We start from the raw sequence: 60,948 nt of genomic DNA, 5'->3' as shown, positions 1-60,948 counted from the left end.
GAATGGTTGATTACATGTAATGGTATACATAGCTCTGTTGTGAAAATGGTATCCTATAAGACATATTGGATATTAGAATGTTTTATGTTTTGGAAGTGTTTTGACATGGAATTGGCAGATTGTGACGTCTCGATGTTGATCTTCCCTCGTCACAACGTCGATCAACATATTGGGACGTCTTGGCATCAAGTGGTCCGATGTCATGATGTGACATACTGTTTGGCGACGTCATGACGTGGAGAAAACTCGTCATGACATCAATCCTGTATTTTTTAAACTTTGCAATTTGGTCATTGTTCGATCCCGGGTCGACTTTAGAGCTCATGTAAGCTTGTATTAAGCTTGGGAAATATTTAAATTTATTTTGAAGGACTTATATTATGATATATAATATTTTCGATTTGCATTGTCTAATAAAGGTCCGTAACTGTTCTATTTTGTACTGTAGTATTTGATAGCTTAGTTATAGCAATCAGGATGGACTCTAGCAAAATTAAAGTTACTAGAGTAAATAATGTAAATTACAAAGGGATAAGATTGTATAGAATTTAAATCCTTTAGGACTCTTAATTGTAAATAGGCTTTAATCTTGATCGTTGATGTAACTCAATTTGTACTGTTGTATTTAGGGGAACTCAACTATAAATAGATGCCTCCATTTCATTTGTAATTATCTTATTGATAGTTAAAAAATATATTTGAGGACATTTACTCAAACACTTTGTGTGATTTTTCAAATATCTTGTTTCTTTTTATTTTGAGTTCGCTTCTGCTATATTTTTCAGTGCCTTAGAAAATTTTCAGGATAATTTTTACTTTTCGAGTGTTAGGCTGATTTAGGTAGATTTGAAGCAAAGAAATCACCTAAGACCACACGGTTGTCAGACTAAAGTTCTAGTCCCGTGACATTAGTCCATACTATACATTAGCACCCAATGGCAGCACAAAAGGAACTAGTAGGAGCCAAGATCCCTTTAAAATGAAAAAAATATAACATTAGCCCCTTTATATTTTATAAAATTATAAATTAGTAAATGAATAATTTGCATTTTGACCCCAAAAGGTAAAATTTTAATTCAATTTAGTAAATATATTTTTAAGTAAAAAAACAAAAAATATTTAGTATTTTTTTAAATTTATATATATTTATTTTAAAGTTCAGTATATCATAGTTTATTTCCATTTTATAATTTTATAAAATTATATGCATATTTATGAATTTGTATATATATTTATTTTCATTTTATAATTTTTAAGGTCTATACATATTTGATAAAAATATATTTTATAAAAGAGTTCAAGTGTTTTTGTAACCTTAAAATAGGGACTAAAAATATAACATTAGAATACTTGAGGTATTAAATTATAAAAGAAATTTAGGTACCAAAACAAAGAAATAAATATACTTTTAAGGGTGAAATTATAAATTAAGCCTAAAAATATAATACATTTGTGACGAGCCGAGCCAAGTCAATCTAGGCTGGCAAAATAAGTAAAAAAAAAAAAAAAGGAGCGAGACGGATAGAACTAGAGTCGCACATTTCCAATCTATCTATTTATCATTTTATTTTATTTTGTTCCCCCTCTTTTCTTTCACACCTCTCCTTCCACCCCCCTGTCTGCATTCAAAGCACACGAAGCAAACACCATTCCCCACCTATTATTTTATTTTACGTTGGTTAAAGTAAACCCTAAACCCTAACCGCCACATTGCTCTCACTTCAATGCCCTCCCCTTTCGTGTAAAATTCATTCCGTAAATGCTAGAGGAAATGTGGTGATTGCTTCGGTGGATACCGCGCTTTTTTTTTTTTGGTTTATTTTAATCAAATGGCGGAATACGTGGCTTCACCGTCATGCATCAAGCTGCATTTGCACCCAAGTTTTCTTAGGCAGAGAGGATTTGTGAATCGGAATTCCAATTTCAGGACGCCGCTAAGGTTAGTCAACTCAATCTGATAATATATTGAGGAGGGGGTTGTTCATGATTTTTCTTGAATAACAATTGGAGTTTCAGATTGTAGTGAGCTTCTTCATCCTTTATTATTATGCGGTTTCTTATTTGATTGTAAGAAGTTTATGAAGTTTCTAAAGATTCACTACGTTTCAGAATTTGGGAAGCGTGTACTTGGTCAAACTGGTAGATATTGTTATGGCGCAATGCTATGTTTTTAACTTCGAATGAGTGTAAAATCACATGCTTAATATTCTCTCTGCTGTTAGACATTGCGATAACCATTGGAATTATAACCTCATTATCGCATTTGTTGCTTTATTTGTAGCAAGTTTTCCTATGGGAGCTGTAAAGTGTTATGGCTTTCAACATGGAGAAAATGGAAGGTTGATAATCCATTTTTCTCAAATCTGAAAGTAAGTCCCTGCTTCATGGAAACTCCCTTGAGGTCTACTAGCGTGGGGTCATTAGTGGATTCTGATAGTATAACAGCCTCTGATTGGGTAACTTTCGGGGATCAATTACTCTTGATGACTGGTATATTTCTCACGTATGTGGCTGGAGTAGTTCCTGTCCAAAAGTCCAGTTCCACATCTCCAAAGAGCATAGCGGACAATGATTCCTTTCCCCAAGGTTCAACCTCTTCTGGGAGGTAAGGGTAAGCGCATCAAATATTTATAATCCTATGAGTGTTGCCCTTACACATGGTTCACCAAACAGTAGTGCCTGTATTTCTTTTTCATTTAATACTTTATTGCAGCTCTTTGGCATGCGTATGCCATGTTTATCTCATTTGTTGAGGACATTTACTTTTTAAATGCAGTGCCAGGACAAACAGTGATCAAAATAATTTGAAGCCTGTCTGGGATGTAGTAAGAGGAAAAATTTTAGATTCTCTAGATGTCATTGAAAGTGAGAATGATTTCAGAAATGTAGTCTTTGATGAGCAGCAACGCGCAAAACGACCCTTGAGTTTGTACGCTTTATCTGAAGGTCCAAAGATAAGATTGCTTTGGGCTTCTCTTCAGCAACTTGAGGAAGAGGCAGGCACTGTCTCTATTGGTTCCTTTGTCTGTAGCTATTTTTCTTATTTCCTTACGCTGACTTTAGTTCATATAAGTTCATTATTTCCAAAGAAACTGCATGTTTTAGTTAAATATTGTGAAATCATTCTTGCTTTGCATCATATATATACAGAAAGAAAAGGTCTTTTAGATGTCAATGTATAAGACAAAATTCTTTGTTTGCCAAAAACTTATGGCACGTCTTGTTTTTTGAGTTCTAATTTAGGACTAACAAATCTATGACCTTGAGGGAAAAAAAAAGCTCTTATATTTAGATATCTGATAAGGTGATAATGAGTGAGTTATTGAGTTGTTTGTTGCATCCACAGACCTTGAAATAGATTCGTGTTTGCACGAGAAAACTTACTGTTGCTCTGAAAAGTTGAGTTTCTAAATCCAAAGATGCCAACTTGTGCTAATAAGGGATCATCTTATGATCATTTTCTGGGTTCACAATAAGGAAACACTATAGTATGGACCTTTTAATAAAGTTATGTTTTTGGTCTTATTAAATAGAAATGTCTCAGGCCTTTTCTAGTAAAATTCCTAATGCATGCATGGTTGGTTGAATTTCAATTTTCTTGTGTATTAAGTTTGTATTTGCTTCAAGGTCCCAAATTGTGTTTTTTCAGGTAAAAAACAATGTTGTTACTTCTGATACCGGCAATATAGATGATTGGTTGATAGCCTTTTCTAGAATTATTCAAAATTCCTGTAAGCCAGCATGCTTTGCTTGGCTGAAAAAGGAACTTGGACTTCAAAGCAATAATATGGTACTTCAAAAATCTCATTGTAACTGTATGGTTTGTTTTGCTGCTAGCTTGTTAGAATGAGACATCCTTTTCTTTCCCTTTCCTGACAGGAACTTGTTTCTTTGATAACTGAGAAGTTAAATGGAGACAACACAGTTTTACAAAATATTACAAAGTCTGGGAAGAAAAACCTGTATGCAGAATTGTTGTATTTTCTTAGATTTGGTTCTCTAAGGTAAATAAACTGTCACTTTCTCTGTTTCATGTGTGTGCTTATTACAGTATGTTCGAAGATTATTGTTAATGTGTTTTATATCTTTAAAGATTACAAGAACTTTGTATGATATGAATTTCTAATAGTTGCTTTTAGTGCACTGCATAAAACTTCTAAGTTACTAATCTTATCACTTGTTGCATTCGTTATCTTGTTACATGTTTCTTTCTCTTTGGAAACAACTTTTAGTAATTTTTTATGCGTCAATTTTCCTAATATGTAAATTGAGAGTAATGACAAGTTCTGAATGTACTAACATATGTATGTACACAAGGTGGTTCAGAATAAAGGAGGCTGGATTGTTTCTAAGATGTGGGATTTAGATGGCTAGAATTGCCCTTTATATCATGTATTAAGAGAAACTTTTGGAACACAAATGTTTGAACTTTCCAAAGTTTTGGATCCCTAAACTATTGGACTTTGTAAAGTAGAAGATGTTTAATCGACTTGGAAAACTACGCATATGTTTAGTCCCCCAATATCCAGTTTCTCCTACCTTATCTTTCTTTCCAAAAGCTTGATTACTCCTGTTTCATCCCTTTACTTTTTCGGAAGTTTAAAATCTTAATAGATATGATTCTAACAAGTAGGCTATATTCCCTTGACCAATCCATTGGTTGACTATGGTACGGACCCTAATCATATGGCTGTTAACGTGACCTTACTTGGTTTACATACTATAGTTGTTTCCAGATAAGGAACTGAATGGAGGTAACTTATGGTTGTCCAAAGTAGGATTATTAAAGAACCTATAATTGTGTCTGGTATCATCATCACTTGGCAATTAGCAGAATAATAATGCCAGCAACAAAATGATATCTATCTCTGATGGTTGCTGAATTCATAAATGTTTGCTGCTAAATGTTATATATTGTCGGAGGATAACTTGCTCTTGGCTACAATATATTTAGGCTTTGACATCTGCTTTTTCTTTTAATTTAATTTGATTCTATTGTCAAAACATATTTAATATTTGTTGGGAAACTTATTTGTTCATTTATCTATTTTGTAGGAAAGGTTGTTGTTACGACCAAAGCTTGTTTACTTTATATGGGGATTCCATATTGGAAGATCTGGTGATAACTATAGCAGATGGGATAGCAAGCACTTATTTGGACCTTATTTCTGTTGATGGCAATTTGTCTGATGAAGTGAATGATCTGGGTTTAGCCATCTGTAATTTATCTACTCGTGCACTCCAAAGGTTGCGTAATGAGGTATGGCTGTTTCCCTTTTTGAGTTAGTGGTAGCACATTTTTGTCTTTAACTCATTATGTTCGTTAGCATATTACTTCTGCTTTTCTGGAAGTAAAAGAATGAGGTTCTCATTGTGAGGTTTGATGGATCGACTGATTGAGCATGTTGACATAGTGCAGGCCTATGATATTGCTTATGGCAGAAATCATCAAGGCTTTTTATCTTTTATCCGGCCTTACCTCTTTTGCATGTATTTCAAGCTCCTCATGGATACATACTATAAAATTGATTCACGTTATGTCTCTGAATATGTATATCCAGATGCAACTATAAAGCTAACATGACATATTTCTAAAGTTGGAACACTTCAATGGTGTCTATTTTCTGTTCTCATTTTAGATCAGTGATGTAGTGAGGAGGGAATTGTTTGTCATATTTGAAAGACTAAGGCTTCTTTTAGTTTCAGGAAAAAAAAGGCCGTTTTCATTTTATGAGAAAATGGAGAACAATAAAAAAAATGTGTTTAGTTGAAAATTTTTAAAAGGATTTTTGAAAAATGAAAATATGTGGAACTTCAATATGTTTTCACTGGAAATGCTTTGAAAAATTGAAAAAAGTTGAAAATAAAGGGAGCTTTTAACTTCAAATTTAATTAATGAATTGACCTTGGTTCAAGTCCATAAAAACACAATTCTATTCTTTTTCGATGATTTTAAATATCAACCCTGGTTCAAGTTTGTTTAAATGTAGGATTTTTAAAATTTTATTCTCATATATATATTTTGAATGGTTTATTCTCATATTTTTATTATAAGAAGATAGGTATCAAATGTGTTTTCATATTTTCATTATTCAAAAGAATTATTTCTATTTAGCAAATGTGTTTTTCAATTTAAGAAATAGAAAATGAAAATAGAAAATAAAAACAGAAACTATTTTCAGAAATTAAATGGAGCCTAGGAATTTAAAGCTTTCATGTCATATCAGTGCATGTCATAAATGTGTATTGTTCTTCAGTGAAATAATACAGCGATGTTTGGTTAATGGGATAATAAGGATATATGCAATATGTGAAGATTTTAATTTGTTAATCTTAACGCACTACAGATTTTTGCACTGAATATCAAGACTTCTGGTTATATTTCATCAAGGTTTTAAAGCATATGCTTGTTAACAGGTGGCTTTAAACCAGTGGTTGTATCAAAATCTGGAGGCTATTGTGTCAATGTATGAGGATCGCTTTGACCTCTACACACTTAAGAGCCAACTCATTGAGGAAAAAAGTAGTGATTATGCTGAAACTTCTAGTTGGTGGAAGAAGCTTATGCTAAGAGAAAACGAAAGTGTGCTTACTTCATTGCAATATGTTGTGATAAGCCATTTCTCTATGTCTGTAAAACGCACCAAGGAATTAAGAGCCTTGGTAGGGTGGTATGTTTTCCATAACTTTTTGGCCATAAATATTTTTCTTTGCTTGATTCCATTGTTATTAACTGAACTTTAGTGGATTTAGATTATCTTGGAATAACTCTGAAATTGGTTAGATATGAAGCAACACTATGGCTCTTATGTTATTGTCATTTTTAATTTCTGTGGCTTGGATATGCCCCACTTATATAATTTTGTCCTGAATCACTTAAAATTAGCTCTACTGCACTGGATTTGTGCTTGAATGCCTTTTATTATCTCAGATAGTGTGGGCAATTATAAAAACTGTGAAACCAAACATCTGGTGGACTGGATTCATGGTGTGGATAAAAAAAATTCTGAAGTGGTGATTTCTTCTTCATTATTAATTCCTAGCCTTTCCAATGACAAGGACAACTGCAATAGGATGGCATGAAATAACGGTTGTTTTTAGATGGTGGCAAAGGCTGTTACCTTGATGAAAGCATACTGTTGTAGATACATGAATGCAAAAATATGTCTTGTTAGCTGTGGTGTCAGTGCTTGTCAGCATTTCCATATATGGATTTTGTTTTAATGCCTCAGCTCAAAAAATGTTCCTCAATTTGGTCTGTTCTATCTATGATAAGTGAACATTGAAAACCTTGTGACCTCACTGTAAATGTGTAACTTGGCAAATCAGTGAATTGCCATGCCTAAAGTTTATTATTCTACTTTTACCGAATCTTCATAGAACAGTAGTTCCTTCTAAAGTTAAGGTGTGATTTTTAGGGAGAGAAGATGCATGGTCAAATGAGTAAAAGGTTCTTCCACTCTTTTTTACATGTAAATATAACGGTAATGATTGGTTAAATATACACAAGGATTAAGAAAATCTATATTTCTTCATTTAGATCAAACTGAATACCATGAATTTGTGTTTTATGATCTTGCTGCAGGTTTCAGATATTTTCTGATTCTTAATGTTTGTGAACTTGGATATAGTTTTTAATATGATATTCTCTTTGTTACAGGAGGTACTATTTCAGCTTGTTCCTCGAGTTCTCTGACATTAGCTTGCCTATGGTTAGAGTTGTCATCGACAAAGTTAGCAATGCAATCTCATTTTTTCTAGTTTGCTTGATTGGGAGGTCATTAGGACTCATATATACGGGAATTAGGCAGTCCCTTAGATGGAAGTGAGATGTAAACGGTACATTACTTTTGCTGTTTATTACAATTTTCTATTATATTGATTTTTGCTTGTTGTAGCAGTCCAGAGGAATATGGTCTGTGCATTGTTACTCTGGAAAGTTTTTTTTTTTTTTTTTGCCTTGGTGCAGCCTGATGCTTCTCTAAATCTTTTCGTCAATAAATTTTGAGAAGCTGTTTTAGTTCTATGTTAAGAACACTTTTTATTGATTTTTAATGTGTGATTTTAACGAGATGGTTTCATTTCCATTTATTGTGGAATTTGTGCTTTTGGTTTGTGGATAGAACCCACCCTAGCTTTAGAACCATATCTGTTCATCAAATTGCTTTTTGCGTGTGCTCATATGTGAAGTGAGTTGTGTTTGTATTTGAGTTTCAGTCTTTTTCGATGCACACATGCACCTTGGGCAGTCTTACTGAAGTCAAAATTCGGAATAGATGGTATGCCTCAATAAGTTGAGAGAATTTTCAAGATTTGGTTGAGGTTCCACTTAGTAACTGGCGCTATTGAGCCAGTTGTGCCCACCCTTAGGCTCCAACTATAGGTGTTTAGTTAAGCTAGGTAAAGTTCCTCAACTGCTTTTGCAGTAAATGCTAATTGATTTAATTAAAGATACAGGTTAAGAATTATATAATTTAATCTATTTAATTACATCATTGTTTCATGCTTGATAGACTCCGATTTTGCATGTCTGTTGAATTTTTAATGTTCCTGAAGGAAATGGTGGGAGCACAGGCATGTGGAAGTGACTGGCACAGAGACTAATACTTTTGAAAAGATGGGCAAAAGTAAAAATGTACATTTCAGAAGATAATTTCTCTCTTTTGCCCTACCATCACTTCTCATTATACATTAGTGAATTCATGGTGTCCAGTTCACAATCTGAAACTCTGAATTAAGCTTTCCCTGGTAAGGAGATCTGTTACTGAGAAAAACTAGGGTTAATGAGATTAGGGCCTAGAGCTGTACTTGCTCAATCAAGATGAACACATATTTGTTCTAGGTTTTTACTGGTTGGAGAGGCTTTTTTTTTACCCTTACTATTGTATAATCTTACTTATATCCATGCAACCTTTTTGTGAACTAGCATTGAACAACCATGAAATATTATGAAATTAGTGAGGAATGCTGTCTGAGACCGAGATTGGTTGCATCAAAGATAAAGCATTTGTGGATTTAATTTTTATCAATTATCAGGGAAGGTCATGAATATCACTTGGCATCAAGCATGCATCAAAGATAAAGCATTTGTCCCCTGCTTCTGGTACGAATGCTCTTTATCTTCTCAATAGTGTAACCCTTTATCAATCATTTCTTCCTAACATTACATTCCTAAACCAATGATTTACACTTTTAAGATATCTAATATTGTTTCAGATTTGAATATCATACTCATAGTTATTTCTTTTATTTCCAACCTACAAACATATATTCCCTTTGTGGTGTATTTTATACCCAATGAATAATTATGTTCATCTCAAGATTTAAATATAGAAACTTTTAGATTTAACTTTTTTAACAATAAATTTATTATGTCGAATGAACCACTGGTGGAGTAAGTCTTCAGGAATATTTTAATTAGTTGATAACACTGCTTCCTAGCTGATAATTTTGCCTCATTGTTTGTCAATAATGCTCACTCACATTGACCCCATTATTATGTATCTTTTTCTCTTTCCTTGATTATTAATTTGGTCAATAATTGCCACTAAAAATTTCTGTAGACGTCCATGATTTAATATTTGAATGACCTTGATATGTTGCTGAAACTCTATCTTTTAGTTTCATGATAAATAACTCACTCACATTGATACTTAAAGATACGAAAGACAATAATAATAAAAAATAAAGGCAGAGTGAGATATGGAGGTTGAGAGCTGAGCTCAATTTGTTGACATTAATGATCAGAACAGTATGTTCTTGGATTTGTTTCTAAATTCCATACTGCTTACCTTTAAGATGTTGAAATCATTCCTGATTTATTGTCACTCAGCAAAAAGGAGCAACTAAATATAAGGTTTTAAAATTTTCAAGGTCCACAGACAACATTGACTTTTGGCATCATTCTTGCCTGCATGGCAATGGCATCCCATGCAGTCCCTTGATTTATGGTTGTTTCGTTTCATCAATGTTTTGTTTGATTATTTTCATCTTAATTTCCTACATTTACTCACTTACTCTTTGATTTAATCAATCTTGCAAATTTATGATCAACATGACATCTGAATATCCTTCCATGCTTATGTAAAATATTCCTTAGCTTTCTATCTATACTTTTAACCAATAGCAAATACGATCTGTTTTTATTTTTTCATGTAGGGTTCATTAAAGTAGAAATAAGGGAATAGCCTCAAAGGGTATTAAATCTCACATCAATTGTATATTGTAGTTGGCTCAAAACAAGTAAACATTGCCCCTTTCCGTTCTCTCCTCTTAATTCCATTAAGAAAACATTAAAAACAAAAATTAAAGTATTAAACAAAGAATATTTGGATTCAAACATTCACCCTTTGTTTTGCTTTCCACCTGACTGGTGTAGCCCCTTTTCACTTTTCTTTTTGTTGTTTCAGATCAGCACTACTTTGAACGCCTTTGCCATCACTCTCTTTTAAGACTACAGGAGAATATACTTGAGATGAGCAAACCCCGAAAAAGTATGGTATGGATACAAAACGGATGTGTAGTTTTATTATTTTGTTTATTAAGTTTATTTTTGATCGAGTTGATAAAAAAAATACAAAACATAACTATAACAATTAAAAATGTTTCCATAAAAATAATTAAAAATATATTTATAATTTATTACTAATGTGTCTTGATGTGAACATCGAGAGTGTGTGATCATGTCTGAAATTTAAAAGAAAAAGTAAAAATTATATTATTATTAACGAAAAAGAAAAAGTAAACCCCAGATTTTTGCAGAAGAAAGCAAGCAAGGAATGAAGATAATTATCATATATTTTACCCTGCTTAGGGTTCATCAAGTCAAAATAAGATTTATTGGGAAACTGAAAAGTCTCCCCCTCCATTCCTTTGTTATTTGTGAGCCACTTTCCATATATCTTACATGATTCATTAATTTATTCGATTTGCAGGGCAGGACCAAATTAATTACCAACTGTTGCATTTCTAATAGTATATATGTTTTTAACCCAATTTCCTCTTTTTATTGTTTTGATGAAAGGATAATTAAATTTCCGACACCTGACTATTTGATATGTTTACCAATATTTTATCTCATCAACATATTAAACTTTTTTATCCAAGCTTTAATGAGGGAATTTTCAATTATTTTCCCACAAGTCTCCCACTTTCATCAAAGAGTTAGGATCCAAGTTGGACTGAGGACTCAAATCATTATTAAGAAAGTATGTTATATTAATGCTATTTATTTTCATAATTATATTTTAATAAAATAATAAATTGTAAAATTTGATATAAATTTAAAATTTTAACTACTTATTTTATATAAAAACTGTCAATCATTTAATACATATTAATATATAAAAATATTTTAGATAATAATAAATATCATTATATTAATAAATTTAACGGTTGGATTACTTACAATAATGTAAACAAAAATTTCTCCATAATTTTTATTATTTTATTAATTTAATCACTCTTTCCAATATTATTGTGAAATCTAAAATTTTCTCTCATAGTCCTTATATTATCATTACTAAATTTGATAAACTAAACAAAATTCATCACCCATATTCCAACATCTCTCATATAAATTCCTCCTTTCTTTAACTTGGGTTCTTCTAATAAATTTGTATAGAATTTCAAAACTTACTTTCCATTCACCATTGGTGAAGCTTCTTTTCTTTCTCTTTCTCTTTTCCATTTGCTTTGCTTTCTCAGATTTTTCACTGATTTGGGTTCCTTTCTCTTTTCTCTCCCCCCATTCTCCTTCAAGTGCTAGCTTAGCTGGTTCATGGATATTGAACCCTTGTGTACTCTTATGGGGAGGGTTGCTCATTTCCTTTGTTTAATATTTTATATGGCAGCAGCAATTAAACCTCCATCATCAACACACTCAAAAACCAATGCAAAATCCCAGTTTTTCATCATCTTCCTCACCCTTTTCTTCATTTCCCTTCTTATCTTTAACCCTAATTCAAACCCCATAAACTCATCACCCACATCTTCCACCATGGAAATCAACCAATCCCCAAACCCTCACACTTCTTCTTCATCATCATCACGTAGACAGATTGGAGGCGAAGCTCACGAAGTTCCCAGCGGTCCAAACCCTATTTCCAATAGGTAATAAATTATTGGTTGGTTGAAGATATGATAGGCGGCGAGACCTACGTCAAGAGAGTTAATGTTAATTTGTTTTGAATATCTTTATGAGTTCCGCCATTGATATATTGCTTGTCTTTTGTGAGAGGAATTTGTTACCTTTGCCGTCATCCTTATGATCATGGACATTATTTTGGTTATTTATTTTTCCTTTTTTTTTTTTTAAGATATGTATATTAAGATTTAAGAGAGATACTATACATTTTTTCTGCATGTATGACGTATGGTATTTATTTCATGATCTATATAGATGATGATGATGATGATGATTGGTTTACTTATTTACTTTGATTTCTTGTATGGTTTTATTAAATGATAATGTTACTCATTTTTATTAAGGGTAAACTGCTAAAATAGTCATTTTTGTTTCCCTCACGTTACATTTTAGTCACTTGCGTTATCGTGTTGTATCATTTTAGTCACTGAGTGTTAATTGTCGTTAACAACGTAATAGTAAGCTGACGTAGCATGTTAAATCATCATTTCAGATAAAAAATTTAGATTAAATTATACAATTGGTCCCTATATTTTTGAACATAAGTGACTAAAATATAATCGAGAGAAAGAAAAGTGACTATTTTGATAGTTTACCCTTTTATTAATTAAATTAAATTCATGTTTTTCCTATGATTATTACTTGGTGGATATGGATCTCCTTTTATAGTATTTTTCTATTGATCTATAAGCTTAAGTGAAGTGAGACTCCTTGGTGTGTTTCTTTCTTTGGCTTAAAAACCATCACATACCCTAAAAGATTAAATTTTATTGATAATAAAATAGATATGAAACAGACTTGATTTTATAAAAGAAAATCTAAACTCTAACTTGATCTATTTAATTACTACAATTAATTTAAATATTTAAATTATATAAAGGTGCTTTCGAAAACAATTATATAAAGGTTAAAATATGTTGTTATTCGACAACATTTGAGATTTAATTATTATATTAAAAAAGAGTTAAAAGTTAAGTCCTCTTACTTTTTTTATTTAAAAATCTCAATTAAGTCATTACAATCATAAATATTCTTTTATCAAAATTTATTAATTTAGAATTTTGATTAGGCTACCCTCGTATGGTATAATGTATAACACTGTTAAATTGACACATTTTGAGAAGACTACCTACAACCATAATAATTGAATTAAAATTTTTAAATTAAAAAAATAGGGGATTGAATTTTTAACTTTTACCATACAAAAGTACAAGTATTAACAGCAGATTTTAACCTTATACAATGATGAGTGTGACAGTGCACAGGTTTCCCTTTGCTTCCATTCCTGTTTATTGGGGGAAATTGCTTGGGCAAAAAATGGCAACAGTGTCAAATCAGACATATTTACAAACAAATCAGTGTCATAGTGTCATTGAAACATTGCTTTTGTCTTGTCCTACACATAACTCGAGAAAGTTGAGATGCTTAAAAGTCTTGAATTATTTCCTCATCATTTTTCTCCCTTCTTGAACTACCCAATCATATGCTTTTTTATTCACTTAACTTTTATCAAATATTAACTTCATAAAAAAATAATAATTACAAGGACAAATATCCCCTAAAATCCAACAATTCAATCTCTAACAAATCAAAATCTTAAAACATTAATAAAATTTATAATCTTTTAAAAGAGAAAACGAGTCTCCATTACTCGAATTAATTACTTCGATAAGTGAGAGCAAAAAGAAATCTAAGCACATGTTTATGATACTTTCAATCGAAATGCTTTAAAAGTCATCAAATCTTAACCATTGTGACAGTAAAAATATTTTTGACTTGAATAAATAAATATAATGAAAAGCCAAATGAAAATGAGTTTTGACAACAACTTGATCAAACTGAATTACCGAAAATTAGAGAAATCTAATCACCACAAAACTTAAGCCATGCAATGTTGTCACATGTGTTTTCTAGGTTAGAGGTACTCCCCCTTGTTAACAATCAATTAGAATAACATATAATTACTTCTGGCTTGTTAAGAGCTCAAAACAAAGAAAGGCCGAAAAGATATAGTTTAATGGGTTTACGGTGCAAGGCCTAATGTAAATTGGCCCGACCCGTTTACATTTTCCACAGTTCCACTGAACCCCGGATGGCAAACGGATAGCTAAAACCCTACCCGGAGTCTGAAAACCCTCATCCGGTCTTCATTCTATTTCTTAACTCCAGATTTCCAGTTTAGAATTGCAGGAAAAAAAGACAAAAAGAAAAAAATAAAGGGGAAAGTTTTCAACTCGTTAAATTCCGAAATCCCATTTTACTATCCTGCAAAATTTTCTTAGAAAATGTCTTTGAGACACCGTCATCTCAGGAAATTCTCAAGCTTTTTGCCCCATTTATCCTCAGGTCTTATATATGTAGTTTAGTACCCTTTCCTGGATTCTTTTTTTTATTAAATTAATTATATTTTGGTTAAATTTATGTTTGTTGTCAAATTAGGCTATCATTATCAGCCGTCTAGACGATTACTCAACTCAGTAGCTTCCTCATCGAGTCATTTGCTTCAGCAATGCAATGGAATTGACACTAGATCTTCCGAGAGGTTTTCAGGTAATCCTTTTTTTTTTTTTAAATATTTTAAAATGACCAGATTATGACTTATGATCTTAATGTAACATTAGTTTCAAGATTTGGGTAACTCTGACTATCCTAATTTACCAAAGACAGTCTCTTTCAGGCATTCAACAACTTCACAACTATCTCAAGTTTCTCTTTCTGAAACCCAATTATTGTCTTTCCTTAAATCTGCTCTTGATCAGCTTCAAGGTATTCAAACCTACTACTTTGTTTTTGTTTCTTCGAATTGATGTTAACTTACTGATACGTCTTCGATTTAGGTCCAAACCATTGCTGGTTGAATAAAGTTGATGAAAACAAAGAATTTTTGAAGAAGGACGGGACTTTTATAGTTGTTGCTGGAAGATTCTTTCAGAATTCAGAGAAAGTAGGATGCAATCCAGCTGTTATATTCGAAAAAGTGAAGTTGCTTCAGCAGAGGTAGGGAGAGAGAGAGTGGATAATTTTTTTCTCTAAGCTTCTCGAATATTAATTTTTTTTCTTCATGTGAGAAAAAAAGTTCATGCTTTGCTGTTGTAGGTTCCCTTCGATACAGGTTATTGGTTTCCAGGATTGCATTTCAGTTTGCTCTGCTGATGATCGAAGTCAACTTATTCAGTTGATAATGGAAGAATACATTAGTTTTCCTGTTTTGTTTTCAAACAAAAACTTTTCTAAGGTACACTTTTAAAATGGAACTATTTAAGACTATATAGCAGCAAAGCCATACATTCCATGAATAAAATCCTTTCCCATAATCTTGTAAGAGTTGAATTTTACTTGAAAACATATTCTCACAATTAAGTCATTGCCATAAAATACGGTTCCCTCAGTTGCTCAGAAGGAATCAGTGAGATCTTCTTCTTCTTCTTCTTCTTCTTCTTCTCTTTTCTGCTGACATTCAACATACGTCAATCTTAGCTTATAAGATGCTATTTTCTGCGAACTCCTCCTTATATGTATTTATACATTATAACAAGTGATAAATTTATTAGAAAGCATTTGAAATAGAGAAAAAAAAAGGAAAGGTGTCAAAGTAGAGTAGAGCACTTTTCCGATCTTCCATTGACAACTCAGTGTAACTTCAGACTACAACATAATCAAGCATGGATCTTTTGCCATGAATTACTCTCAAACTATTTCATGAATTTTTAAAGCTGTAGTACCATTTATCAGCATACTATTTTGTGTTGCCTTTATGATTTTAAACATGGTTTAGAAATTACAATTTGTCTACCATGGTTGACTAATTTCTTTTCTTCACAACTTTCTGTTCTGTTCTATTTCTCGACATTATATGTTCATCAAGGAGATTGATTAAAATTTCTTTTTCTCTCTACGTATTTAGTTGACAGAGGAGGCATGCTTCATTTTGTCTAAAGATTTTAAGAACTCTCTAGTTTTCCATGAGAAGGACCTGGATATAGCAATGCTTAACAAAGGTATGTTTATTATTCAGATGAAACAGCAAATCTATTCACTTTGATGTAGACGTTTTTACACTAAGGATCTTTCATCAGGATTGAAGTTATTGCTTCTGTTTCTATTACATTTTAGAACAACCAAAACATTTCTTCTTATACAAATTTTACACCATTTAAACTACAAACTTCTTAGTATAATTAGCGAGCTTCGAGCTTCTTAATTTGCACATTGACGCAATCATTTGAGCTTATTTTGCACATTTGAAAAGCAAGCATTTGAGGGATAACTTTTGAATTTGGGCTTGTTAATGTGAGCTTTGAGCTTCTTGATTTGCACATTGAAGCAATCTTTTGAGGGATAACTGATAAAAGTTGGCTATCTATTGGAGTTAGGATGGTTGCCTTCCCTTTCAACGCTTTATCCTGAGTACTGCTCGACTGATATTATCAGTTGTATTTTGTTGTTTATCAATTATTTTATTTACTTGTTAATGTTTTTCACTTGAAAAAAATGTTGAAGCCTTTTCTTTTAAGTATTTGATCTGGATTAGTTGCTTCAATAATTATGACCAACAGAATATGTATATGATTACATTGTAGATAACTTATAAAGCATGAAAATGAGATGGTGGACCTATAAATGCATTGTCCTAAATTGTTCTCTATCCCCCCTTATTTTCTTCTTCTCTCCTCCTATATGACTGTTTGTATGCCCTAAGCTCCTACATCTTGACATGCTCTTCCTTCCAATGTGGTTGTTACCATGTCGGAACATTTCTTCTTTCATGGCTTGTACAACCGTCCCCCTCTCTTTGAGTTTTATGTCTTCTCAAAGTGATTATCAACTAGATATTTATGCACTTGCATGTGCACATGTTGGTACTCAATTTCCATGCATGTATGTACACTTACATCTACCTTTCTTATCTTTGATTCTGCTTCCTTTGCAGCCATTGAAGAGTTAAGTGTACAATACCATGTCAATAATATTGCACTTCATAAAAGTTCGTGGTCAAAAGAAGCTGAGATCATTAAGGAACCCCATTTTTGCACTGTCCTGCAGAATTTACTTCTTTACTTCCCTGGTATAGGTCTTTTATGGCACTATTTCTTGCGGTTTTCCATATGGTATTTCAGCTTTTCAGCAAATTTTGTAAGGGGGCCAAATGAATTTGAATAAATAATGAGATAAAGCTCTGCTCAATTCAAGAACTTTGGTTTATCTAAAACTGAATGATTAATTGAGTACCGATCTAGTTAATATCATTTTCAAGAATAGTAATGGCTTGTCCCTTTAGTTTAGAGTGATGGGATGAAATGAAAAATGCAGTATTCTCAAAGCTTTTGTTCTTTTACAGCATGCATCTCAACTGATGAAAGTGGCAAGCGCTTGTTCCTTTCTGACAGCAATCATCATCGGATAATTATATTTGATGGTGATGGGAAGATTTTAGACTGTGTAAGCACTTAAACTTATAAGTTGCAGTCACTGTTTTAAGTTCCTATCTTTGGCTGGTGATTATTCTCAACTATGTAATATTTGAGAGATAAATTTAGTATATCTGCAACAAGTAGAAATAGAATGCCGGACAATTGGGTAGAGGGGGGGGAATTCAAACAGATTCTTTTATCCGTTTTGGCTACTTAACATCAATGAACTGAAATAGGTCAGGACAACATCTTTTTGGCAGTTGATTATTCTTGGACCTAGTATACCTGTTGAATAGTCTCCAAAAGACAAAACATAAGTTTTTTGCTTAATGAACTAGTAATAACTTCTGGCTGGTGATGTGAAATTTAGGTTCAAAGATTTCTCATATACTTGTTATCCTTTATTCAATAATTTTCTCCTTTTATATAAGCTGAAATAAAAGACAAACAGTTTAGATTCAAACTTAAATTTTTTATATGTCAGATTGGTTCTTGCCCAGGTTTTGAGGATGGTGAATTCGAGTCAGCAAAGCTGCTTCGCCCAGCTGCTTCCTTTTATCATGAAACTGAAGATTGCCTTTATATTGTAGATTCGGAGGTATGGTCTTAGGATCTTAACATGATTTTGCATTGCATCTTATATTTGAGGCACTAAGGTCTTGGGGTTTAAAAATCTCTATGCTATAAGAGGGGTTATGATTATGGAAAGAAACGAAGTTTCAATTTAATGCTTGTCACTCTCTTGATATGTAGTGTGCATTTTAGGCTCTAACCATTAGGTATCCTTTGTTACGTGCTTATTTCTAGATAAACATAGATTGAAAATAAGATATGAATTCTTTGCAGTTCTATCCTATAGTCACTCGGAACTTTGTTACTTACCTTCTTTGTGCTGGTTGGATTTCTTGTTATATAATCTTTTGGCAATTTGTCTAGTAGCATGTCATATGCCGGTGGTATTTTAAGTAGGTTTTAATTGATATTTTTGGTTTCGTCCTTTCTGTTAAGAATCATGCCATCAGGAGAGCTGATTTGGAAAGGAGGGTTTTGGAAACAGTTTATCCGACATCTAGCATCCACAAGAAAAGTACTGGTTTGTGGACCTGGATAAGGAGTAAGCTGGGTTTTACCAGCGATGATGATGTGAAATTTGAAGAGCATGATTCCCCTTCACTAATGTGTCCTTGGCATCTGATAAAGACTGAGGATAATTTTTTAATTATCAGTCGAAGGTAAATCTTCTTATTCTACTTTTTTTTTTTTTGAAGTATATTCTTATTCTATTTCTCTTATCAACACTCTGGGTATTCTTTCCCTAGAATTCTTATCATACTCCTTAAAGCTCCATGGTTGTCAAGCAAATTCTTCTTGGCTTTTACTTTTGATTTGTTTATTGATTTTTATAGTTTCATTAGTTGCTTATGTGCTGTTATAACTTCAAGGTAACAAAAATAATCTTTCTTCTGGTGCCAAGCTAGCAATATGACTTGCTAACAGTACTCCACCACCAATCCTTGTTATTATTTATATTGTAAATGTCTTCAATCAGTAGGCTGCATAACTGATGCCTATAATTCTACTTAACAGTGATATCCTTTTGCAGCTTTGAAACATTATGGGTTATGGATTTTGAATTGGGAGAGGTTAAAGAAGTTGTCAAAGGTTTAAAGTTACTTTTCTATATGTTTATTATTTGTGTTTTAATCAGTTCAGTCCATCTAATATTTCTTCTCTCATTTCTATGAAGGATTTCCAAATACTTTGGAGTTCTGCAGACACTTCATCTTGGAGAAAGTGTCCCTCTTGAAAAAGATGCCAGATTATCTGTTGCAACAGCAAAGAGATGCCAACTTAGCACGAGAGGGCCTTCCATATGCTGGTCTCATATCATGCGTTACAACATTCGAAAATCACATAATCATGTGTGACACTGGTACTCCATTTTTGCGTCTGCTTTATGTTTTGCCTCTTTAATCAGATGTATTCTGAGGTTTTCAAGTCTTACTCATTTCTTAATGTGTATTTCAAGTGAGTCAGGGAGTTCTTAAACTAAATAGAGAATCTGGAATCAGTTCAAGTTTCCAGTTTTCTAATCTCGGGATGCTTGAACTACCTTATTGGCTGTCCTTCCCTCTGGAAAGCTTTTATGCTGTGTGAGTATTTTTTTCCTTCGTAAAGCTGGACGTGTTCTCCCTGAATTCCTTTGATCTTTTATCCGCTTCCCTCTTTCAATTTTTTCACTTTTTTTTTGTTCTCACATTGATGGATTGGTGCCAAGTTATTAATGTCTTGCATGCCCTGCATAATGACAGTATTCTTCTATTTTCTGTAGTTTAAGTGAGAACTTTATTTCATTCTAACACCTCTGATCTTTTCACTTTTCTTGGCTTATTGATAGTGCCACTGGACTTTCTGTCAGACAAACCGATCATATTCAGCAATTCAGTTTGTTGCCAGGTAGTTTACTGGCTACAGTTAATATCTTGCTCTCTGCATTCCCTTGCACAAATAATGTTTAGTTGCTATTTCTCTTTCGATGACCAGAGTATTTGACTCAGTGGCTGGTGCATGATCCTCAAGCTTTTTGAAAAATGTTTGAATCCACCCCTTCCCTCATATCCATAAGATAAAAATACTAAATGTAATAATAATCAATCTGCCCTCCATAACTTGGTGTTCAGTTATGATGCTGATTATATGGTTTTGTTTTTGGTCGCTGTATATTATTTTCTTTTTGGTTCTTCCTTCCAAGTAAATGCACAAGATGTATTATGTACTATTGTGGCTCACGTTGTCAGCACTGAATTATGAAACTAAGACTTCTTTTTCAGTTCCATGCTTCTCTTGGTTGTTTCTAAGGTGCTTAGATGTATAGCTGCATTTCTTTCTTGTGTCAAATGTCAAGAATTAAATCCATTTTACGTCTGGCTCTAACTGACATAACTTATTATCTCCTCCTATGAACATTAAGGGCTTTGGAGCAACTGATCTCTAGAATATGGACACAAGACTTGTTTATTCATTTTTCTTTGTTAGAATGTTCATTTGGAAGAAATTATGGCCAAACTTGTAGTCTGTATTTCAAGTAAAAAAAATGGGAACCTTTCATTATTTAGCAACCTTATGGTAATGGGTGGACCATGCATGGCATCATCGTAATAACATGTCAAAAGTGAATACTTACAAATGTCAGCATGTATGGTTGATTAACAGGGCTTAAATAATTAGAATTTGAGTCCCCTTGAAATTTAAGACCATGTAACAATTCAACAAACAAGCCAAAAGTATTTTGTTTTATCTGATGCTGTTGCTCGAGCTACCTTTTTAGCATGCAGTAGGGCACCTTAACCAGCTATTCCCCTTTCTTGTCACCAAATGTTTCATGATACAACTGAAAAAGAAAGTGAAGTTAGCTTAAACTATCATGCACTGGAATAGATGCTTGCGTGCCATTGTTTGGTTCTTTTTTCTATGCCTAAAATGGGTTCTCTAACAGGTAGGGTTGACATCCGGTTAAGCATAGACATCCCCACAGACACTGAACTTGTGGAACCTTTGCATGAAAGTTGCATATGGTGCCAAGCAAGGGGCGCTGCTACTCAGTTATCGGTGGTAGAGAATGTCGCAGGATCCTCAGAGAAGGTTTTCACCTTGCATTCATGTAATTTTCCATGTCTAGTTGTGTAATAACTGATAATGAGCTTAATTCAGTTATTGGGTTTATGCAGGTTGGTGTTGCTCAACAATGGTATGATGAACTCGACAACCTTGCCTTTTGGGCACCTGAATCAAAACTGGTAGTCGAGGATGAGAATGCTACTATGGACACAAATCCTGAAGATGAGAGGATGCATATTGATTGTGTTGTTAATACAAGCCCCGGAACAAGCGAGGTATATTTACTCTCTCCGCCTCTTCTAGTGATTGATGCAAAGCTTATACGGTCTTTTATGTTGTTCAGCCAAGATACGACAAGACTGATTTTGTTCTTTTCCTATCGCCACACAGGTTATAATTTATGCAGCACTATATCTAAAACTTAGAAGAAATCATGCTTTACAAGATGACAACGATCAAGAGAAATTTGCAGCAAGGATAGCAAATATTTTGAACCCTAAGGAAAATGAAAGGTTTGATGGCAAATCTTGCACCAAGTTCTTGCTAAAATCTAACAGAGATTTGAGAGATCTCTTTTTCATAAAACCTTTGCATGTAAGAATAAAGTTGAATTCTCAAGATCACCCAAAAGCTGATAACTCAAAGGACATTGTCTTAACAGACTCCTCCCTTAATATTGATGTATCCTTGAACTGAAGGCCATGATTGTTGATGCTGCCATATTGTTGTAATTTACCATATAATTTTGGTTTGGAAATTTAAGCAATAATCTCTTCATATTTTTTTGCACCTGTAATTCTTTATCATCTCTCTGGAAAATTCACTGTTTGGTATGAAGAAAAATGGAAGGAAAATTATCTTTCATTGTGTTTTTTTTATGAAGACTGGAAAATACCAATGACTTTCTGGAATAATTAGGGTGATCGGTTCTGCAACATTGTCCTTGTAAGATAGAAGATGGATCAATCAAATTTTTATTTAAGTTTTTAAAAAGAAAATTGGGTTTTTTTTTCATCAAAAGACTTGTTGGATCAATTAACTACAAATTACTCAAAAAAAAAAGCCATGTTAAGCTTACAACCTTCAAAATCATGAATCCCTTGTAAGAACTCTAAAATCAATATAATATAAAAGTAGTATTAAATTGAATGGTGTATAATTGATTTTTCGGTAAAGTGAGAAAATGATGTAAAGATGATAAAAGAAAGTTTGAACGATACTATAACACCCCAACTCGATTCCGTTGCCGGATTAGAGTTACGAGGCATTACAGATCAAAACCCAACTCAATTTTTTTTTTAATTATACTAACTCAACCACGAAATTTCATTCCACATATATATATACATATATATATATATAAACACATAACCAATTAAAATCAAACATGCATCATAAATCAAATTACATATACTAACCATGTCTCAAAATTTCAACCATATCATCATCATTTACCTTATCAAAATTTAATATCATTCAAATTCTTAAAACATTTCCAAACATATATGATTATATATCAAAATCCAAGCATATATCCAAACATATATTTGTATACATATTTCATTTCAAGTTTCTAACTATACTACATATTACAAGATAGGTGGTACACCCTATTTGGACAACTATTATACATCAATTTGAACAGCATTTATATACCAAACTAAATAGCATTTTCACACCAAAATTTGGACAGCATATATACAAAATTGGACTGCATTTATACATCAAAATTGACAGCATATACATATATAATTGGACTGCATTTATACATCAAAATTGACAGCATATACATATATATTTGGACTGCATTTGTACATCAAAATTTGACAGCATATATATATATATAATTGGACTGCATTTATACGTCAAAATTGACAGCATATACATATATAATTGGACTGCCTTATACATCAAAAATTGACAGCATATACATATATAATTGGACTGCATTTGTACATCAAAATTTGACAGCATATACATTCATTTACTCTATCAATAAGCCAAACGTAATTTATCACCAACATTTACAAGCATACTTCAATTTATAAATCATCCCTATATTCACTTAACTACTAAATCCAACCAAATCATATATATATTTCATATATAATACATAACCTAGACACTTAACTTAACATTACTTATCTTAATGAATATAACAACTTAATTACTTCAACCACATAATTACCGAAACACTTGAATGAAATCACCATGCACATATATATATACATTACCATATAAATACTAACCATAAAATACTAATCCATGATTAAAGTATGCTTAAACCGTAATTCAGCCCAAAACCGAACACAAACAAGAAAATTAAGCCATTTTCGCATGGCTTAATATTACATAATCTAAATTCAAGCATTTCAGCTACGCTATACATGCCATAAGATCGAATTCAAAATTTACAAAATACCGAGAGGAGTCGATAGTGTGATAATCTTCTCTGACGATCCCCGAGCTCGTAACCAACTTCCAAAATCTATAAAACGAAGAACGACATACACACAGTAAGCTATTTAAGCTTAGTAAGTCATAAGCAAACATTATTCATTTTAACATTAATATTAAACCAACCAAATCAAATGTAAATAAACATTTAACTTTAATAGCTTAATGCACAAATACTCCAATTATTGTATACTTATCAAAATATAATTTAAAAAAAAACTACAATAATAATCCAAACTACCAATGACTTATAAGCACAAACATGCTCACATATTGTTCATATATCAAATAACTTTGTATCATCAATTCAATATACAACTTACCTTAATTTCATAGCCAGGGATTTAAATTACGGTCGCGGTCGCGTTTTCGGTCGCGTCGCGTTTGTTGCGGTCGCGGACATAACGGACGCTATTGCGGTTACTGCGGATATCGCGGTCGTGAATATTTTTAAAATTTGCACAACTTATTATAAAACATAAGAATTATAAATATAATTATAAAAAATCATTTTTTATGATTTTTAGAGTTTTAAATATTTGGACTTTGATTGCTTTTTGCGGTTTATTTAGACTTCATTTTTCTTTTTTTTAATAACATCATATTGGGCTTTTATTAATAGAACAAAATTACAAAAATTCTAAAAAAGGCCCAAAGTAGATGGCCCAAAGTAAAAAAATCTAAATATTTTTAAAGTAAAAAAAATCTAGATATAATCCTAAAAAAAGGCACCGATTCCTTGCCCAATCAGCTGAAATCTGCCCTCTCTTCTTCCCATAATCCCGTCATTTCATTTTCAATTTGACCATTTCCTTTTTCAAAACTTTTCCTTCCGAACCGTTCCATTTTCTTATTGTTTTGAAGCTTTCTTCCTTCCATTCTTCCTCTCCTGGTTCTTTCTAGTCTGGTTCACATAGCTAATCGTATCTTCTTTGTTCTTCAGCGTACTCAGGCCCTCAGGGAGCTCCATTTCCAGGCATACCTCCTCTTTTTTGTTTTTTGTTCTTTTTCCCGTTATCTTCTTTGTTCTTTGTTCTTTGTTCTTTTTCCTTTTTTTGATTGAACTGTGTTTGTTGTTTCATTGATTTTGTTTAGAGGAGATGATTTTTTTTAATTTGTCGTTAACGGAAATAACGGAATAGCGGCCCGTTATTGCCGCAATTGGTCGTTACCGTTAAATTGCGGCCGTGATCCACCGCTATCGGTGTGACTCGCTTCTCCGCTATTTTCAGCAATTGCGGTTTTGACGGCGCCGCTACCGCTATATAACGGCCGCTATTTCGGTAACGGACCGTTATTTAAATCCCTGTTCATAGCATGATATAAATACATACCTGAACACTATTATTATTTCGATTTCACATTCGGTCTTCACTTAACATTGCCCGTTGAACCGTTCGGAATTAAAAAGGATACACGGATAATTAAAAAGCTAGTACAATGCCAACGTCCCAGACGTGGTCTTACATGTAATCACATACCGATGCCACCGTCCCAGACAGGGTCTTACACAAAAACACAAGTCGATGCCGACGTCCCAGACGTGGTCTTACACGAAAACACATATCGGAGTCCTATGTCATGACATAAGTATCCTATCTATTCCTAGGGTTCGTACGGGGCTTTTAGGCGTTGATTATCGATCGAATTGAACTCAAAAGAAAATTCCTATCTTAATAATAATTTTCGGCCAAAACATATAACATATAAATAATTTAATTTATCACTTATCATTTATATATACTTGAATTTAACAACATTTAAATGCTTATCAACTTACCTCGGATGTCGTCGACTGCTAAATCGGCTACTCGACCACTTTTGTCTTTCCCCGATCCAAATTCGATTTCTTTAATTCTTGATCTAAAAATATTCAAATTAAGCTTATTTAAACACCATTCTATTCAATTTACCCTAAAAATACATGAATGGGCAAATCACAATTTTGCCCCTAAAATTTCACACTTTTTACAATTTAATCCTTTTTGCTCAAAACACAAAATACACCAATTTTGACTACACTCCTTAAGGGCCGAATATTCCTAGTGTCTATACAAGCTCATGCATTTCATTTATTTCACATTATAGTCCTTCAAAAATTTATTTTCTCAATTTAGCCCTAATTACTCAAATTCACCAAAAATTCAAAGACAAAACATGTTAATCTAAAAATTATATTTCATATTTCATCAACTAAAATCATGAAACTCAAACATTCATCAATGGCACATTTCAAAATCATCAACAATTCACAAAATTAAGGCATGGGTTTTGAAGTATTCAAAGCAACGATCTCAAAAACGTAAAAATTATCAAAAAAACAAACAAAATTCATACCTCAATCAAGCTTGCAAGTGCCGAATATACTAAAGCTTTTAAACAATCTTCTTTGTTCTTAGTTTCGGCCAAAAGATGGAGAAATAATGCTTTAATTTTAATATGTTAAACATGTACTAACATTAATAATTAGTTTACTTTATTAACCTTTATATAAATATATATATACTTATATTTATATAAGGCTATACTTGTACTTTGCCACCCACTAACTATATTTTGGCCTTATTACATCATAAATCCTCCATTTAATAAAGACAACAACAATTTGGTACCTTTAGATTTAACCCCTAAATTTTCATTTTACGCGATTAAGCCATTTTCTTTAATCAATCTCTCAAACGACAAAATTAAAACACGAAAATTTCACACAATTAAATTCACACATCATAAACACACAAAATAATATTAAAATATTTTTTTTAATTCGGATTTGTGGTCCCGAAACCACTGTTCCGATTAGGGTCAAAATTGGGCTGTTACAGATACCAAGAAAAAAAAAGAATTAAGAAGCATGTTGTGATTCATTAATTTAAAGAAAGGACTAAACTATAAATATGTAAAAAAATTATGGCTTAAGTGTAATATTCAAGATTTGAGGGGTCAAAGTTTAAAAATGAGTAAGTTAAATGACCAATAATGAAAGTAATCCAATTTTTATGACATTGAATTGTCTGCAAGGACTAAATTGAATAAGTATAGAAATAAGAACACCAAAATTTAAAATTTACCAAAAGTGAGTAGTGACTCAAGGATGGAATTTTAAAAACATGAAGGTAAAATGGTCAATACCAATAATTGAGGATGAAATGTGTTGAAATTTGATTGGTCGAATGTTTTATTATTTTATAAGATATTTTAATAATTAATTAAGATATTTTTAAAGAAAATGTAAAAATTTCTCCATCCATCTATTGCTTCTCACGTTGGTTATGGTTTTTATTTTTAACAATTTGGTCATTTATCATGAAACTTATTTTTCTCTCAAATTCTTTTAAAGTTTTCAGTCACCTAAAAGTAGGAGTGAAATAAAAATACTAGAGAGCTAGAATATTACATTGGAAGAAGGAAATTGGAGTTAGAAATGAAGAAAGTTGAGGAAAAATTGAAGAGATTAAAGAGACAAGAGTTAAAATTAGATCGAAAAAGAGTTTAAATAATTGAATTTAATTGGAGTTATTTCGGTGCTTAAATGTGACATTCCTATATTTGACTTAGCACTCGAGCTGGGTATAAAGGTGTTACAGCCCCTTTATGTCCTAACACGAGATGCATGCCATTGCTGGTCACTCTCTATCTTTGCTTCAAGGCTGAAAGATTTTATTACATAATATGTCCGATATAATGTCCACACAGACAAAAAAAAAAAATGATCCCACATTTGTCTCCATTTTCCACGGACCTACATAAAATTACAAGCTTCTTTTAACCGTTTCATTTCTAACCAACAATACATAACAGTACTAAGAACATTTTTGCTTGTTTTTGTTTCAATTCTAAGGTCACTATTTCTTTCATTCACCCCACTGTTTCATGAAGGTTTTTTTTTTTTTTTTTCCCTTTGATCTGAGATTTTTTCCCTCGAACCTTGTATAGTTAATTTGTTACTAGTCTAGGTTAGATTTTTTCTTATTTTTATTTAGGAAGCTTTAGTTTTTTCTTCTTTTTTTATTTGTTAGGAGTTATCATAGGATAAGATGTTATAACATTAATCCAGGTTGTTATAGAAAATGTTTTAGAGGCATTTTTGTGATTAAATAGCAGCACCTCCATGGGGTTACCTCACCAAGTTTGAGATTCAATAGCTTTGTAAACATTTTAAAAAAGGGTTAAGCAAAGGAGTTGTTTGATTAAGAATCCAAAGAAAAATGAATTGTTTTTCATGTTTTTCTTCAGAAAAAAAGGCAGCTAAAAGGCAAAATAGTTCCACCAAAAATAATCAGGCTGGTGATAATGCTACAACTGAAGCTTTTCTTCCCCAGCAACATCCCCCTGGTAATGTCACATTCCACGAATAAGCCTTTCATGCATTATGATGATAATCATACATAATTTTAATGTATGATCTTTCTTTTTTTCGGCAGAGAATATTCCTAAACCAAAGACCACAGCAACCGAACCTGCAAAGACTACTGCCGATGGCACTAAAGACAATGGTAACAATAACATCGCGGTGGAAACTTTCACCTTCCGTGAATTGGCAGCCGCGACCCGAAACTTCAGAAAAGAATGCTTGATAGGGGAAGGTGGATTCGGTCGAGTTTACAAGGGAAAACTTGAAAAAACTGGCCAGGTAATGCATAGTTCTTCCATGCCTTTCATTGAAATATCATTGGTTTTTTTCTTTTGGTCACATTGGGTTTACTTCATTTTAGGTAGTAGCCGTAAAGCAGCTTGACAGGAATGGATTGCAAGGGAATAGAGAATTCCTTGTTGAGGTTTTGATGCTAAGCTTGTTGCACCATCCTAACCTAGTCAATCTTATCGGATATTGTTCCGATGGTGATCAGAGGCTTCTGGTTTACGAGTACATGCCATTGGGATCTTTAGATGATCATCTACTTGGTATACTTCCTTTCTTTCTTCTTTTTTCCTTAGTTTTTCTGTTGGATCATATGACTTTCATAAGAAGGGGATGCATTTATGGATGTTTTACCTTTGGAACTTCAGATATTAGCCCGAGTCAGAAGCCATTAGACTGGTATGCCAGAATGAAAATAGCACGAGGTGCTGCTAAAGGCTTGGAATATTTACATGACAAGGCCAATCCCCCGGTCATCTACCGCGATCTGAAATCCGCCAACATCTTGCTGGATCATGAGTACAATGCCAAACTCTCTGATTTTGGGTTAGCCAAACTCGGACCTCAAGGGGACAAAACACATGTATCTTCCAGGGTCATGGGAACATACGGATATTGTGCTCCGGAGTATCAAAGAACAGGTCAGTTAACCGTGAAATCCGATGTTTACGGTTTCGGAGTCGTCTTGTTGGAGTTAATCACTGGAAGGAGAGCCATTGACACCACGAGGCCAAACAATGAACAGAATCTAGTTTCATGGGTAAAGCTAACTCTTTTTTTTCACAACATCTACCCTCATGTTTCTTTCAACAATCAATGTCTTTTTGGTTCTTTCTCAGTCTAATCTTTAACCATTACCAGGCTCAACCAATGTTCAAGGAACCAAGCAAGTTCTCGGAACTCGCTGATCCACTCTTGGAAGGCAATTTCCCCGCAAGAGGCTTGCAACAAGCCTTGGCAGTGGCGGCCATGTGCCTGCAAGAGGAAGGTGAGGTGCGCCCCTTGATTAGCGACGTGGTGACTGCTCTGAGTTGCCTCGGAAATGATCCAGATGCCAACATGAACGCCGCTGCTTACAAGGAATCCGACGATAAAGCAGGATATTCATTTTCAGAGAGTGGAAGTTATGGTGAAGATAGCAGGGCAGAACGACAACGAGCTGTTGCGGAAGCCATCGAGTGGGGTTCAAATTCAGAACACAATTCGGCGCAAACTCATAGCGCATCGCTGTAAAATTTTCGCAGACATTCATACAAACACGAGGAGTGCATAATACTACTGTAAAATACTATTGTTTAATTCTGCTGTTTTATTTTATACTGTATTTTTGTGATCATGCACACAGTGTAACAAAATTTATAAATTTGAGATATATAAATATATAATAAACCTTTACTTTGCAGTAAATCTGTTTATTAGCCATATTATCCATCCAAACTCCCAACTTTTGCATGAAATTTGAGATGCTTTAAATAAAAATATTAGGTATAAAAAATGAGTTTGGATAAAAGATTAGATCCGATCAAAATATAGTTGGACTCGGACTTGAATATTCAGTCTAATAGCTTTTACGGGTTGATACTCTTGTAAATTTTGGTTTAAGTTTTATAGTCTTTTTATAATTTTATGTTAATTTTAATACATTTTATAATATTTTATGGTTTTATATTTTTATTAAAAATTTAAATATGTTTTGTTAATTTTATATATTTTTATAACTGATTAGAATTTTTAAATTTTAATATTTTATAATATTTATAAGTTTTATTTTTATAAGTTTATATAACTTAAAATTTTTCTTTAAATATTTTAAATATTAATAATTTTTAATTTTGTTTTGGTTTTTATAATTTTCAATGATTTTTATGAGAAAATATTATATTACACCTAAATCTAATGTCATTATCTGATTGATTTGATAATTTATTTTAACGTCAATATAATCAATCACGGGTTCCATTACCTAAGAAATTTAATTGGTTATTTTAATTAATAGTAGTTTTTAAAGGTGTTTTAGCCTAAAAACATAAAATAAAATAAAATAAGAGAAGGTTAAATTCTGTTATCAGTCCCTGCACTTTTGTGAAAGTTACAGATTTAATTTCTATACTTTAATTTGTTTATTTTAGTCCACGTACTTTTCAGAATTTAAAATTTCAGTCCTTACCAAATGATAATTGTTAAATTCATTAAGTTAATTTCTGTTATTTCCAAAATCGACGCGCTAAACTTATTATCATATATGTAATGCTATGTCAACTTGTTATTTTCACATATTAATCACTAAAATCTAACTAATAGGTTAATTACTATCACTTGCATCAAAATCAAAATTTCAATTTTGAAAAGTATAAGGACTTAGAATGATTCAATTTGAGAATATAGACTAAACCTACAAATGTACGCATAGTGCAAGGCTAGCAATTGAATTTAATCAAACAGATTTAACTGATATTATTTGGATTAAAACTAAAATTACAAATTTCAAAAAGTACAAAACTAAAATTCGCTGATTTGGAAAGTACACTGACTAAATCTATAACTTTCTCAAAGCATAGGGACTAATAAACGAATTTAACCAAAAGAAAATAATAAAGCAAGATAGTGGCGGGGTTGAAAAAGATTTTCAACCAGCTCACTGTTTGACATTTTTGTTATAAAGATTCGAGATCAACAAAACCGACGAATGTAAAAAGAGAGATCAAAGGATCAAGAGAAGACAAAAATCTTAGTTTGGGCCACAAAGACCTAATAAATTGGGCCAGAAGCTCCCTGTTTGGTTCTCGACAATCATTCTTCTTCTATACAACTGAATCTGAAAAACAATTCAGAATCAGAAAACCTGGGAAGTGGGATAGAAGCAAATCTGTTAGACACTGAAAATATAGAACATATATATATATATAAAGCATTCGATTCTTGGGGGGGGGGGGCAGGTAAATTATTGTTCCGCATCTTATTTGTTAGGATTATCATTTCCTTTTTCTAAAAAAGAATTGATTGCATTTTGATGTTAGTTCTAATCTGTATTTCTAATTTTGCTGGCATGATTGGATAATTACTCACCCAGATTTGACGAACTTGCGAATGGGTTCTCCTTTTAATCTCTATTATTTTGTTTTTTCTTAATGTGATTTTAACCTTAGAATTACATTCTGTTGCAATCTTCCCCACGGTTTGCTTATTTTCTTTTCTTTTTTGTTTTTTTTTCCAGGCAAGCTTCGAATTTTATGTGAATTATTGATATTTGGATATTACATTTTCAAGAGCTCCCTCCTCTATGGGGAATCTAGAATTTGAAGTTCGGTGATTGGTTTTTGATCTATTTTCTGGAATGATTGTGACTTTGGGAGGTAGTTTGATCCATAAATGACTTCGAGAGAAATGAAAAGTGAAGCTTGGAGGTGGGGCTTAGGTTTGTTTTACATATTGGCCGTCGCGTCTATATGGATTTCTGCTAGTTTTGTGGTACAGTCTGTTGTTGATGCAGGTGTTTCACCATTTCTTATAACATACATTTGCAATGCCTTATTCCTTCTTTACATTCCCTTGGTTGAAATTGGACGGTATGTGGAAGATAATTGTGGAAGTTTAATGTTCTGGAGAAATAGACGAAGTCATTTACAAGAGTTGGGAGGATCAGAGCAAGCTATCCTTCTTGCAGAGGGTGTTTTAGGTACAAGAGAGGATGGATCAAGTCGATTCTCACTTGCGGAAGAAGGAGAAATTAGTCACGAGATCCCAGATGGTTCACAATCGGAAAATGATTCCATTGAGCATATTAAGACTTTGCCTGAACAAGGTGAAGTTGCTGACATGGGCTTAGATGCAAAAGGGCGATGGACACGTACTAGAGTGGCTAAAGTTAGCCTGTCAATAAGCCCATTTTGGTTTCTTGCTCAACTGACTTTTAATCTCTCATTGAAGTATACTACTGTAACAGTAAGCATAATGCATGTTCTCAATGTTTGTATTTGTTCAGGTTTTACACATGTTTGTCGGATAATTTACTTTCATTTGTTGTCTGCAGTCTAACACCATCTTAAGTAGTGCGTCCAGCCTTTTCACGTTTTTGGTATCTTTGGCATTCTTGGGTGAGAAGTTCACTTGGATAAAGCTTGTAAGTGTCCTCCTTTGCATGGCAGGAACCATTATTGTCAGCTTGGGTGACTCAAGTAACTCCAAGAATCTAAGAATAATTGCTTCAAACCCTGTTCTTGGAGACATTCTGGCTCTTCTCTCCGCTGCTTTCTATGCTATATACGTTACACTTATTCGTAAACAGTTGCCTGATAATGATGAAAAGAGTGGTCATGCCAGCATGGCACAATTCCTGGGATTTCTAGGGCTTTTCAATGTATTAATATTCCTTCCCGTGGCTCTTATACTCAATGTCACCAAGCTAGAGTCTCTCAACACATTATCCTGGAAGCAGTTTGGCCTGATTATAGGAAAAGGTTTGTATTTTACTTTGTCTTTCAGTTACTTTTTTTCTCTTAACTGATGAAATTATTAAATTTATCTACCTAATTTGTCTGCATATATAGGAAAAGGTGCATGACTTTATGTATCTGCATATGTAGGTGACATTTTTGCTTGGTGTTTATTGGCTAGGTTGTATTTCACTGTTTTTTAAGGTGATGCCTTGTCAGATTTGTTTGTATACTAGGAAATATTAGTGCCTTTATGGGGTTTGCTTACCTTTTTGTCATCATCCTTCCTTTTGAGAACCTTTTTATGGATTTCTCCTTTCCAAACTGCTCGTTTATAATTTATATGGGAGCTGATGGGGCACAGAGCATTTATTGTGTGGAAAACTGTGCTTAACTTGCACTAATGTTCTAAGAATTGGTTGGATATGAAACTGTTTGTGCACGAACGGCTTAAGTCCTCATTGTCAATCACATTGCGACACTGATGGCTCGAAATTATGTAAAGAGCGTATTGACACTGTTTGTGCATAAATAATATTCAAGTTACATAGGGTATTGACTTTCTTATACATCCCTGAATTATATTGTTGTTTCAAGTCTTAATCATTTAAAAGTAGGCATAATCGGAAAAAGAAGAATAAATGTGGCTGTATGCCATATCAAAACTTTGCCATAATCTCATGTTCCTCGCTGCCTTTCATGACTGCACAACATCATAGGAACCTGCACATGTTGCAGAAAACAATCATGTATGCATTTAGATATAAAAGGCAGCTTGATGGATCATTTCATTTGACTTCCTTGATAAAGCGATACAAATTTCATTTTACCACTATTATCGATTCTCTCTCCTAGCAGATTAACTGTCTTTTGCACTATGATGCCCATACCTGATTCATGTCTTCATCATGCATAGGTTTGTTGGACAATGTGCTGAGTGATTATTTATGGGCGAAAGCTGTTCTTCTTACCACAACAACAGTAGCAACGGCTGGTCTTACTATTCAAGTGCCATTGGCAGCCATCGTCGATACGATAATCGGCAACGCTCCTCATCTCATGGATTACCTGGGAGCTGTGGCCGTGATGATTGGTTTCGCGGGAATCAACATCCCTTCTGATGTTTTTTGTAGATATAAAGAAACTACAATTGAATTAGAGAATGAAAATATTACTTTAGCTAATCAAGAGCATACACCATTGCCTCTCCAAGAAACAATTCCTATTGACTAACGCGTCATTGTTGTTGTTATTCCAGTTGCTGCTGTAAAGTTACCACAAGGTAATTATTTTGAGCCTATATTGTTTTCTTAGGTTAAAATTTGAATCTTTACTATTATAATACTACTGATTTAGTCCTCTCTATTCCCATTTAAATGAATTTAGTCCTTTTATTTTTTTATTAAAAAATAAATTTTGGGGAGAATTGATCATTGTTTTATGATGTTACGTTTAAATTGGATGATGTGGATTTTAGTGAGTCCCTGATATGTCGAGAGTGAACTTAATCTTTTGACTCTCACAGATCAATCCAAAATGTATCATGTTTATCGTAATTAAAAAGTAGTAACATTTTGGTGTGTTTAGTATGATAATTAAAAAATTCAGATCAACAAGGAAATAGGGTTATTGAAGATTGAAAGCCAAGCAAAGAAAAGCTATGCCCCTCTCTTCTGTTGAACCATCCTATGGGCTGTTGTTTACATTTTCTATATTCTGCTGATTGGTAATTTATAGGCGGTGATTACCATAAAGAATTTTAGTTCTTCATACTGGTTGATAAGAAGACTGTAATTTGTATTTTTTATAGTATAAATTATAATTACGTAATTATATAATTTAAATTAAAAAACATTAATTATTATAAAAATGTATTCATAATACTTGAAAATTTTCTTTTCTAACAAGTAATTTGTCTAATAAAGTATTTAACATTACGATTATTAATAAAGTTAACTATGCAATTTATTTTTATTACTTAGCATTTCTGGTTGAGCTATACCCTTTCTAACATTAAATATATATTCTTTTGACATTATTGGTTAATTAAAATCCTATGCAATTTAGTTAAAATTAATATAAATAATTTATAATAATTACTTGGCTAAATATTTAGTATATCAAAATGTATTGAAAATTGTTTTTTAAATAATTTAAACTAAATTAGTAAAATAACAAATAATTATATTTTAAAAAATGAAGTTTATGTTCTAAATTAAAATACTATTGTTGTTGTATAAAATAACTTCGATACAATTTGCAATATTGAACATCAACTTCAAATTTAATTTGGTACATTTGTATACATCAAACTTTAATTTTAGTTTAATTTTCACATTTCACTAACCTATCTATGAGACACAATTTTCCTTTAAGTCATGTGTAAATTGCTTACATGATATTTTATTAAGTTAAAAACAAACAAATAAATTTAAATTATTTTATCTAGATTAAAAAAATTTGGGGAAAAATCTTAATAAATTTATTAGGTGAAAATTGCACCATATAGATAATGAAATTAGTGAAATATGAAAATTAAACCAAAATTAAAGTTACTATATAAGATTGCAAATTGTATTAAAGTTAATGTATAAGTTTAATATTTATCCTAAATTTAATCATGTACTTGTTTAGAAAACTATAATTGAATTTAATTTATTAAAATTTCTGACATTATGATGATTACCGGAACATATCATTTATATGTTATTATATCTAAATCCAATCACTAAATGAATTACCAATATCCATACTGTTAATGAAAAAGTTGAATAAGTTAATTCCATGAGTTAACTTCAAACAAATATGGAAAAACTAATATAGATATGTGATATTATATAAATTTAGGAAAATTTAATTTATTTATTTCAAGAACTTATAACTATTTCAATTAAGAAAAGAGTCCACTACATATAACTTCGTTAAAAAATCTTTATCTGGAAACTTTAAAATCTTTTATTTTATTAATTACCTTTTATGTTATAAATATTTTTAAATATTATATTGTTTCAATTTTCAGCTAGTGTACAGTATCGTTATTTTCTTAATTAATCTCTATTATTTATTAACTTCTCATCAATTGAAAATCTAACCTTTTTTAGATTTCTTTAAAATATATAGTTTTAAATAAAAATATATTTATTAAAATTTAAATTAAAATATTCTAGTATTTATTTTTGTAATTTTTTTTGTACTTACCTTGGTAAATTAGTTTATGTATAATTTACGTTTTAACAACACAGGTTGGCCTATAAGTTCTGATTCTTATTTAAAAAATGTTTAGATTTATTCCATTAGACACACAAGTCCACTGGATATCGTTTATATAGCTGGAAACTACTGCGCTACTCATAGTAACAGGGCGCCCAGCAAAGTCCCAACAAATTTGTTTGTTGTATGCAATACAGTGCAAGCAAACCTTACTGTCTTTGAGATCTTCACAATTCCAATCATTTAATTTAGGAAAATTCAAGTCATTTTTCAAAAACAAGTTGAATAGTTATCATAAAATGATTTCATTTTTGGCCAGATCCAGATTCCCAAAGGTAAATGCAGGACTTACAAAAAAAAATTCCTTTTTTTTTTCTGCTGCTAACTTTGTTGCATAGCAACATTCAAGTGTCCATATTTCTGCATCACCTTCCTAGTTGCTAGTGCTGCTGCCTCACTAGCTCGCAATGTTCCACTCGCCATGATTGCGGCAAATTCACGGGTTATCTCCTCTTGGACCTTGGCTCGAGCATCTCCAAGAGGGTCTGCTGCAGCTCCATTGTTTTTTGATTTTTCCTGTGTGCCGGTTGGTTTAGAAGGTGGTACTGTCTTTTCTGATGTCTTGACTTCTTCAGATTTTGGTTGCTCCCCATCTTTCACCTTATTGTCTACCTCTTTTGGCTGACTACTAATGGAGGACCCGTTCACACTGATGGTTGTGGACTGGGATGACTGAGCAGACACAGAAGGCCTGAATTGGGGTACTTGAGGAACAGCACCAGCCCTCAAAGTTGTCTCCAGATTCTGTATCATGGGCACTGTATAAACAAACTTGTATTAGATAAAGTTTCATAATTCGAGGAGGATGAAAAGACAAATTTAATACAATCCTACGCATACTCCATAACCTGAAAAGTAGCTCCTAAAACTTTGAACTAACCAGCAATGTTCATTGACGAGGCACAACAGTTAACAAGTCTGGTTCCAGAAACCATTCAATTAGACCATGAAAGAAAAGGAAGCATCTGTTTTTGCTGAAAACAAAAACTGTGGTTGGGAGGTCCAGGTATATTTACTATGCCTCTTGTGAGGAGGAAAAGACCAAAAAGAAATGGATCACATTCATCATGGAATACAATTTTATCCTATCAACTATCAAGCATGTTAGTTTAGCAATTTTCGGGCAAGATGAGAAGTTTCATTCAAGGAAATAAAAAATCACAATACTGGATGGAAGGTACTAGTAAGCCAATCCCGTTTAGGGAAAATACTAACCACTATAATCTACTATGATTAACACGAAAAGGGTTAAGATGTCCCAACAGCATATCTGCCTCGGGGCTTCATCAAACAGATACAATGAATGAAGTAAAACTCAAAGGTAGATGATGACTTACTTAAAAGTGCACCCATCGGACTGCTCATAACTTCATTAGGTAGCTGCAAAATATAGTCCGGAATGTTGGAACCAACTAAAAATTGGCCAACCTCATTACTGAAGTTGTTGCAATTGTGGGTGAGCAAACTATAGGTCTCAGCAGTGTAGCGGGGACTAATCTCCTGCAAATACATCTCAAACACATCCTTAGGCACATGAGTGACTCCTAAATCGATCACTCTAATTGGTGTCCCATATGGTGTCGTCCCAGCAGGAGAATGTTGGATTCCTCCGCCAAAATAGTATTCATTGCCATAAACCACAACTCCAGTGTGCCTATCAAGCAAACAGAATTTAATAAACCCAAGTAAGAAAATGTGCATCAAGCAATGCAACTGTAAACCCCATTCAATTTCCAAGTCTGCAATGGGAAATAGAAGACTTCATGTGACAAAGATAAGTAAAATAACTCAACTGAAAAAGAGGGAAAGAGTATGTACAAACCATCGAAACATAAGTTTCAAGCCTGAGTTAAGAAAATAAGGTGAGAAAAAAAAAAATGCTAACATTCACTACCAAGGCCCAACATATCTGATATTGAAATGAAGATGCAACAGGTTACAAGCCAAAATCAGATAAAGATGAAAAACTGCCGGACTCAACAGCATAAAACGGGTAAAATAAAAAAAACTACCTACAAACTCCTATGAATAATGAAAGGAATTTTTAGTCAAAGTTCGATAAATAGTATGAAAAATAGGTTCTTCCCATACAAGGAATTAGTTTATTAATTTAAGTTGTTTACTAGTTTATAATATATGCTTCTAAACTTTCCAGTAGATGGAGGCTCTATTTGTTTATTCACCGACTCCATTAAATTTGGAGTTCTTTTTACTTATTTAACAATATTAAAGTGAGCTTATGCGTGGATTGTATATTTACAGTACACAGTTCATTGAAACAATCCGTAGCTTTTGTGAAAAAAGACATGACAAATTTCTTTCCCCTTCAAACTAAATGCTTACCATATTCCCTCAATAGGCTTCCCTAATAAGGTCATTGAAAGCTGCCGAGCAAGTCCTTGGCTCAAGTCGTACACATTCAAGATAACTTTTTGACCCTCCTGTCACCGGTTCGAAGTCACTATTAGTCCACAGACTTCGACAAAACATTTACCAAGCCAAATAAAATCCTCAAAAAGCATACTGTAAAAATAGGTGCTAAAAGGCAAAGAAAATATAACAGAGCAAAGGAAAGAATCAAACATAAGTCGAAATAAATGAGGAGAATTCGATACCTCAGCCATCCCTGCAGTTCAATGTGATAGCTCTTGGTAGAAAGAGAAGAAAAAGAATTATTGCACCCTCGAACAGAACTGAGGAAGATGACCTGTCCAAACAGACCAGTGAGACAAATTTACAAGCAAAGAACTGTTTATATCATCCAATGAAGAACAAATATATGACTTTGCTTCTCAAGGCTTTCCGTAGATCAAATAAATTTTCAAGTGCCATTTTAACAAAGATCTCAATACATTCATTCGTGTTATGCAAAGGCAAATATCCCGTATTTTTCTACGAAAAATTCAAAATTTTAGACCTAAAATAGCTACTTACGCAGATAATCACACATCTTAAATTAAAAGCCCTAGAATTTCACTCGAGATAATTCAAATGGATTTATATTTCACAATCACTCCAGAATTCCCTCATTGCAGATCAGGAAATCAACATTTACCGCACATTGCAAACACAGGATCTAAAATACCACAATATCGAATCGAACGACCCCAAACAAATAAATATATAGTCAAATTCCTCAATTTCAAACCGAAAACACAACTATCTGGTAAATAAGTGTTTGAAATTTGAAAATGGTTTGGGAAGGAAACAGTACGGAGAAGCGTACCTGAGAGGAAAGAGCGGAATCACGGTAAGTTATGTTCTTTTCCCTTCCGGCCCGTTGCGCGAGACTGGGAACTGAACGTGAGAGCTTTTTTTATAGGTGGGCGGTCGGGTTTGGATTCTCTATAACGATCTCGGAGTTCGGGTTCGCGGTCTTCTATCACCTTCTAGAAATTACTATCCACTCATTTTTCTACACGTATTTAATTACTGTTTAGAGACGGTAACGGTTGGTCATACGTGGCAAAGAAAACCCACTATGGCCAGCGAACTTGTATTTGGCTTTACTTTCCAAAAATTCCAAATTGCGCTTTTTGAAAATATAATATGGTAATAGTAATAAAATTAAATGGTTTTTCTCTGATCTGACGCAAATTCACTGTCACGATTCCAAATTTAGGATTTTTAGTTACAACAAATTTAACGGAATTTTAAAGAATGAAAAACCGAAAAGCCATTTTTAAAATAAACTTATTAATTTTATGAATATGAGAGATAACCATTTTTAAAAATTATATAAATATATAAACAACTAAAATTTTATAATTTTTAAAAGTATAAAAGATTACTAAAACATGTCTAAAATGAATCAGGGCCAATAATTATTCAAATACATTTGTATTTGGAAAATTCTGCCTAGTTCATTATTGGTGTAAACTTTTTATCAATTTATATATTTTAAATTTTAAATTTTTATACTTTTAATTTCAAAATAATAATATATAAACAACCTAGTATTTTTATCCAATAAATCTAGATAAATAATTGTTTAGATTCAAATGCAAGACGTTTAGTTATTTTTGTTGAATATTCTTTTAACATGAAAATATTGATTGATATTGTACTATATAAACTTAAACAAATAGTGGGGTAGCATTAATTTAATATAAAAGACAAAAGAGTATTTACTTATTACAAAATAGCCACATCATATAATTTTAAAAAAAATCATACTTTGTAATATTATATAATATTATTAATGTATGTTTTATAATATTTGATATATTTATAGAGTTAATATTTGATGGTATAATTTTATACACTATAACTAGATGATGATATATCATTAAAATAAAATTAATAAATTTATTTTTAATTTTTTTTTTACCTTACATGCATTTATTACTAAAAAAGTTATTAAATAATAAAAATAATTGTAACTCTCAGTTATCTAAGAAAACAAAAACTTTTCTTTCCTCTCACAACTCACACATGTCATAAACCACTTCAAATATCCAAAATCGGTATTGAATCGCTTCGATTTGAAGCAATCTAACCTTGTTTGTTATGATTGGATCTTCTAGCCTCTCCCGTCGTCGTATTGATGGAGCTCAATTGACTTGAAGAGTGGACTTCTTTCTCCACTAGTCCTTGAATCACCGCTGGGCCATCCTCCACCCACCAAATATCATGTTTTTGGCAGGACTCCTCTTTAGCCAACAGGTGAGTGACTTGATGCCTCCTCTCTTAATATGTTAAAATTTACATATCTCAAAACCAAACACAATCTGTTTTGCTTCCCATATGTGGTTATTAATTTTCAAGCGATCAATGCATGTCGCTCGGAGCTTCATTACAACCACCAAGAAATCTCCCTCAACCTTAATTGCCCAAAATCCTAACTCTTGAGCAAATCTGAGAGCCTAGGTACTAGCCAACGCCTTCGTCGCCAACGCATTCGGTACATATCTATTCCAGGCAAGTTGCTCTCATTATCAAACCAATGTTATTTCTAATGATAATCCTCATACTCGCTACCTCCAACTCCTTGTAGAAATCTACATAAAAATTTACTCGAATAAAAGGTTTCGAAAGAGATCGCCACACCACCGTCTCCTCTGCCGCTCATTCAACTCTTTCCCCTTAAAATTTTTAATAATGGATTGTAATCTCATTTACTAATATTGTATGAAATATAAATTCATATTTTATCATTTTTAGCATTTTATTTTAATTATTTTCCATACGTGGCAAAAAATCCCACAAACCCTCCAAAATTTACATCCTAATGCCACTCGTTAAACCTCCAACAACTTGCACCCTTACTTAAGTCCACATCATTCTCCTAACAAGCATTTCACCATACACCCTTGCTCGACATATAACCACTCATCAAACCGGGACCGAGCGGCCCACCGAACCAACGAAAGATCTACTTTCAAATTCCGAACCAAATACCGAACCAGAAACTCTATATAAACGAAACAGAATCTGAACACGAACCGCAGCAAAAGCTTCTTCAGAATAAGCTCTTTTCCTTTTTAATCCATGTGTTGCCTCGCTGATTCTGAAAAAAAAAAAAAAAAAAAACCTTTTTTCTCCCTCTTCTACTGTTAAAGTTCGAGCTGTTCTACTTCAGTTACACTCAAAACAATCGTTCAAAAACAAAATTCCTTTTGAAGAAAGAAATTTGTTCTTGTCGTCTGTTGAAATAATTCAAAATAAAAAATAAAAAATACAAGCTCTGCAAGCTTGTATCTGTTTTCAGTTCCAATCACTTTAAGCTCTGCATTATTCAGTCAGTGTCACCAAAAAAAAAAACGGCCTTAATTTTTTATTGTTTTTTATTGCTAAATTTGATTTTTTATTCTTTAAATTGTTTAGATTGAATTACAGTAAGTGCAGTGGAGATCTTGTTGAAATTTTGTTTAAGCATTGATCCATTTCACCGGTAATGATTTATTCGGTTATTTAAGGACTGCGTTTTCTGAATTTCTAGTTTTGATTTGTTTGGTTGCTAAGAAAGCTGAGAAAAAATTAATAAAAACAGTTTGAAGTTTTTTTTTTAAAGAGAAGAGATCGTAAAATTCTGTTGAAGTAAACGCACGCTGACTATAGTTGAATTCTTTCCTCTTCATTTGTTTGATGAGTTTTTTAATATTCTACTTCTTAAAGTTACGTTTTCCTTTAGATTATAATTTGTTAAGGAAAGATCTAAAGCAATGGAATTTAGTAGCTTTTTTTGTTTTGCAGGAAAAGAAAATGGCACAGAGTAATTGGGAAGCTGACAAGATGTAAGACTGGTTATAAATTTGTAGTTAAAAACTTTTGTTGATTATTAGGTTAACTAATTTTGAACTTGGTTACTGCCTTTCGGTAGCTTTAAGCAGTAATTATCGTGATTTTTGCGTTTTTTTGGTTCGTGCTACAGGCTTGATGTGTATATTCATGATTATATGTTGAAAAGAAAGTTGCATGCTTCTGCAAAAGCTTTTATGACCGAAGGAAAGGTTGCGACAGATCCAGTAGGTAATTTTCGCAAGCAAATTCGTTTATTTATAGCATACAGTAATCGAAACTGCAAATATTGTTAGAGTCTGATTCTTTGACGATGCTTTTATGATGCATGCCAAACTCATTCAGGCGATTGTGTTGTCTCATAGTGCTTTTGCTCTTTTACTATCTTGTTGAATTATCTAATCCAGTGGGACTATTGCCTATTTTCCTTGTATCATAAGCTTTATCTCGAGATGTAATTTTTTTCTGCAGCTATTGACGCACCTGGTGGATTTCTGTTCGAATGGTGGTCTGTCTTCTGGGACATATTTATTGCTAGAACAAATGAGAAACATTCTGTTGCTGCTGCAGCTTATATAGAGGTACCTCTATTTTGTTGTATAAAGTATTCCATACATTTACCTGGTTGCTTTATCTCATCGTGTACTCTTTTTATCTGTATGCATGTTTATATGTGAGTGTGCTTTTAATTAAAAAACAGGCACAACAAATAAAAGCAAGGGAACAGCAGCAACTACAAATGCAGCAGCTGCAACTAATGCAGCACCGCAATGTTCAGTTACAACGAAGGGATCCCAATCATCCTGCTCTTGGTGGTTCTGTAAATACTAACTCTGAAGGAATGATGGGACATCCATCAGCAAGTATCTTGGCCATGAAACTGTATGAAGAACGTGTGAAAAACCCTCAGTCTGTAGATTCAGAGACATCATCAGCACTTATAGATGCTAATAGAATGGCCCTTCTGAAAACACAGGCCAATCCTCATAGGTATGAAAAACTGATCCTAGTGAGCATTTGGTTTCCTAGTTTACAGTTTAGATCTCTATGATGTCACGTTTTGTATATACAGCCAGTTGGTGCAAAGTAGCCGTGGAAATAAGTCAGCAGCTTTGCAACAAATCCAATCACAAACACCACTAGCCACTGCAACTGCCCAGGTCATCTGCTTTTGATCTTCTGAGATAATGTTATTTGTATCCTTTTTTTAGTACTCTTGTTAACTTTTATCATTTCTTCTCTAACTTGAAATGTACTATGTTTGGATTTCTAGGATATCAAAAGTGAAGTTAATTTCGGTGGAAATCAGAAAAGCTTACCTATGGATCCCTCATCCATCTATGGGCAGGCAATTTTACAGCCTAAATCAGGACTAGGAGGTGCTCATAAAGATACCTGACTTTCTCAATGGAAAAACAAGTTTGATAATATAGTTTCATCTTTCTACGTTAATGATGTATAGTTTTTATTTTCCTTGATTTTATTGTATGGTACACCTAGATTAGATGTTAAATTTAGAAGGTGATCATGGGAGGTAGCATATTATCAGACATCTTAGCTTTTATATTTGTTGCTGGATTTTCTAGGCAGTAAATTTAGAGCTTTAATTGCAATCAAGCTTGTTAGACCAACAATGCTGCCATTGAATTTTGGGAAGCTGTATACATGAAGATTGGCTTTGCTGAGTCTGAGTGGTGACAAGAAAGATTAAAACTCATGATTTAGCTAGGGGTGAAAATTACAGCAAATGTGAGACAAAAATGCATCTAGCAGTTATATTAAGCTGAGATACTCTGCATGCTCATAGTAGCAGTAACCTTTGCTAACTGTTCTAGGATATTATTTTTCTTGGGAGTTTCTTTGTAGTAGTAGTAAAAGATTTTGGATTTTCCGGAGCATTTTTGACAACTTGTTCCTGCTTTTAACCTGTATACCTCTACTGACTGCCCTCAGGACTGAATCAAGGTGTCTCTAGTCTTTCATTAAGGGGTTGGCCTCTAACTGTAAGTTCCACTGACCTTTTCCTGTCCTTGTTCTGTACTTAGATACATCAGACTTAGTTGGATTTTGCTAAACTTTATAGGGCATTGATCAGTTAAGACCAAGTTTGGGCATACAAATGCAAAAGCCTAATCTGCAGACCCAAAATCAATTTCTTTTGGCTTCTCAACAACATAATGTCTTGGCACAGGCTCAGATACAAGGCAACCTTGGAAATTCAGCAAACTTTGGGAACACAGACCCTTGTAGGTTTGGTCAATTGTCTAGGGGCAACTTGAATGCAAAAGATGGTCAATCTGCTAGAAACAATGGATCCACATGCTCCCCTGTGCATTCAAGTTCTCCAAAGGTTTGAACATATTCCTGATACCAGAAGGCTACTCATGAAAATTGAGTTTTACTATTTCCAGAAACAGAGAAGCTACATCATGTTATTGAAAGGATTTTTTTCCTAAATTTCCAAATATGAAATGAGGATCACATGCATGTTCCAGATCTATAAGTGTTGTGTGAGACAAGCACCAGTAACTTGGGGTATACTGACATGCTTTTATTAAATCCTGCTTTTACCTGTTGGGTTATATTGATGTTTGTAACTCTTTAATCATTATGCTGGAGTTGCTTTCGTTCTGATGATTTACGGTAGTCAGTCTCTGTTAATATGGACTATTGTATATGCCTTGTGTCTCATGTAACTTTTGCTGGGTGATTAACAGAAGAAGATGAGTCAAATGTCACATTCTTCCTCTCAACAACAGGAGCAGTTGCAACAGCAGCAGCCATCACAGCAACTGCATCAGGTTGTACTTCAATGAGAATTAATTAAAGGATCCTTCATTCATGAGCTGAACTGATACTTTACAGGAAAGAATCTTTTAGAAACTACAATATGACTCCCAACTAAAGCATGCATTTTTTAGATGGATTTTTCTTAAAATCTTTAAATTCTGTTTAAACTAACTCATATGACGATTCATTACATTGTAGAATAACAGAAAAAGGAAACAACCCTCTTCTTCTGGAGCAGCTAACAGCACTGGAACAGGAAACACAGTTGGCCCTTCACCAAATTCACCTCCATCAACTCACCTGCCTGGTGATGCAATAACTACGGCATCTAGTCTGCAGCATGTCAATAATGCTTCTAAAAGCATGATTTGTGGGGAAGATTCAACAGCGCACCTTTCATCATCTTCAAATCTATTGGTAGGCAATCCACAGGCTTTGAAATGACTTTCAAAGTGTGCAACAGAAACGTACTCAGTTATGTACATGCAAAGCATAAGCATGCTTTGCCTAGGATATTATCTGTATTTTTTCTAGCAATGGATGAGATGATCGTTTAATAACTCCAAGTGATAATTTTACCTTTCAGCTCAGACATCAAAATCTTATTGTCATGTGATGGCATGCAACTTGTTTGTTAGGTTGAGCTAATAGTTGGGTCAATATGTATTTCTTCAACACTTGCTTTAGTGTAAAAGTTAAAAATACTGAAACTACTAATAACATCTTTTCTTTTTGCAGGAAGACATAGAAAGGTTTGATCCTTTGGATGAAAATACGGAGACGCTACTTTCGCATGATGGAAGTGATGTGAGGGGCATCTATGGTACAGTTAAACAAAGTCCTAATGAGCACCAAAAGGAGTCTGTTAAAGGTAAGCCTTATCTATCTTCTGTCTTTAGTCTTTACCTATTGTTGGATTTTTCTTTTTTGTATTCTGACCCCAAATTCTCCATTTCAGGTTTCACTTTTGCTGAGGTTGGTTGTATACGGACCAGAAATAGCAAAGTTACTTGCTGTCATTTTTCTTCGGATGGGAAGTTCTTGGCTAGTTCTGGGCATGACAAGAAGGTATTTGACGACTTCCAATTTTCCAACCCTTTCCTTCAGTATTATGTTTATAAATGTAACACCTAGTGAATAAAAAACGAGGTCTCAAGTTTAATACCTCGGTATATTGTTTGGAAATTCACTCTGTGAAAACAATGGGAGAAAACTTGATTAAGTCCAATGGATTCGAAATAACACAAAATTGAGGTCACTTGGGACAAATATATTGATAAACCTGATTAGCCATTGTGGCAAAAGTTTTCTGAACTATTTGACTACATAAAGTTACTCGAGAGAAGTGAATTAGATGACATAACCTTCATTGTTCTAGTAGGTAATTTGTAAGGTGGGTTGGCAATCACCTCTGTTTGGTTAATTTATTCTACTAGTGGAGTATGTTTGGGAAAAAAAGGTTGAAGAATACTTATCACATGGTGATGGGCATTTTTTCCCATTAGGTGGTGCTTTGGAATATGGATACCCTTCAAACAGTGAGTAGTCCGGGAGAACACAAATTGGTTATTACAGATGTTCGCTTCAGACCAAATTCAACTCAGTTGGCAACAGCTTCAGTTGATAAATCAGTGCGAATATGGGATGCAGCTAATGTAATCTTCTGCTTTTCTTGCTACTTTTGCTACTCTATGCTCTCTGACTTGGTTGTCAATTTTCTGGCATATACCTGTTCTTTTTTTTTTTTTTTGAAGCATGCATGAAAATTCTTTCTATTCTACTGTGATTAACATACTTAGTTCATTGTTGCAGCCAAGCTATTGTGTGCAAGCATACAATGGCCACTCTTCACCTGTGATGTCCCTTGATTTCCACCCCAGGAAGACTGAATTATTTTGTTTTTGTGATAACGACAATGAAATACACTACTGGAATCTTAATTTATTCTCATGCATGAGGATGTCCAAGGTTAGTTACTCACTATTCTATTCCTTTATACTCTCTTATGGTGCATTATATTTTATTTGTTCAGTTCTTTTTGTTCAATATTCATCATCCTGATGCAGGGAGGTATGGCCCAAGTGAGATTTCAACCAAGACTTGGACATTTTCTGGCAGCAGCTTCAGATAAAGTAGTGTCTATCTTTGACGTGGAAACCGATAGGCAAATATTAACATTTCAGGTATTGCTTGTATACTTTTACTGCTCCAGTAATGGCCTTGGCATGATGTCAGATCATCTTCCATTTTCATTAACAGCCAAGATTCATCCCTATTAATAGCTTCAGTACTACATTAGTAATATACATCTCTTCCTTGTTTCCCTTTAATAGCAGGGGCATTCGGAAATTGTAAACTATATATGCTGGGATGTGAATGGAGATTATTTGGCATCCGTGAGTCATGACTTGGTAAAACTATGGTCGGTGGCTACAGGGGAGTGCATTCAAGAACTCAGTTCTGGTGGGAACCAGTTCCACTCTTGTGTATTTCATCCAAGTTATTCCACTCTTTTGGTGATTGGAGGAATCTCGGTAATTCTTTGAGTTATAATTATGGTTTCCATTTCCATTTATGGAGGTATATTTAAGGTCATAATAAAAAATAGTTATGTTTTCTCAATGAGTGGTAAGGTTCAAATCAACATGGCTACCTCCCCATATTTTAGCCTGTAAAACTAGTATTTATTATCTAGTTTATGTATAAATTCACTGATTGATTATAAAGTTCTCTCTTTTTGATACACGCTAATAACCGAGTTTATGGACTTAATACCAATTATATGCCACTTCAGTATAGCTCTTATCGACAAATGAAAAAAATAGAAGTTACTTTCATGTTCATCTGCAGCTAATTTTCTGCATCTTGTTTTTCTCAATGGGGCCACAGTCTTTGGAGTTGTGGAACATGGCTGAGAACAAGAGCATGACAATTCCAGCTCATGAGAATATAATTTCGGCACTCGCACAATCACCTGTCGGAGGAATTGTTGCGACAGCAAGTCATGACGGCTCTGTTAAGCTATGGAAATAGAACAATAGAAATAGGAGAAAAAAAAACAGCATTGCTTCCAGTCCCATGGAAATGGTATGTATAAATATGGTATGGTGTGTAATTTATTCTGGAATCCTCTTCATAATTCTGCTATGGGTAGCTTCTCTGCTTTGAGTTAGAGCAGAAAATTTTCTGTTTTTTTGTTCATTTTTGGCGCTTTTTTAGGCAATATTATTCTTATTCAGAAAATCATCCTCCTATATTTGCAATTACATTAATTAATGTGCCCTTAAGCTACTTTCATGTGTTTTCTATACTGATAAAATGAGTCGTGTAATACATTTTAAGTACTCTGCAAAGTAATGAGAAAAAAATTAAGTTTATGAATTATTGAGTTATTGAAATTAACTTTGTTTTTCCTCGAAGGTTTTGGTTGGTTTTAAATGTCATGTAAATACTTGAACATTTTAAATTGGAAATTCTAGAAATTCATAAAAAAATTCCAAATAGCAATAATAACAAAACTCAAAAAGAGAAAAAGAGAAGAACATTTAAAAATTAAAAAAATAGTCCAAGTAAATGATTAATCTGGTTAAGTGGAGGTGTTCCAAATTGATCCTATGATATATCTATATTTGTGTTTTGAAAATATGTTTTATTATAGAATTTTAATTATATTTAGTGTAAAAATATTTTATTTTATTTTTATGCCATAGTTGTGTTGTATAAAATTTCAATAAACAAATGCAAGTTAAAATGAGTTGATTGAATTTTTTTATTAAATTTATGGAAGTTCTCATCTTTTAAAATTTTAGAGTTACTATTATTCATATTATTTAAAAATTAAATTTTAATATATTTTAGTAAGTAAAAGAAGGTTTTAGATTTTTATTATAATTTTTACGCATTAACTATCCTAGCATCTTTTAATGAACTGCTAGACATTTGGACATAAAGTTAATTTCGAGTTGTATTGATTGTTATTTTACAAGGTCTTTTAGTACTTAACCTTAAAACAAGATGGGTAGAAAATTAAGCTGGAATAATTTTTTTTTAAGTTATTAAAGATATGGAAATATATATATATATAAGAGAATGTAAAAATAATTGAAATTTTATTAAAAATATAAAAGATAAAAATAATGGTAAAAAATATGAGTAATAAATATCAAAACTATACATGAACTTTGATTTAATCTGCAATGTCATATATGAGTTTTGATTTGGTACGATTTATACATGAAATTTTGATTTGATTCAATTTTCACAAATCACTAACAATATTATCTAATTAACATCATTTTACATTGATATATTTTATACACAAATAATTATATTAATCGATATGAAAATAAATGTATACATTCATTTCTTTAAATGTGTGTACAGTTGAATCAAAATCAAAATTTCATTTATATATGAAGCACAATTCAAATTTAATGTATATATTACACCAAATTATCTCTTCTAGAAGAAAAAAGAAGTTAGAATGGAAGAATAATGAGTTGGATAAGTGGAAAAATGATCGAGTTGGTTATTAAATTCAAACCTTTATTTTAAATTTTTATTACAAATAGAGTGTCGAAACCATTTTTTGAAAACAAAAATTTAGTTGTCGACTTTAAAAACAAAAAATTGGAGTCGCCACCGATCCCTTATTGAGGTGTGATCGGCCCACCTTAAAAATTATTCTGGTCTACGAAATTTGAGAGAACGAGTTCGGGAGTCAGTTACGCACGAGGAAGGGTTAGCACCCTCGTAACGCCCAAAATCGGTACCAAATTGATTATTTAATATCTTGGTGTCAAAAATTAAAAAGATTTTGTTAAACTCAAATTTTGAAATCTGAAAAGGATAATCAATTATTCAAGTCATGCGAAGAAATTGAGACCCAATACGTTAGGGTACAAATTCTCAATATCCCCGAATTTTGAATATCGCTTTTTAATTAATTTTTTAAAGAAAATCTTCATTTCGAGAAAGCAATATGTCATGCCCAGTGCGTTAGGACATAACACATTGAATTCCCGAAAATGATTTTTGTTTATATATTTTAAATAACGAATATTCTCGGTTATTTGGAATTAACAAAGAAAATCGGAACCCAATACGTTAGGACTCAATTTTCCTCGAAAATCCCTAACTTTGAATATCGTTTTTATTTTGAAAATCTTTGAATCATAAAAATAATTTTAATGTTTTGACAAAATCAAAATGTATTTAAAAATGTATTAAAAATGTCAATGAAATATGGAACAAATATTTTAATTTAAATTACGTGTATACATAAGCATAATGTATAAGCGAATTTTGCAAATATGTACATGGATATGAGAGAAAATGCATAAATCATAAAAATAAAACAATGATAAAATACATATAAAATATATTAATATATTTTAAAAAATGTATAAGTATAATGTATTTAAAAATGGAAAATATTTATAATAAACCTTGAAAAGAATGCAAAATATATGTACATTTTATAAAAATGTATGAACATATAAATTTTAAAACATGAAAATATAAATATTATAAAAAATATGAATGTATATAAAATATATATAAACTATAAATATAAAATGATATGATAATAAAATATATACGTACTACATATATATTTAAAGCATTTAGAATATACACATATTTACATATATATGCACAAATATATACGTGCAATAATAATAATATAGTAATAATTATACTAATGAATAATATAAACAATATAAAAAAAACTAAAAGAAACAAATTAAGGACTAAATTTAAAAGCCAAACAGAATTTATGAGCCGAATTTGAAAATAAAAGCAAGAAAGGGAGTAATTCAAACACGCGCAACCAAGGGAAGGACCCAAAAAATAATTTACCCAAACCATCTAAAGCACTGCGCAATATTGATTTAAATCAAAACATTAATAATGTTTCATGGGAAAATTTGAAAATAATAAAAAAACAGTGATTTTGAAAACCATAAAAACATGAAGGGCCCAAATTATAAATAACCCATCAACTTAAAACCAAATAAAATCCCCATTTTTAAACCCTAAAACTCATTTTCTTTCTTTCTTTGATACTGCCGTCTTGCTCTCCCTCTGAAAAACTCTTTCCCTGCTCCAATGGCGACGAAATAAAGGAGCTTCAACGATGCCACGCCGGTAAATTTCCTTAACTCCCTTTCTTTATTTTTTAGAAACGAAAGCAAAACAAAAAAATAAAATGAAAATAGTAAAAGAACAAAAGGAAAAAAACAAGAAGCCGTCACCTTCAAAATCATTTATTCTTTTCTTGTATTTTCTTTTTCGTATTTTCTTTAACTTTTTCATACAATATTTTGCCCACCTCTTTAATGATTCGATTGGCTTTTATATAGCCTTTACTCAAAACCTTTACAATTGTTTTCTTTGCGTGTATATCTTGTTGTTCGTGGTTCGTTTGTAGAACGAACGTGCATAATAGACACAAGGGATCGTTGATCGTGGGTGATTGCGTCGTGGGGTGATGGAACCGTTCTTTGAACGTGGGCAAGGTGCAACGATGGGGGCGATGGGCGATTCTTGCGGTGGTGAGATCTTGCTAATCTGCTAGGGTTGCTACTATCCTTTGAAAATTTTTACTTTGGGCCACACTATAATTGGGCTAAGATTTAGGGTCAATGATTTGGATTTAATTGATTTTTAATTAGGCCAAAATTAGCCTATTACATAGAGCATACTCATAAATACAAATATATTTTTGAGCAATTAAAACATACAAAGAATTAAATAAAATCAAAATAAATTTAAACAAAATCGATATATAACATTTGTAACACCCCTAATCCAAATCCGTCGCTAGAACAGAGTTACAAAGTATTACCGGAGTTTACAGACCAATTAATCAGACATTTCATATAATATAGCATTCATATCAGAAATCAATCAAAATCAAACATAATGTCCCTTATACGAGCCCTCGGGGCCCAAAATACGTGTTAGAAACAAGTTGGGACTAAATTGGGTACTCAAAGCATTTTTCTGAAAACATGAAAATTTTTCAAAGATGCAGGGGACACACGCTCGTGTGGCCAGGCCGTGTGACTCACACGGTCAGGAGACACGCTCGTGTCTCAGGCCATGTGAGCATTCGAAATAAGGACACACCGTAGTGTCCTAGCCCATGTCCATGCCCGTGTAACTCTCTGACTTAGGTCACATGGTTAAGTCACACACCCATGTGCTAGGCCGTGTTGAGCATACTGACTTGCGCAATTTTAAAGATATAGGGGACACGCGGTCGTTTCACCTTATCGCGTATCACACACGGCTGAGACACATGCTTGTGTCTCTGCTCGTGTGGACAAAAATAGAACATTTCTCACATATCAATAAGCCATAACAAGACATTCAAAACAAGCCAAAATCATGTCTTAAACATGAAATATTACCACATACAACCAATATGCCCTTAGGCACCTCAAATGACAATTTAAGAACATGTCAACCAAGTATCTCAAGTTACCTAGATGAGAAAATTCATATATGCATATTCAAACCATATTTTACTTTCTTTCATTCTACCATATCACTCACACATCAAACATGACAAGTCACTTATATAAATATACATTAAAATATACCAACACAAGTCATTCAAATGACTTGCCTCAACAAAACATTTATATACCAACATTGACTCAAAATAACCTATACATGCCATTATATCCGATATTGATTTACTAAAAGTACCAAAAGAGCTGATGGGTAGTGTGAAATAGCTCCGACCAGCTTCCGAATTACTATAAAACATGGAAAATAACATTGAGTAAGCATTTAAGCTTAGTAAGTTCGTATAATACATAATTTAACTTACCATTTAATCACATTTAGGGTAAGCATACAAACATATCCAAACCAATTTGGCCAAAAGTCTAAACATATATTCTGAACTTGTTAGCCATGTAAATCACATATAAGATTCAACACATATGGATGAATTCATCAAGTATTCACATTTCATGAATTTCATGTATATACCAGTAATAGTTCATATCTATATCATATAATTTCATAACAGAACTGTGCTCGTTGAACCATTTAGAATATCGTTAGATACATGGGTAGTACACTCGCTGAACTGTAATCCGTCAATTCATATTCATGTATGCTCATACGAGCTGTAAACGGGAAGCTCCTCTGAGCTGAATAATGGGAAGCTTATGCGAGCTATATAACGGGAAGCTCATGCGAGCTAAATATCCGGAAGTTCATGAGAGCTAAATATTGTGAAGCTCATGCAAGCTAAATATCGGGAAGCTCATGAGAATGGTGGTGTGTCTGTAACACATGCAGGACCCCAACCAAATTGGTAACCCTAATGACATTGTCATTTGTATCCTACGAATTTCTACGGTTCAAACGGGACTTGGTAATTGTCAGATATACAATCGTTATTTATTCATGACAATTGTATAATTCACAAACAATAAATCAATTAAGCACATATTAATGTACAATTTAATTCATCCAAACCAACTTGGCCAAAAGTCTAAACACATATTCTTAACATGTTATCCATGTAAGTCACATATAAGATTCAATACACATGGATGAATTCATTAAGTATTCACATTTCATGAATTTCATGTATATACCAGTAATAGTTCATATCGATCTCATATAATTTCATAATAGAACTGTACCCGTTTAACCATTTAGAATATCGTTAGATACACAGGTAGTACACTTGAGGTGTACTGAACTGTAATCTGTTAATTCATATTCATGTATGCTCATATGAGCTGTAAACGAGAAGCTCCTCTGAGCTGAATAACGAGAAGTTCATGTGAGCTGAATAACGGGAAACTCATGCGAGCTGTATAATGGAAATCTCATGCGAGCTGTATAACGGGAAGCTCATGCGAGCTAAATATCGGGAAGCTCATGAGAGCGGTGGTGTGTCCGCAACACATGTAGGACCCCAACCAAATTGTTAAACTGAATACTTATCTTTTTACATTCTATCAATTCAATAGCAGTACAAGCATTTATACACAAATCAGTGGCAACGTACTTAACTACCTCAACAGACTACAACCGACTTCAACTAACCTGAACTTTTTAACCAACTATTAACTAAACAACTGCTTTAAAATTTACTCTAACATTCTCCCGATTTTATTGGAAAAATTAAACTTGAAAAAAACATCATCAAAGGCACTAGAACAAACTTGCAAGTCTCATCGAAAAGCAGTAAACTGTGTTGGTGGAAGAGGTTTTGTGAGAACGTCAGTAACTTACTTTATAGATGGCACAAAGTTGACCTGTAAAACACCATCAAGTACCTTCTCTCGTACAAAATGGTGATTAATCTCTACATGCTTCATTCTAGCATGGTGTGTTGGATTGGCAGCCATGGTGACTATAGAAGTATTATCACACCAGACCACTGGTGTCTGACAATGTGGCAAACCAATTTCATCCAGCAATTATTTAACCCACAGTAGCTCTGACACACAATTAGCTAAACTATGATACTCTGCTTCATGTGAGGACATAGATACAATGACTTACTTTTTGGAACACCAAGCAATCGGATTGGACCCTAGATACTCAACATACCTTGTGGTTGAACGTCGATCTTCAATAGAAGTAGCCCAGTCAGTATCAGAATAACACACCAGCTCAAACATCTCATTCGTGAGGAACAAACCATGATCTATTGTCCCTACAAAATACCTCAACACTCGCTTAACAACCTTCCAATATGTGTCACTCGGAAAGTTCATAAACTGACTTAGTTTGTTAACACAAAAAGCTAAGTCTGGACGTGTAATACACAAGCATTAAAGCATGGCAACAACACTCCGATACAAATGACCATCAACAAGCGGTGGATCGCATGCAGCGCGAACCGATTTTGGAGTCTTGACCATGGGTGTAGGTGTGATCTTTATCATCATTCCTATCTTTTGAAGTATCACTGAAATATACTTCTTTTGACTAAGCAAAATTTCCTTAGACACATGTTGAACTTCAATACCTAAGAAGAAATTGAGTTGACCCATGTCTTTAAGGGCAAACTTATCATGAAGCTGTCGAATCACTTTGTCTACATCTGCAACCGAGCTTCCTGTTACAACTATGTCATCCACATAAGCCATAAGTAAAAGCAACTGCCCAGAGGAGGTTCGAATAAACAACGAAGGATCAGCTTTCGAAGCTCGAAACCTCAAGTTTTCTACTAGATATTGTTTCAGTGTTTGAAACTATACACGAGGAGCCTGCCTTAGTCTATACAAGGCTTTGTTTAAACGACAAACTAATTACTGACCATTGTCTTTAGCTACTTCAAATCCAGGTGGTTGTTCCATATATATTTCTTCTGTTAATTCTCTATTAAGAAAAGCGTTATTCACATCAACCTGTCTTAACGACCAGCCCTTCACGACAACAATGGTAAGGACAGTTTGTATAGTCGTTGCTTTAACTACTGGACTAAAAATATCACGAAAATCAACACTTGCATGCTGCGAAAATCCTTTAGCCACCAATCGTGCCTTATACCTATCCACTGTCCCATCAGCCTTCTTTTTTACTCTAAATAGCCATTTACAGCCAATGATTTTCCGATGAGCAGGTGGAGGGCAAAGCGTCCATGTCTTATTTTGGAGAAGTGTCTATAACTCCTTATGAACCGATTCTTGCCAACATTGCTTTTGCATTACTTCATAAATAGTAATAGGGACCTCATATGTCGTATAATCTGTTTTACTTAAGTATACCTTAGGTTTAAGAACACCCGCCTTGCTACGCATAACCATTGCATGTGAATTAACAAGAGCAGAGGGTGGTGGAGGTGACACGTGTGGTGCAACAGAACCAGACCATCAGTGCTGGTACTGACACTTAGAGATGACACTGGACAAGTAACTTGAGGCTCAGAACTCGTATTTAATGATCTAGCAAAATTGACTGCAGGCACTGGAGTAGTTGAAGCAGTTGAAACAACATGTGCTGGACTGGTTGAGGGCACAACAAGTAGCTTGGAACTAAACCGCAAAGATGATGTTGGATGCACTGACTTTGAACTAAGAGTTTTGAAAGGAAACTCAATCTCATGAAATGTCATATGACGTGGCACATATATTCTATCGTTGCTAGCTTGACACCTATACCCTTGATGACATTGAGAGTACCCCAAAAATGTGCATGGCGTCGACCTATATTGCAGCTTGGACTTGTTGTAAGGTCGAAGATTCAGAAAACATAGGCATCCAAAAACTTGAAACAATGAATATGCTAGTAACTTTTGAAACAACTTTTCATATGGCGAAACACCCAAAGGAGATGGTGGTAGCCGGTTTATTAAATGAATAGCACTGCTGAAAGCATCATTCTAGTAGCTGACAGGCATAGACGCATGAGCCAGTATAGAGAGACCAACTTCGACAATTTGACGATGTTTGCGCTCAACTAGTCCATTTTGCTCTGAGGTATATGGACATGTAAAACGTTGGACAATTCCCTGTTGAGACAGATACTCTTCAACACTTGAAACTCTCCTCCTCTATCCATTTGCAAGGATTTAAGTTTAAACCCAAGCATTCTTTCAACTTGTCTATGAAAATGAGGAAAAACACTAGAAACTTCTGACTTTCTCTGCAGAAAATAGACCTAGGTATATCTAGAATAAGCATAAGCAAATGCAACATAATACTGAAAACCATTTGAGTAAACTGGAGCTGGTCCCCAAACATCAGCAACCACCAGTTGTAAGGGCATAGCATACTCAGAGAAAGACAAGTTAAACGGTTGCTTATGCTCCTTCCCTAAGTGACAGGAGATGCAGCAATGAAAACCTTTATTTGCATCAAACGGTATATTACATTGTTTCAAAGCCTTCTTAAGTGTCTCATTACATGGATGACCTAATCTAGCATGCTAAATACTCAATGGCACTGTGATCGTAGTATGGAAACATTGAGCTGAGTCAGAGGACACCACTGTTGATGAGCAATTATTCAAGCTTAACTTGTACAGCCCATCATGCATCGTGCCTCGAACAAGAACTTCCTTAGTCTTTAGGTCACGAACTAGGCACTGTGTAGGATAAAATTCAAATATCACTTGATTATCTCTAGTAAATTTGGATACAGACAACAGATTTTTTTGTTATGCCAGGTACAAATAATAAGGATCGCATGATCAAAGGTCGCGATCGAGTTAGCAACGATGATTGACCAGTAAGCATAACTGGAAGAGCAGAACCATTGCCAACATATACTTTACCTGGACCATTGTAATTCACATTTTCACCTACAGAAGCAGCAGAATTCGTGAGGTGGTGAGTAGCACCTGAGTTAGGATACTATGCATTATCTGCCACTATTGCAGGAGTTGCAAGATACGCCTGAGACGAGGGAGCAGCTGAAGAAGAATTGCCAAATTGTGAAGCATTATGAACAAACGGATTAGCTAGCTGTTAATTGGTGGAGAAGAACCAAACCAACCTGACGACGGACTGAAATTAGCATCCAAAGTAACACTGGAGAACCAGGCCAAAACATACAAAGATTTGCTTGTAGAGGCATAGACGGTCTGTACCCTATATTCTTATATGAAGAATCAAATCTATAATAGCATCTATCAACAAGATGACCAGGCTTCCCACATAGCTGACAGACTAGAAGGCAACGCCATGAAAAACCAAATAAACTCAAGAAACTAACCCCAGGAAAAAAAATGTAACAACTGATACCATGTTAAACTGAATACTGAATGCTCATCTTTTTTCATTCTATCAATTCAATAGCAGTACATGCATTTATACACAAATCACTGGCAACGTACTTAACTACCTCAACAGACTACAACCGACTTCAACTAACCTGAACTTTTCAACCAACTATTAACTAAACAAATGCTTTAACATTTACTCTAACACATATCGGTAACTCTAATGACATTGTCATTTGTATCTTACGAATTCTTACGGTTCAAACGAGACTCGGTAATTGTCAGATATACAATCGGTATTTATTCATGGCAATTGTATAATTCACAAACAACAAATCAATTAAGCACATATTAATGTACAATTTAATTATACAAACTTACCTCGATAAATGTATGTAGATACGGAGGCAACTAAACTGATATTTTCTCTTTACCTCGATCTAGTTCTGTACGAGGTCTATCTAGATCTAAATTAGCAAAATAAACTTCCTAAAAACTTAAGCTTCCATGACTAAGGTTTTCATCTTTTTTTTTTTTGGTAAAGATAATGAGAATGGATGATAATATAATAAAATAATTATTATCATCACCTAAATCTTTAAAATTTCCAAAATTAACCTTAATAAGTTATTAAATTTCAATGATGAATAATCATGCTTATCCACTAACTACTCTAAATGGTCTATTTGCTATATAAAGACCTCCAATTTAAAATTCTATAGCTTTTAGTCCCTTTAGCTACTAAAATTCAACTTTTGCACTTTATGCAATTTAGTCATCTTTATCAAATTAGACATATAAACGGTAAAATTTCTTAACGAAATTTTTATACGATATTTCTATCATATTGTAAACCATAAAATAATAATAAAATAAAATTTTCTCCGACTTCGGATTTGTAGTCTCGAAACCACTGTTCCGATTTCACTGAAAACAGGTTGTTACAACATTTGCATTTGTTTATAATAAGACTCAAATTTAAATGCTAAAATATCGAGGCCCCAGAGGCGAATCTAGGGGGGCTGGTAGGGGCCCCGACCTCCCCTAAAATAGAAAATTATTATTGAGGCTCTTAAATTTTAAATTAGTAAAAGTAAAATTACACTTTGGCCTCCCCTAAAATTATAAAAATTTGATTTGATTCTTTAAAAATTATAAAAATATAGACTATAAAAATTAAAATTTCATTCGGTCCCTTAAAATATTATTCTGCTTAGCCCATAATTTCCCGTCTCTCAACTAATAATATCAAAATTGAGAATAATTATAATTTTAAAAATATTATGGTGGCAGAAATAAAAAGTAAGAATGTTCGGGAATAAGAAGCAAATAGGCATCCTCCACCCCCATAAAACTGCCATTAATGAAAAAGATGAAATTGGAAGCAGCAAAACCAGTCCAGAGATAACACATACAAAAACAAGGAATTTATTCATGCCCTTTTCAATGCAAAACCTTAATATTCTTTTGTTCCAACAAAAAAAAAAAAAAAAAAGTATTTTAACATCCTTTTGAATGAATGGAATGTGGTTAAAACTTGCAAGGATTATTTTATTTTATAATTTTAAGAATTTGTTTTTTGATTCTTTTCATAATTATCTTTTGATTTTTTAGTTTTTTTAACTTTCTAAATTATTTTGAAAGTTTTAAATTCTTTTGATTTTTGATAATTTTGGTTAATTTTAAATCTCTCTTTTGGAAATTATTTAATATTTTCACAATTTATAATTATCTTTTAAGTTTTTGTAATTTGTTTATAATTTTAAATTCTTTTATAATTTTTATACAACTATTTTGATTTTTATAATTTTATATTTATAGATATTTTAAATATATTTTTATTTTTCTCACTGATATTACTTATAAAATAGTTTTAAATCACAAAATGTCACTTAAACCACACTCATTTTCTTAAGTTGATATCTAAATTTTTTTATCACAAGTGGTATTAGAACTATACTTTATTACCTAAATTACTCATTCGTTAAAATATTCTCTAAACAATTCATCTTGTATCACTTGAAATTTTTAACTAAAAATTCAAAAAAACTATTATTTCCTTAAAAAATTTAAACAAATTTATAAAAATATTCATACAAAAATTCAAGAGTCCATTAAAAAAACTCATCTAAAACACAAAACTCAAATTCCAATGAATTTTTCATTTTCATTTTTCTGAATTTACATTACAAATGTAACACTTTTACTTTTTTTTTACACTCTCACTCCCCACGATTCTTTCTCTCTTTTAATGCACTTTTTTAACTAATCGATTTTTTTAATCCTCTTACCAATTTTTATTCAACTTCTTTTTTTTTATTTGGATTTCATATTTTATCTATTTTTATTATAAAATTCACCTAATATTAATAATATTATACAAAATATATAGAAAAGAATGGAAAAAGTTATTTTAAGAAAAATAATATATAGATTTTGAATTGAGGATGAGAAGGAAATTGAAATCAAAATCGAGGTTTAAAGAATAGAAGCTCTTGAAATTTGAGTTTTGTTGCCATAAATTGGGTTTGGATAATGTTTTAGAATTGGACCGGTGATCCAATCAATCAAGACATTGGTTTGATTAAAACTAAAATAAAATAAAAAACCATTCAACTAGTTCGTGGTTCAATGCCCTTCTTGAATCGATATCTTGACTAATTCTTAGTCGATCGATCGGTCCAGTTCAAGCAACTTTAGGACCGGTTTGATGAGCATTTCATCACTAGTGATCTTGAATAAACTTACCTCGATAAATGTATGTAGATACGGAGGCAACTAAACGATATTTTCTCTTTACCTCGATCTAGTTCATACGAGGTCTATCTAGATCTAAATTAGCAAAATAAACTTCCTAAAAACTTAAGCTTCCATGACTAAGGTTTTCATCTTTTTTTTTGGTAAAGATAATGAGAATGGATGATAATATAATAAAATAATTATTATCATCACCTAAATCTTTAAAATTTCCAAAATTAACCTTAATAAGTTATTAAATTTCAATGATGAATAATCATGCTTATCCACTAACTACTCTAAATGGTCTATTTGCTATATAAAGACCTCCAATTTAAAATTCTATAGCTTTTAGTCCCTTTAGCTACTAAAATTCAACTTTTGCACTTTATGCAATTTAGTCATCTTTATCAAATTAGACATATAAGCGGTAAAATTTCTTAACGAAATTTTTATACGATATTTCTATCATATTGTAAACCATAAAATAATAATAAAATAAAA

General features: G+C 32.8%; 6 protein-coding genes and 1 long non-coding RNA gene across 21 annotated transcripts; 5 read left to right on the top strand and 2 right to left on the bottom strand.

Moving 5' to 3' along the window:
* The first annotated feature begins 1,567 nt into the window (after positions 1 to 1,567).
* LOC105803278 (hypothetical protein) lies at positions 1,568 to 10,648 on the top strand. Of its 7 annotated transcripts, none has more exons than XR_008191052.1 (10): positions 1,570 to 1,939; positions 2,282 to 2,605; positions 2,777 to 3,023; positions 3,650 to 3,790; positions 3,880 to 4,004; positions 5,056 to 5,260; positions 6,418 to 6,671; positions 7,661 to 7,839; positions 9,037 to 9,103; positions 10,410 to 10,648. XR_008191052.1 is itself a non-coding variant. In XM_052624029.1 (9 exons), the coding sequence occupies exons 1-8, from the start codon at positions 1,830 to 1,832 to the stop codon at positions 7,827 to 7,829; spliced, it is 1,575 nt and encodes a 524-aa protein (XP_052479989.1). In that variant the 5' UTR covers positions 1,570 to 1,829; the 3' UTR covers positions 7,830 to 7,839; positions 9,037 to 10,648. The 7 variants fall into 7 exon arrangements, 5 of the variants coding, with proteins under 5 accessions (XP_052479990.1, XP_052479989.1, XP_012490813.1 ...); XR_008191053.1 differs by having other exon boundaries at positions 9,037 to 10,242; XM_052624029.1 differs by having other exon boundaries at positions 9,037 to 10,648.
* Positions 10,649 to 14,295: 3,647 nt separating this feature from the next.
* Positions 14,296 to 21,951, top strand: LOC105803277 (uncharacterized). The gene is made up of 17 exons (XM_012635357.2): positions 14,296 to 14,491; positions 14,585 to 14,695; positions 14,813 to 14,911; positions 14,983 to 15,142; positions 15,242 to 15,380; positions 16,050 to 16,143; positions 17,076 to 17,210; positions 17,484 to 17,584; positions 18,041 to 18,154; positions 18,565 to 18,788; positions 19,160 to 19,218; positions 19,304 to 19,489; positions 19,586 to 19,709; positions 19,955 to 20,013; positions 21,053 to 21,198; positions 21,285 to 21,449; positions 21,565 to 21,951. The coding sequence occupies exons 1-17, from the start codon at positions 14,431 to 14,433 to the stop codon at positions 21,868 to 21,870; spliced, it is 2,283 nt and encodes a 760-aa protein (XP_012490811.1). The 5' UTR covers positions 14,296 to 14,430; the 3' UTR covers positions 21,871 to 21,951.
* Positions 21,952 to 23,358: 1,407 nt separating this feature from the next.
* On the bottom strand, positions 23,359 to 26,079 carry LOC105803284 (uncharacterized). Its single transcript, XR_008191330.1, has 4 exons — positions 25,969 to 26,079; positions 25,412 to 25,494; positions 23,955 to 24,054; positions 23,359 to 23,662 (listed from the first exon to the last, which is right to left on the bottom strand). It is a non-coding gene; the product is annotated as an uncharacterized LOC105803284 (long non-coding RNA).
* Positions 26,080 to 27,767: 1,688 nt separating this feature from the next.
* On the top strand, positions 27,768 to 29,600 carry LOC105803281 (probable serine/threonine-protein kinase PBL26). The gene is made up of 5 exons (XM_012635368.2): positions 27,768 to 27,963; positions 28,053 to 28,261; positions 28,344 to 28,533; positions 28,639 to 29,030; positions 29,132 to 29,600. Exons 1-5 carry the CDS (start codon positions 27,837 to 27,839, stop codon positions 29,501 to 29,503), a joined length of 1,290 nt encoding a protein of 429 aa, XP_012490822.1. The 5' UTR covers positions 27,768 to 27,836; the 3' UTR covers positions 29,504 to 29,600.
* Positions 29,601 to 30,959: 1,359 nt separating this feature from the next.
* LOC105803282 (thiamine-repressible mitochondrial transport protein THI74) lies at positions 30,960 to 34,062 on the top strand. Of its 2 annotated transcripts, none has more exons than XM_052624458.1 (4): positions 30,960 to 31,206; positions 31,485 to 32,212; positions 32,301 to 32,727; positions 33,620 to 34,062. In XM_052624458.1, exons 2-4 carry the CDS (start codon positions 31,640 to 31,642, stop codon positions 33,934 to 33,936), a joined length of 1,317 nt encoding a protein of 438 aa, XP_052480418.1. In that variant the 5' UTR covers positions 30,960 to 31,206; positions 31,485 to 31,639; the 3' UTR covers positions 33,937 to 34,062. The 2 variants fall into 2 exon arrangements, with proteins under 2 accessions (XP_052480418.1, XP_012490824.1); XM_012635370.2 differs by having other exon boundaries at positions 30,960 to 31,361.
* A 2,068-nt stretch (positions 34,063 to 36,130) lies between these two features.
* LOC105803283 (deSI-like protein At4g17486) lies at positions 36,131 to 39,361 on the bottom strand. The gene is made up of 5 exons (XM_012635371.2): positions 39,200 to 39,361; positions 38,589 to 38,680; positions 38,317 to 38,414; positions 37,311 to 37,627; positions 36,131 to 36,731 (listed from the first exon to the last, which is right to left on the bottom strand). The coding sequence occupies exons 2-5, from the start codon at positions 38,595 to 38,597 to the stop codon at positions 36,295 to 36,297; spliced, it is 861 nt and encodes a 286-aa protein (XP_012490825.1). The 5' UTR covers positions 38,598 to 38,680; positions 39,200 to 39,361; the 3' UTR covers positions 36,131 to 36,294.
* A 2,102-nt stretch (positions 39,362 to 41,463) lies between these two features.
* On the top strand, positions 41,464 to 48,204 carry LOC105803279 (transcriptional corepressor LEUNIG_HOMOLOG). 8 transcript variants are annotated; one of them, XM_012635365.2, is made up of 19 exons: positions 41,470 to 41,713; positions 41,800 to 41,866; positions 42,169 to 42,209; positions 42,347 to 42,444; positions 42,685 to 42,794; positions 42,914 to 43,203; positions 43,286 to 43,373; positions 43,487 to 43,592; positions 44,167 to 44,216; positions 44,297 to 44,563; positions 44,931 to 45,014; positions 45,202 to 45,420; positions 45,742 to 45,874; positions 45,962 to 46,071; positions 46,509 to 46,658; positions 46,816 to 46,971; positions 47,070 to 47,186; positions 47,337 to 47,537; positions 47,893 to 48,204. In XM_012635365.2, exons 3-19 carry the CDS (start codon positions 42,178 to 42,180, stop codon positions 48,034 to 48,036), a joined length of 2,355 nt encoding a protein of 784 aa, XP_012490819.1. In that variant the 5' UTR covers positions 41,470 to 41,713; positions 41,800 to 41,866; positions 42,169 to 42,177; the 3' UTR covers positions 48,037 to 48,204. The 8 variants fall into 8 exon arrangements, with proteins under 8 accessions (XP_052479973.1, XP_012490816.1, XP_012490819.1 ...); XM_052624012.1 differs by having other exon boundaries at positions 41,800 to 42,209; XM_012635364.2 differs by having other exon boundaries at positions 41,470 to 41,866.
* The last annotated feature ends 12,744 nt before the right edge of the window (positions 48,205 to 60,948 follow it).

The sequence above is a fragment of the Gossypium raimondii genome, chromosome 11 (genome assembly GCF_025698545.1).
Source record: "Gossypium raimondii isolate GPD5lz chromosome 11, ASM2569854v1, whole genome shotgun sequence".
Classification (NCBI taxonomy): Eukaryota; Viridiplantae; Streptophyta; class Magnoliopsida; order Malvales; family Malvaceae; genus Gossypium; species Gossypium raimondii.
The sequence above is the reverse complement of the archived record's forward strand: the minus strand, read 5'-3'. Positions and strand labels throughout refer to the sequence as shown.

Excerpts from the sequence above, each read along its gene's own strand:
- LOC105803279 (XM_052624012.1), top strand. The coding sequence starts at position 42,061 with ATGAGTTTTTTAATATTCTACTTCTTAAAGTTACGTTTTCCTTTAGAT. Across the intron at positions 42,795-42,913 it reads CTGCTGCAGCTTATATAGAG|GCACAACAAATAAAAGCAAG; the intron begins GTACCTCTATTT and ends ATTAAAAAACAG. Across the intron at positions 43,593-44,166 it reads GCCTAAATCAGGACTAGGAG|GACTGAATCAAGGTGTCTCT; the intron begins GTGCTCATAAAG and ends GACTGCCCTCAG.
- LOC105803282 (XM_052624458.1), top strand. The coding sequence starts at position 31,640 with ATGACTTCGAGAGAAATGAAAAGTGAAGCTTGGAGGTGGGGCTTAGGT. Across the intron at positions 32,213-32,300 it reads TGAAGTATACTACTGTAACA|TCTAACACCATCTTAAGTAG; the intron begins GTAAGCATAATG and ends TGTTGTCTGCAG. Across the intron at positions 32,728-33,619 it reads TGGCCTGATTATAGGAAAAG|GTTTGTTGGACAATGTGCTG; the intron begins GTTTGTATTTTA and ends CATCATGCATAG.
- LOC105803281 (XM_012635368.2), top strand. The coding sequence starts at position 27,837 with ATGAATTGTTTTTCATGTTTTTCTTCAGAAAAAAAGGCAGCTAAAAGG. Across the intron at positions 28,262-28,343 it reads AACTTGAAAAAACTGGCCAG|GTAGTAGCCGTAAAGCAGCT; the intron begins GTAATGCATAGT and ends ACTTCATTTTAG. Across the intron at positions 28,534-28,638 it reads TTTAGATGATCATCTACTTG|ATATTAGCCCGAGTCAGAAG; the intron begins GTATACTTCCTT and ends TTGGAACTTCAG.
- LOC105803278 (XM_052624029.1), top strand. The coding sequence starts at position 1,830 with ATGGCGGAATACGTGGCTTCACCGTCATGCATCAAGCTGCATTTGCAC. Across the intron at positions 1,940-2,281 it reads AATTTCAGGACGCCGCTAAG|CAAGTTTTCCTATGGGAGCT; the intron begins GTTAGTCAACTC and ends CTTTATTTGTAG. Across the intron at positions 3,024-3,649 it reads CTGTCTCTATTGGTTCCTTT|GTAAAAAACAATGTTGTTAC; the intron begins GTCTGTAGCTAT and ends GTGTTTTTTCAG.
- LOC105803277 (XM_012635357.2), top strand. The coding sequence starts at position 14,431 with ATGTCTTTGAGACACCGTCATCTCAGGAAATTCTCAAGCTTTTTGCCC. Across the intron at positions 16,144-17,075 it reads TATAGCAATGCTTAACAAAG|CCATTGAAGAGTTAAGTGTA; the intron begins GTATGTTTATTA and ends CTTCCTTTGCAG. Across the intron at positions 21,199-21,284 it reads TCGCAGGATCCTCAGAGAAG|GTTGGTGTTGCTCAACAATG; the intron begins GTTTTCACCTTG and ends GGGTTTATGCAG.
- LOC105803283 (XM_012635371.2), bottom strand. Across the intron at positions 37,628-38,316 it reads AAGCCTATTGAGGGAATATG|GCACACTGGAGTTGTGGTTT; the intron begins GTAAGCATTTAG and ends TTTGCTTGATAG. Across the intron at positions 36,732-37,310 it reads TCCGATGGGTGCACTTTTAA|TGCCCATGATACAGAATCTG; the intron begins GTAAGTCATCAT and ends TTGTTTATACAG.